This window comes from Camelina sativa, chromosome 4, assembly GCF_030686135.1.
Source record: "Camelina sativa cultivar CO46 ecotype springtype chromosome 4, ASM3068613v1".
Classification (NCBI taxonomy): Eukaryota; Viridiplantae; Streptophyta; class Magnoliopsida; order Brassicales; family Brassicaceae; genus Camelina; species Camelina sativa.
Window position 1 is genome coordinate 6,351,778 of NC_141883.1, and position 71,927 is coordinate 6,423,704.

Sequence of the window (71,927 nt, forward strand, 5' to 3'; positions counted from 1 at the left end):
AAAACCACAACAATAAGGCCTGCAATTGTACATAAGGTTTGAACGAAAAAATCGGCCCAACATTATAAAATATTTAAATAATCGAAAAGATCTTTATACCTTAATCACCACAATATTCTCGATTTTAATTCTAAACAAATCATAATCATCTAATTAACCAAATTTCCATAATCATCACTCAATCAATTTTTCCTATATTAGTGCATCGTCATAGGGGTGGGCGTTCGGTTTTTTGGTTTTTTCGGTTTACGGTTTTTTTTTGGTTTTATAAAAATTGAACCATATAGAAACTATATGTAATTTGGTTTGGTTACAGTTCGGTTTTTTCGGTTTATGGTTTTTTCGGTTTTATCAAAAATGAAACCATATAAAAACCATACGTATAATGGTTTGGTTTGGTTTCGGTTTGGTCCCGGTTTTTAACGCGTTATTCCATACTTTAAAAACTAGATAGTTGATACATAACTAAAAAATAAGCATAAAAGTAAAACCTAAACATAATTCCAAAAAATAGAATCCAAATATAGTTTTGTAAACCCAAAGACTTAATTGAAATTTAAACTTTTAAAAAATAAAGGCTATTGAAAAAGAAAACCAGAAACAAAAACCAAAAAAAAAAAACTTTGGAGATCAATAACTATAAGCCCAATAAAGAAAACAATTACTGATATTGTTATACAATATAAATTTATAAGTTGGAGAAACTAATTATATCTAATTATTCTAAATTTTTATAAAATACCAAAAAAACCATTCGGTTTTACGATTTTTAACCAGACCAAACCTAAACCAAATGGTTAATTAAAATAAAAATCAAACGGATTTTTAGACTTAACCATAACCAAACCAAACCATTTATTTCGGTTTGGTTCGGTTCGGTTCGGTTTTTCGGATTTCGGTTTTTTTGCCCACCCCTACATCGTCATCTCAAAAAATCCCTAAATGTTAGTATAGAATAATCTAAACTTCCTTTAAATCAATGCTAACTATGCGAATAAACTTTTTCTGTTACAAGTATCAAAGATTTGGTGCTTGCACATGAAATCTATCATTTAATCGTTTCTAACCTAAAAACTTATATATGAATCACCTATAAATATCCTCAATGAAACGCATTGACCAAATCATCACACATTCACCATTTCTCAAATACAAGCTTTAAAACACATACCTCGCAATAACGGCTGCTTCCTACGTCTTTCTCCGAGATGTTAGTCTTCTCAAAACTTCATGGAAAGTGCAAGTCAGTCTTCGTCATATCTAGAAGACATATACAACAATGTTTAGTGAAACCTTTGACATGGTACTTGCTGATGCACAAATAAGACATATACAAATTTAAAATTCATGTTCATAACACTAACCTACTGTTATGTCATTTTCAGGGAACCGTTCATCAAATCTTTTTTCACACAAGCATCAGTTGAACAATTTGGCTTGAGTTTTGCCAGTGGTCAATTCATACCCGGAAACCTCAATCCAAACTTTCTAAAAGGTAAGCGTAGAAGTATTATTAAAAATATTTAAATTTCTTTACAAGTTAAAGTCTTTTCACAAAAGGGTTTTCCTATTTTCACAGACATTGTTTGTCAAGTGATTAACGTTGGTGAGATGGAGATAATAGATGTCAACAATAAGCCAACAAACAAGATTGACATTGAACTCAGGGATGAGAGGTACAAAACATATCTATTTAGTATCTCAAATGTTGAAATAGATTTAATTTAATAAAATATTATGCTTTCAACACATTGATGTAAGTTTACAATGTACTTTGTGGGGATCATTTGCTGATCAAATCTACGCTGCATGCCAAAAAGTGTTGAGGAGATTCCTTAGTTTTTTCATAGAATCAGAAACTGAAAATCTTTCAAAGGAGGCAAAGAACAATCAGGAAATGGAAGGACAACATATATTTCAAGTAACATTGAAGGCAACATATGTTTCAAACTCCTTATTATGTATTTGAAGGGACCAATAAGTGAGCAGATTTGAGGATTGAGGACTTACAACAGTATGCTCTACGACTCATACAAGGAAGCATGTTCTTCTACGTTAAGAATGAGACGCCGAAGCATCTTGATAATGTTTTCAGGTTTTTAATGTTTTTATTCAGTGTTCCGTCTGAAACAAAATCTTAATATAATAAAGTTTTTCATTGTTTTATACTATAATTATAAAAGCTGTCAATTAATATTAATTAGATATTTGAGAAATAAATAATCGAATATTAGATTGCATAAGTTAGGGTTCTAGAAAACAAACCTTATTAAACTAAGTTAGATATGAGTTCTTCGTATGATGATGAAACCTCCCAGGCTTTCCTTTATGTAATTTACCTGATGTCTATCAGGTCACCTAGCACTGACTTATTATTGTGTTTCTAATCCAGGAGAATTATTGATTGTTACAGAGATAAATAACAATCAGATAAGTTCTTTGTACATTCAGTTAGTTATCTAAAAATTCTTATTCAGGTAGCATTCCAATTCACAGAAGAAAATAAAAGGCACTTAGCATTCCAATTCACAGAAGCAATTACATTCGGTTAATGTACAAAGAACTTATTCAATTAGTTATCTAAAAGGCACTTAGCAATCCAATTCATAGAAGCACCTTTTTCACGATTTTTGAATTATGTTTTTTGAGTCGGTTGTTCTAACAGATCGATGGAAAGTTCGAGGATTTTGGTTGAAATACATAACTAATTTTCAGAAGCAAGATAAATAAGATGAATAAAGAAGATTGTGGGAGATAATTACGACAAGGAGCAAAGAAGAAAACAGTGGGTGACGGTTCCAATTCTTTTTTTTTTAAACATCTAACTTTATTGATGTAAAATGTATATTACAAACAGTCATGTAACCATCTAGGTATTACATCAAAAGTTTGTGATAATGGAATCATTTTTGTGGCAAAATGAGAAAGTTTATCAGCCGATCGATTTGCTTCCCGAGTAACATGTCCCAACGATGAGTATGGTAGCTTTGTCATCCAATGACGTATGTCAACCAGCAATGGGCCAAGCTTGTGATGATCTTGTCGTTTGTTGATCATGTTTGTTAGTTCCAGATTGTCTCCTTCAAACCATACATATCTATAACCTTGTTCCCAAATCACTTGTAGTGCGTTAAGAAAACCTAGTGCCTCTGCTTGAAGGGCAGAATATGATTGTTGCAGTTTCGCACATCCTGATCGTATTACATTTCCGTAGTTGTCCCGTATTATCCAGCCCGTGCCTGTATATGGCCTTCCTCGTACATACCCGCTATCAAAATTGCATTTTAACCAACCTTCAGGTGGAGGATTCCATTGCTGATTTGGTGATCTTCTTGTGGGAGGATTATGTATGTGATTCATAGCTTGGTTGTTATCTGGTTGCATTTTTGTGTTTTCAAACCATTCATTGATTTCTTGTTCTCCTTTTTGCGCTTCTGTGGCCGGATGGCGATTTATTTGTCGGAAGATGAAGTCATTACGTGATTTCCAAATACGCCACATCAGATAGAAGGGAAGATGGCGTATTATGAATGAAGAGTGTTGTTGTTGTTGGAGATTGATCAACATTTGGATGTTGTCCTCTAATTTATCAGTAAATATCAGATTCCTTCCCATCGTAGCAAAGATACAACGCCATACTGCTTCTGCAAACTGACAAGTAAAAAGCAAATGGTTAATAGTTTCATCACCATAACAGCATCGTTGACAAACCGGATCCGCTTGAATATTTATTGTCCTGAGTTGTACTGTTGTTGCCAAAGCTCCAGACAAACATCTCCACAAGAAGTGTTGTACTTTCGGGGTAATAGGTAGTTTCCATATTTCTTTTTTGAGGTCTACAGCACCCGGGGGTGGTTGAATCATGGCATTATATTGTATTTCAGAGTGAGTAGCAACCCAATATCCTGACCGAACTGTGTAATGACCATGGTGATTATAGGCCCAATCATAAGTGTCGTCTTCTGCATGTTTCGAGAGATACAATTGTTTTGCAAATTGTTGATCTTCAGGGTTTAGAACTCCTTCAAATATTACTGGATCCCATTCTCTCTTATTCTCTTTCCATAGATCTGAAACCATCATGTCTCTATCAAGGATTGGTCCATTGGCAGGTCTTGGTGGAAGGGTGGGGAGCCAAGGATCATCCTAGACACGTGTAGTAGTCCCATTACCAATTATGATCTGTAATCCTTGTTGCAGTAGCTTTTTTCCTCCTTGAACTGATTTCCAGCCATAGGACTCAGTAGGTCCTATTTGCGTCCGTAGAAATGGAGTATCCGGATAATACAAACCTTTGTAGAGACGAGCCAAAAGACTCTAGGGATTGTTGAGAAGTCTCGCAACCTGTTTTGCCAATAGTGCTTTATTGAAGGCTTGAAGATCTTTAAAACCCTGTCCTCCTTCCTTTTTTGGGAGCGTCATTCTTTTCCAAGCAATCCATGGGATCTTTATTTTTCCATTATCATGTCCCCACCAAAAGTTTGAGACTACACTGGTGATTTCATTGCAGATGGTGATCGGTAAAAGGAAGCAGTTCATTGAAAACACTGGGAGCGCCATAGCTATTGTTTTAATAACAATTTATTTTCCTGCTGCAGACAAGTGTTTGTAGTTCCATCCCTCTGTTCTCTCTTTTACTCGTTGTACAATATACTCAAACAATTCTACCTTTTTACGTCCAAACTGCTCTGGGAGTCCCAAATATTTCCCTCCACCACCAACTCTCTCAATGCACAAAATCTGATGAATTCTTTGTCTTCTTGAATCTGGAGTTTTAAATCCAAAAATCACTGATGATTTTGCATAATTTATTTGTTGCCCAGAAGCTTCCTCGTACCTCTTGAAAATTGATGCTATATGCTCACATTCTTGATTAGATGATCGACAGAAAAACAAAGAATCATCTGCAAAGAGTAAGTGGGATATAGACGGACAATCTCTTGCTAACTGTATTCTATGAATCTGGTTATCTCTTTCTGCTTTTTGAATCATATTACTCAAGACTTCCGCACAAAAGAGAAAAAGATAAGGGGAAAGTGGGTCACCTTGGCGTATTCCTCTGCTTGGTTTTATCTTTCCATAAGGCGAACCATTGATTAATACTTCATAAAAAACTGATGTTACGCACTCCATTATCCATTTAACCCATCGTGGAGCAAATCCCATCTGTGTCATAACTGCTTCTAAGAAATTCCATTCAACACGGTCGTAGGCTTTACTGATGTCTGTTTTGATAGTTATAAGTCACGTCTGGATTTATGAGAATGTAGAAGTTCATGTGCCACCAGTATATTATCTTATATACTACATCCAGGAACAAATGCTGCCTGTGATTCTGAGATAACCATGTTAAGGCATCGTTTTAGTCGCATAACCATTACCTTTGAAATGATCTTATAACTGACTGTACAAAGGCTTATCGGACGATAATCAGACAGTAGTTTTGAGTCAATGATCTTCGGGATTAGACAGAGTTGAGTCTGGTTGATTTGATGATCCATTTCGTCAGTCTCAAAAAATGACGTACCATTGAGCAAACATCATCACCGATCAAATCCCAAAATTGCTGATAAAAAGCTGCGGTGAAACCATCAGACCCGGGAGCTCTATCCGCCCCTATTGAAAAAACTGCATCTTTAATCTCTTGATCTGTAACTGGTAGTTGGAGCTCTCTATTCATTTCGGTTGTTACTCGGGGCTCAATGTCAGAGATTATATCATCCATATTGGTGTGTTGAGTGGTAGTGAAAAGCTTTGTGAAGTAGGATTCTGCTACTTTCCCTATAGCATCGTCTCTGAAGTGTTCTAGACCTTGCTCATCTAGAATGGATTTAAGACGGCTGCGAGCTTTCCGCATCTTTGTGGTGGCATAGAAGAATTTTGTGTTACGATCTCCCAGGTTCATCCACTGATTTCTACTCTTTAACTTCTAATATTGTTCTTCTTCGCTGTACGCCTTAGTTAGCTCATACCTTAGGTTTGTGACTTCTGATAAAGGTGTTGTATTGCTTCTCTCCGCTGCATCCAGTTTAAGCTTTAAGATCTGGATTTTCTCTGCTGAATTTGTCTTTGATCTTCTTTTCCACTTGTCTAACTCTTTTCTGCAAAACTGAAGTTTGTCGTGAATTCCTCTATAAGTATCAGGTTGACCTGTTAACCATCCTTTTTTAACAGCTCTGACAAATTCCTCTGAATCAACATGTCGCTTATCATATCTGAACTGGCCTCTTTTTACACAAAATTCTTCTTCAACAGCAATAATTACAGGCGCATGGTCAGAGCCTGCAATGGTGAGGAACTCTGTTTCAGAAGCAGGGTATGATGCTTTCCAATCGGAATTGATGAAAACTCTGTCCAAACATGACTGGATTGTTTCCTTTTGTCTCTTACCAACCCAACTAAAAGGGTTCCCCTTAAACTTCAAGTCTTGCATATTACAACAGTCGATCATTGTTGTAAAGGTCCTTAGACTGCTAAGACTTCTCTGCCTTCCTCCTTGTTTTTCTTCTGGTTGTAGGATCTCATTGAAATCACCACACATCATCCAAGGACCATTTCTATTTGTTGATATTCTCTGAAGCTTTTCCCATAGATGGTGTCTTTCACTAGGGATTGGGTGACCATAGATGCAAGACAAGTAGAAATTAAAAGATTTGTATTCAACATAAAGATCTACAAGTCTTACATCTTGGGAAATAACTTGAACATAAACATGATTCTTCCAGAAAACAGCTAAACCACCACTTAAACCTCTAGGAGAGACAGTACACATATCACTGAACCCCAAACTAACACCCTTATCTCTGATATAATTATCTTGTTGCTTTGTTTCAACTAGGAACAACATGTCCAAGAGATACACACGCTGTATCTCTTCTAGGCGTCGAACTGTAAGGCGTTTTCCCATGCCTTGACAGTTCCAAAATCCAACTCTCATGGAACCGGTGGTGGAATAGGCCCCACCGCGGCTCCATCTTGTTCAGCACCAATGTTTGTCGTTCCCGATCTGCTTGCTTCACTCGGTCTTGTCTTTCTTTTCCTGGAGAATTCTGCATCCTCTGTATCCGGCTCCTTTTTCCTCTTGCGTAACTCACTTGCCATGTTTTGAATTGTACCAACTGCATCATCTGCATCATTAAAAAAGGATGGAAAAGGGTTGAGTAATGCTGTCTCACCATTTTCTCCGTCTCCCTGAGATCCAGAGGAGATATTGTCAAGTGCATTGTGGTCTGGATCAATGTCAGAGAGCTCTTGTTCATCGGGTGGGATATTATCTGGGTTAACCGCTGGATTTGCTGGCTCTTCGACTTCATTATCCTCTATGGGGTTGCCATCGTTATCAACTTCTTGGATATGGACTCCTGGGTTATCGTGATGCTCTGGCATGTCGTCAGCATCATCTTCATCACCATCAGACTCGTTGAGACCACCATTTTGAATCAGACATCTTCCGGAATCATGAGTCAGTAATCCACAAACTTCGCAAAATCCTCTCAATCTTTCATAGAAGAAAACCAAGGTCGTATTAACACCAGGAGAGAATTGGTAGTTTCGTTGGAAGCGGAGAGGGATATCCACATTCCAGTTAATTTGAACACGGACAAATTGGACCCGGTTTGCTGATGTCTCGTTGAAGTCGGTGCTTAAAGTAACTCCCAGGAAATTCGCAATGCTCTCAATGACGCCATGATTCAGATATTGGAGAGGTATACCCCTAATTTGGATCCAGAAAGGAATGAAATTGAGAGACAGTGGGTCCAAATTTGGAGACCAGCGTTGGAGGACGAGCATACGATCTGCAAATGACCACGAGCCCCTTCGTATGAATGTCTCGAGTGATTCCTCTGAAGGGAAGATGAATTGGAAGCGCCTTTGTTCCACTATTCGACCTCGGACATAGCCAACGAGGCCCCATGAACGCGGTAGGGCAGAAATGATTTGCCGAAGATTCTGTTTTCTTGACATCAAAGGGCGACCCATGAGACAAGACTGATTTTCGTTCACCGCTTGTTGCACGATTGCTTGTGGTAGGGCGATTGGAGCATCATCGATTCCGAGATCGATGTTCTAGAGGGCACGGCGAATGTTATCACCCATTGGAAATCGATCGATATTGAAGAGTGTAGTATAGTACTTGGGAAGATTCAGAGAAAGATTTTGTCTGACAAATACCCAAATCGAACTCTTAAATAGATAGCACTCCATCTCTGTTCAACTGCTACATCGTGCAAAGTCTCCACGCTTTTGCCGGAAGAAACCGCTCGATCGTGGGATAGAAGAAACTTACCCACTCCGGCGCAAGTAACCGTTTGAATATTCGTCGGAAGATGACAAGAAAATAACCGCTTAATCGCCTTAAGAATCGCCTCACAGCAATTCATGTGCATATTTATGACGGTTCCAATTCTTATTTCTCAATCTCATCATAAAAATACGTATTAAATTGTTTTTTTTTAAAGGTCAAAAGGCCTAAATTGTATTATCTTCATATATAACCAAAAGACCCAATCCAAAATGGTTTGTGAATTAAAACGTAACCCTTTACATCTTTATCATATTCATAAATATGAAGAGTATTAATTTCAAATTAAAATAATAGTGACACTTAAAGTGTAAAATTTAAATATTATGAATAATCTATTATTCCAAATTTATAAAATACAATTAATATAAACTACCAAATCCGCAATTCAACAAACAACTAATTCCACGATTCAACTAAAACAATGGAAAAGACTCTCAAACTTCATTATAAATCAATATCATAAAACAATAATACTCTGTAAAAAATGCAAAATAAAAAACAAAATACTTGCAAAAATTATTATAAATTTTACTTTTGTATACATATAAATTTTACTTAATTAGTACCAACAAAATGAAAAATAATTACGATTCGTCCCGCGGTGGGTGCAATTGATGAAGTTTTTCTGGATGCGACTGCGGATGTAAATTTTTCAATCAAAAAATATATTTTGTATGATTTATGCGGGTTAAAAATCTTGAAATCTGATCCATTACAGGACGGGTCTATAGCATGACGAATTTGAACTATTAAACCAACACTAAAATTATTTACTTATTTCATATATTATATATTTACAAACAGAGTTTAGAATTAATTAAGTTATAAATGATATCCATATTTATTATATGAACTACCAAAATATACCAACACGTCAAAAAAACATTTGACCTGCGGTGTACCGCGGGTTCGAATCTAGTATGAGTATATGAAGGAAGTTAATCATGGCAGAAAAAAACAACACGAATGAGGGACAGAAAGATACTCACGGTCGTATATATGATCATGTTATAGTCGTGAGGTAAATATGGTAATGTAAATGTTGGTAGATAAATACTCTTCTTCGTAGTTAATTTTAGTGAATGGCCACAACAACAAGTCAGCAACAAATTTTAAACTCAAAAGAAAAAGAAAAAGAAAAAAAAATCCAAACAAACATCTAATGTAATAGATGAGTTTCAAACTACAAACATTTTAACTGCCGCCTCATCAAGAAGAAGAATTGGGTATTAATGCCCATGGAGGGCATATGACTTTAACCGTGGTAAACAACCATTCTATGTCTAGGTCCCAGTTGAAACGCTTGAAACAATAAAATGAACAAAAGGCTTGGTCAAGGTTGATATGTTTAACAATAAAGGAACCTGGGCACCGGCCATGACAGTTTTTGCAAAATCGTCGTGAAGATGTATTGTTAGACAGCAATTCAAATTCGGAGCTGACTTTTCCTCCTGGTTGGGCGTACCTGATATCCCCAACTACGCAGAAAACATGAAAAGTAACTCCGCAATCTTTACAAGTATAGAACCAATTCTTTGGATTTGTTTCTCTTTCACAGATATCACACCAATATTTTTCGCTTTTCTTTTTATCACCATAACAAAGAGGTAGTGGATGATCATCATACCTGGGAAGCATTACCGTTAATGGTAGAGTGGCACAACGGAAATCCAAAAAGTAATCGCATTTCTTACAGCCTATGACGACTCTATCTTCAACAATGCCGCAACTCTGGCAAGTCTTCACGGCACCGAGTTGTAGTTCGAGGTAGAGTAAATGATGATCATGACTTCCGTGAATAAAGGGAAAAGGAATTGAGCTGCATAGTAAGTCAAAGTTAGAGTAGATAAATCCATTGCAAATTGTCGTCCCAAATTTCCTTTGCGTTGAACACAAATGCACATTTGGCGTGAATATTAAACTTGCATTCGTCGCATGAGTAGCCAAAGTCATTCGATCGATCGCAAACATAACATTCAAAACGAACAGCATAGTTAATCATGGATCCACGATGCGCGTGTCCTTCTAACATATAACTCATGGTGGTGGCAGTTATAGAGAAGGTGAAGAGAATGCTAATTTTTGTTTCTGTAATAGGACTTGGGTTCGTGTTTTAATGGGGTCCTAATATAATTTATTCAAAAAAAAATAATGCTGCTATAATATACTTTAACTTGAAGGATGCGTGGATTATAAAATTAAATATGTTAAATAAAATTTTGGTAATTTAGTCAGAAATGCCATTTTTTTAATTAAAGTTATGATAAATGTTATTTTCATTTTTTTTCTTTTCAATAATGCTATTTGTTGTTTTTGTACCTTAGGATCAAAAGACTATAATACCCTTTCAATTAAAGAAAGAAAGAAAATTAAATAAGTCATTAAAAATTGTTTTTTTTTAATCTATACTAATAAAAAGTACGAGCTATAAGCTTCTAAGTCTGTTCACATAGGATTTAAAACATCCAATCGGAATTCGTTATGTCACTAATTAACATTTTCTAAATTTTCAGAATTTTCTATATTAAAATATTTTTTAAACGACCAATCAGGATTTGACATGTCATTCATTAACATTTTCTAAATTTCCAGAATTTTTAGAAAAGGGAAAATTTTAAGCTTATGGAAATAAAAGAATTATGTACAATATCCCACATCGGCTAGAAATTTTTTAGTGGTTCATAACCAGTATAAATAAGATTAATATACTTCCAACAACGAATGAGCAGGAAAGCTTGATTTATCAGTCGTCCAAGTTTAAAAGTTTTATTTGGTTTGATCCGGTTTTTTATTTGATCAAATTAAAACTCTAAAAAGTTTCAATAAAAAATATTCTAATATTTAAAAATTTTAAAAGTTTAAATATTATAAATATTGAAACTTTAAAAGTTCTTAGCTTTCAAAAAGTTTTTAAATATCATAATTTTTAAATTTTAATAGTTTAAAATATTATAAATATTGAAACTTTTTAAAAGGTTCAAATATTATATTTCGAACCTTTTAAAAGTTTAAAATATTATAAATATTGATGCAAAACATAAATTATCTTATTTATCTACATTTGTGCTTTTTATTTCTTATGAGCTGTAAAACATATTTTTGTGTATGATTTTAGAGATGAGTTGATATTCTTTCATTAATTTTTTATTTTTAGGTCTAAGGAAGAAGGATTGATATCGCAAGACCTTAATGTGATGTTTGAGTCAAATTTTGAGGTTTAAAGAAGAAAGATGGATGACAAACACACATGTTTTATTAGCTATACATAGGCATGACCAGGGTTACGGTTCTCACGATTAAGGTTTATTAACCATCGGTTATGGTTAGAAATTTTTGTAACCTTAACCAGAACCGTTAAACGGTTACGGTTCAAGCGGTTATTGTTATATACGGTTACGGTTATTTGATAATATGATACGATTGATATTATTTGATGATATAATATAATTGATATTATTTATTTATAATTAATATGTTCTTATAGTGTACTTATATTTCTATATATCATATGATTCATATTAAATATATAATTATTAGTATATTTTATTATGTTTTTAAAATATTATAAACCTAGTAAGGATTTTGGTTTGAGAAGTTTCTAAACGCGTGGATCTAAAACCAAATAAGTATATTGATAAAATTGTCAATAATTGGGTGCATGTGTTGACTATGCTGGTAATTATGAATTTCACAAATTTTATGAGAAAAGAAATGATTTTGTTATTGGAGTTTGATGGGTTAACAAGTTGTGTGGTAGTCTAAAAAAAGGTTTTTCAGTGGAAGAATGTGAAGAAGTTGACGAGGAAGAAGAAGAAAAAGCGTATAACAAAGAACCAAACGGTAAAAGTTATGATGACAATTAACACAAAATTTGACAATGAAAATGACAAGAAAGAATATGAATAATAAGAAAATATTGAATAAAAACACGAAAATATAGGTGGTAGCGATCAATTAAATATGAAAACGAGTTAAATTCATGATTATAAAATTGTTTTGTTTTTCTGGTGGTCAAAGAAAATGGTTTGGGATATATGAGGTTATCAGATTTGATTTTATAACACAACTAATTTTTATATTTAAAAAATTGTGTATCTGAAATTTTTTTTTTCCTTAGTACTAATTTTAATTTTTTTTATGAGATAATATTTTATTAACGTAATCAATCATATATAAATTTTATCAAAATATATCAAATAAATCTACACGTAGCATGGGTTCAAAACCTAGTATATGTAAAAAAGTTGTCCATCAAATAACCAAGTCGCCTTTTATATAAAAAAAACAAAATTGTCCATCAAAAAGTTAATAGACAATATGGGTTGGAAAGACAAAAGTAAACCTATTGTAGTCCACCAACATAGACATACCTTTAAATTTTTGTTGTAATCGAAAGGTTGATGATTTATCGTTTTATTGTTTGGTCAATTTACTGTTTTAGTTAGCATTGAGTGAGAGAATTTTGACTAATCGACTTTAAAAAAGCTTCAAAAGTGAGCCATATTAGACATTGGAGATTGGTCATATGCACTTCTTCGTTCAGCATATGACCAATCTCCAATGTCTAACATTATCTCCATAACTAAGGTAAAAAAACAATTCACATGCCAAATAGATAATGTTACAAAATTATTTTGATGACACTTAATAAATGTTGATCAAGTGATTAACAAAAGAATAGTGACCATATATTGTCATAATAATACTAAATAAGTAAGTATTAGCTGTAGATCACATGATCATACTTGCAATGAATTTTGCTCAGGTCATCGTAGCAAAAATTATGCAAGAAAAGTATCTTGCAAATTAGTCACTCATCACAAATTTGTTACGATATTTGCTATGCGTTTCATCGCAATGATTTATGACAATTCAAGTTGCAAATGTATGTTTTAATTATACAACAAAATTACTATAAAAATGTTGTTGCATTAATACAACAAATATAGCAAAAGATAAGATCGTTGCTGTGCCACTCCGGTTTTAGGGTCATGCGGAAAGATTTAAAAAGAATTGATTTGGCCACTTATGTCACCAGAGTGCACTTATCTTTTCGGTCGAGGGTCTTGAGAGAACTCTAGAGTTAAGCGTGCTTGAGCTGAAGTAGTCTCATGATGGGTGACCTTCCGGGAAGTGATTGTCAGAACTGTGCGAGTGAGGACAAAACACAGGAAAAGATCATGTGGTGATTTGTAGGGACGGTAACAATTCTTTAAAAACCTCCCGGACGTAGCAAACCGACCATCAGACATGGATGTGCTCATGGGCCTAATGAGCGGACGTGAGGACCATTAAAGAAAGTGGGCCCATGGACTGGGATTGGACATGGGGCTCACTGAGAGGTGGTTGTCGGGGCGTTATAAGTAGTATCAGAGCAGAACCCAGACGAGTGTGGAGTCGAGTGGGCTCACACCGTCGAGGGTGACGGTCTTGGTGCGCAATGAGGACACTGCGATTTGTTAGTGGGGGTGAATTATGACACCCCGGTTTCAGGGACATGCGGAGGGGTTTAAAAAGAATCGATTTGGCCACCTATGTCAACAAAGTGCACTTTTTTTTTTTCAGTCAAGGTTCTTTAGAGAACTCCAGAGTTAAGTGCGCTTGAGCTGAAATAGTCTCAGGATGGGTGACCTTCCGGAAAGTGATTGTCGGAACTGTGCGAGTGAGGACAAAACACAGGGAAAGATCATGTGGTGATTTGTAGGGACGGTAACAAGTCTTTAAAAACCTCCCGGACGTAGCAAACCGACCATCAGACATGGATGTGCTCATGGGCCTAATGAGCGGACGTGAGGACCATTAAAGAAAGTGGGCCCATGGACTGGGATTGGACATGGGGCTCACTGAGAGGTGGCTGTCGGGGCGTTATAAGTAGTATCAGAGCATAACCCAGACGAGTGTGGAGTCGAGTGGGCTCACACCGTCGAGGGTGACGGTCTTGGTGCGCAATGAGGACATTGCGATTTGTTAGTGGGGGTGAATTATGACACCCCGGTTTCAGGGACATGCGGAGGGGTTTAAAAAGAATCGATTTGGCCACCTATGTCAACGAAGTGCACTTTTTTTTCAGTCAAGGTTCTTGAGAGAACTCCAGAGTTAAGTGCGCTTGAGCTGAAATAGTCTCAGGATGGGTGACCTTCCGGAAAGTGATTGTCGGAACTGTGCGAGTGAGGACAAAACACAGGGAAAGATCATGTGGTGATTTGTAGGGACGTTAACAAGTCTTAAAAAAAACCTCGCAGACGTAGCAAACCGGTCATGGACATGGATGGGCTCACGGGCCTAGTGAGAGGTCATACGGTCCATTAAGGAAGGTTGGCCCATGTACTGGGATTGGACATGGGGCCCACTGAGAGGTGGCGGTCGTAGCATTACAAGTGGTATAAGAGCCGAACCTAGACGAGCGTGGAGTCGAGTGGGCCCATACTGTCGGGGGTGACGGTCTTGGTGCGCAACAAGGACGTTGCGATTTGTTAGTGGGGGTGAATTGTGACACCCCGGTTTCAAGGACATGCGGAGAGGTTTAAATAGAATTGATTTGGCCACCTATGTCACCAAAGTGTACTTATCTTTTCGGTCAAGGTCTTGAAGGAACTCCAGAGTTATGTGTGCTTGAGATGGAGTAGTTTCAGGATGAGTGACCTTCCGAGAAGTGATTGTTGGAACTGTGTGAGTGAGAACAAAACACAGGAAAATATCATGTGGTGATTTGTAGGGACGGTAAAATGCCTTTAAAAAACCTCCCGGACGTAGCAAACCGGCCGTCAGACATGGATGGGCTCACAGGCCTAGTGAGAGGATGTGAGACCCATTAAGAAAATTGGGCCCATGGACTGAGATTGGACATTGGGCTCACTGAGAGGTGGTGGTCGGGGCATTACATTTGCAAATTTTGTAACGTATATGCAACAAACAAGAATTTGCAATGTCCAATCAACAACAACATATAATTGGTTGGAATGTTGTTGCAATTTCAATTTTTGCAACAATATATTGATCTATTGCAATAACTTTCGAAGTTGCAATATCATTATTTTCTTGTAGTGTGTGAGTTCGATGGACTTAAGGTATTAAATTAGAAAATTGGTCCATCAGGAACTTAATAGACAACATGGTTGGATAGACAAAGTAAGTGGTCCAAAAATGAAAATGGAGTGGACTAAACAAAGATAAAAATGGTCCATAGAGGCATACCTTCAATGTGCAGTAACATTGTTGTCCTCCGGGAGTTCACCAATGTCAATATGAACGTCTTCAGTCATGTGAGATAGACAACAAACATGTTAGTGTGATGGATTTAATGTTCGAAACTAAAAAGTGTTCCACGAGGAACTTAACAGACAACATGGTTGGATATACAAAAAACAATCGTGTTATGGTCTAGAATGAAAATGAAATGGACTAAACCAAATATAGGAATGGTCCACAGAGAAATAGTTTCTTTGTGCAATAAGATTGTTGTCCACCAGGAGTTCACCAATGTCAGCCTAAACGTTTTTAGAACTGTGTGATAGAAAACAAACATGTTAGTGTGAAAGACTTAATGTTATATATATAAAAACGGTCCGTAGAGATACCTTCTTTGGTCAATCATATTGTTATCCTCCGAGAGTTCTACAATGTCAAACTGCCAATTGCAATAAATTTCATCCGTCAGCGAAAGCGGATCTGGTCCAATATCAAAAGACAAGTTTTGTCCATCAACAAAAATAGATCTGGTCCACTAAATAGGTAGACAAGTTTGTTGTGGACAAACCTGGCTAGGCGTTGGATCTGGTCCTTCAGAGATTCAACCTAGCAGCATGAGTTCAAAACCGTATCAGATCTCATGTGATCTTAATCTGAATTCTAGGAGTTTGTCAACATCTCCTTTGATGGTCTTGTCGCTGCAAAAACTAATCATCAGAGGTTTCTCTTGATTTTTCTAAATCTTCAACTCCTTCTTTATAATATTTCATCTTGAGCAGCTCTTTTTGGTATGTTCGGCATAATTTTATGAAAGGGAATAAAGTGAAAGAAAAGAACTAACTAGATGAGAAGAAAATTGAAGGGAATAAAGTGAAAGAAAAAAGTAAAAGAAAATAGGATAAAGTTAGGTTTTTGCAATTGAGGCTGTGGAAGAAAGAGGAGACAGTTTAGTCATTTTAAACGGAGACTATGGCACCCGGGAAAAGGTTATTGCAAAAACGGCATCTTTCACAAGTTTAGACACTGTTCATGGCAGATCTAGCAACTTTCTCTAAAATTTTCATTAAGTTATATATAAAAGTACATGATATAATTTATATATGCCTTGAAAATAATTTAAATATATACATTTATAAGTTTATAATTATGAAGTGTGTTAAAATAAAGACAATTTTCACAAATTGCATAAAAATAAGTTTTGGTTTTAAATTTAGCACATCATTTCTAAAATTCTAAAAATACTAAAATAGCATCATGCTTTTAATCTTATACTCTAAATACTAAATCATATCTCTTCAAAATTATATCCTAAATGTAAAATAGAAAATTCAAAAAAAAATATAGATAACAATTGGAAATGGTGTAAGTTTTTTAGCATAATGACGGATGTAGTAAGAGTTACAGGAAAATAGACATGAGGTATGATTGGTAACTCAAACAATACCAATGTGTTATAAAAGTAGTCTTGCTTTTGTACAGGTTAATCTATTTGTTAATTTATACCACTATTAACAATTGAGATATATCTATGTTGAAAGTATTGAGGTTACAATATATATATATATATATATATATATATATATATATAATATTTTACAATAGTTCTATATAATGTTTTCTGTATAATGCGAAAGGATGTTGTAAAGTTTGGGAAGTAATTCCAAAGAGGCATAAAGAAGTACATGATCTTTTGACCATGTATATATGCATTACACCGTAAAATTAGGCTCAATTTTTTTTTTAAATATGCAAAGTAAAATAGTTTTTTTGTAATGGGGATAAAGAAATTTTAAAACGAAAAACAAAGCGAACTATGAAACATAAACTTAGAAATATATTGTAGTTGAAGATCATAAGACTTAAGAAGAGAAATCTAAGGGAATTACAACTATAATATTATGAGTGAATGTTCAAAGCCAAAGAGATTGTGTTTGAGGAGTCGAGCATTGGGCTCATCTTCATCATTAAAGACTTACAACTATAGTTTAAAAGTTAAAAAATCACATTACAAAACAATGAAAAAACTTTAAATCATGACTATCATAAAACATAATCCTTTGAAAGAGGCTAATAAATATTGACAAGACTCTGATACCAAAAAAGAAAAACATTGACATGGCTATGTAAACAATAGTCATAGAGAAATTAATATGTTAATCATCATACTACAAAGACATCATTTTTTAAAAAAAAAAACTTCATAAGAAAAAGAAAATACCATGGGAAATGATGGGAGAAGAAAGATATATAGTGTGTGATGTTTTCTTCATTATTAGTAATGTGAGCATTAGATCTTATATAATACACTAAACATTTTAAGAAGTTTGTAAGGAATTTCATTGACACATTATTCTGAGTAAACACATTCATGGCAATATATACAGTTATAAAGCATATTAATTGTAATTAATTTTATCATATGCATTATTGCAACATGAACAGTTTGAACAAAAGAAAATGTGCACCCATATCGTAAAGGTAATTGATTGAGCGAAGTAAATATAACCTAAAAAAACTGAACAAATAAAATGTCCCAAATTAAGAAAATGTGTGTAGACAATATAGTTTTAGATTAGCAATAATGTGTCTTTTATTTCATTAAAATTGGAAAACAAAATGACATATGTTAAAAAAATAGAGTGGTGTCAAATGACAATTTCTCATAACTCTACGTTATTATAGTTTAATATATAGTAAATATTGACATGTGAAACTGATAAAAATATTTAAGTAATAAATTTACAGTTGTGATAAAAAAATTAGTGAAGAATTTACAAATCGTAAAAATAAAGTAGAAGAAATATATTTTTGTAAAATAGATTATTTTTTCTTTAACAAAAGTAAATTATATATAGATATTTTTGCTATGAAATAATACTAAATAAAAAACCAAAAATAATTAAAGATTTGGTAGACGAAGAGTAAATTTAAAGGAAAATTAGTGAGGAATTTATACAATCCAACCCTTTTTTTAATAATAATAAATAATAATCTAGTGATCTCATACTCACTAACAACCTAACCCCAATCAAACAAAGCGGATAACATAAATGATACCTTTAAACCAATAACCAAATAACTAGTATTAATTCCATAACAATTAAACCAATAAATCAATCTAACATAAATTAAGAACCATCAATCCTAGATAACATTCTAAGGACTCAACTCTATTAACCTATATAATCCAAACAACAACCAATCGAACCACCAGAACATCCTCCTTTTCATTGCCTTGATTCGGCCACGATCACATTTTGCCTTTACCTACACCACAAACACAAATATAGATACATGAATATTGTCATAAACAATCAGTGAGGCAATCCTCCCATCTACTGGGCTATACACACAAGCAACTTAGATTCCAGTGTCAAACAATCATCAAACATACACAACAAACCAAGAAAACAAGTATCATCTGCTCGCTGAAAAGGATGGTGTCAACCTACACCAGCCAAGTGTCGACCGACACATGCTATTGGTGTCGACCGACACAGGCTATTGGTGTCGACCGACACAGGCTATTGGTGTCGACCGACACTGCCTCTCAGTGTCGACCGACACTACTCCTTGGTGTCGACCGAAACGCCACCTGGTGTTGATCGAAATCGACTCCGCAGACGCGATTTGCTCGAAGTCGAGAGTCGAATCTCGCTTCTCTTCACCTCCAACCATCCAAAACTTGACCAAAAGCCATAGAAACCGTAGGTACCCTATAGAAATCATAACAAGCAAGAAAAACACCACAAACAACACATAACTAGCAAGAAAAAGGAAATCTTAGGCTTAGATCAGCCATGGTCATGCACTCACCTCTTTTGCAGGAAGTTTTTGACCCAAAATGACGAATCCAACACCTTAGAAGGCTTCTCCTTTGTTCCTAGCACAAGATCTTTACTCCACATGAACAGATCTCACCAAACAAGCCCAAAATCTCCCAAGAACACTCTCTCTTCTCTCTTTTCTCTCTATTTTCTCTCCGAACGGCTAAAAGTGACCTTCCCAAAACCCTTAGGTCGACTTCTCACATATATACCTTGGTTTAGGATTCCACTTAAACCAAACCGCTCCAATTCGACGATTTAAAACAAACTGGCCGAACCATAAATTGCTGGTGTCGATCAACACTTTCCTTGGTGTCGATCGACACCCATCCCTAAAGACCACAATTTAGTTCGCCGATGTTACAGGAATTTACAAATTGTATAGTTAAAATAGTTATATTCTTGTAAAATGGATTATGTTTTTTTTTACCAAAGTAAACTATATAGATTCTTTGCTATGAAATAATACTAAATAATACAAACTAAAAATAAATAGAAATTTGGTATACAGGAAGATAAAAAAATGAATACTTTTCAAAATAAATAAATTTAAATGATTAAACTTCAAATAAGTGTAAAGTACAAGTGTCCCAAAAATAGAATGCCAAATATTACAGACAAAATTAAAACAACCTTAGAAGATATTGACGTTGACAAATCTATATTAATTTCATTATATCAATCCAGATCGCAGAAGTAATAAGTCGAGGCCATGACAACTCACATTAAGCTGACAATGATGCCTTCCAGTTAAGTATTAAAATAAAATCACACTGTTTTTGTTTAGTCTTCTCTGTTTTTTTTATCATAATATTAGTTTTGAAATGACAAAAGAATTCAAAACATCCATGATCCACTCCCCCTGACTTTTCACTTGTCTTTACAGTAAGCTAGTAAAATTCTGTTTAATCGTAGGTAGTTTATTTCAAATTTTGGTAAGAGTTTTATGTTATATATTCAAATAACATGGTACACGTACAAAGTTACAACCAGCTGTACAAAAATGGAAAGCTAATGTTAGAAACGTTATCTTCATGTTTATATATAGAGAAAATATGAAAGATGTAATACGATGATCATGCCAGAACCAAAGCACCATGGTCGTAGTAGATAAATAATCGTTATGAATCAGTACCTATTTCTTTTGGTGAATGGCCCACAAATTCAAACTAGCATCAAAAATAAAGAATCTTTACAAAAAGAAAAAAAAAAGTCCAGAAATAATTAACATCTACCAGATGAATTTCAAACTACAAACATTTTAACTGCGGCCTCATCAAGTATTGTGTTCTACCCATGGAGGGCATATGTCCCTATTCGTTCTATACCTCCTCATCATCATAGGTCGGAAACGCATGAAACAATAATAAGAACAAAGGGCTATGTCACGGTTGTAATGTTTAAGAATGAAGGAACCTGGGCACCGGATATGACAGTTTTCGCAAAGTGGTCGTAAAGATGTATTGTTAGGCAGCAATTCAAAATCGTATTTGACTCTTCCTCCTGGTTGGGCATACCTGATATCACCAACTACACAGAAAACGTGCAAAGTGACTCCGCAATCTTTACAAGTGTAGAACCAAGTCTTTGGATTTGTTTCTCTTTCGCAAATATCACACCAGTACTTGCCGCTTGTCTTTTCATCACCATAACATAGAGTGAGTGGATGATCATCATACCTGGGAAGCGTTACCGTTAATGGTAGAGTGGCACAACGAAAATCCAAATAGTAATCGCATTTCTTACAACCTATGACGACATTTCTTTCATCCATGCCGCAACTTTGGCAAGTCTTGGCGTCACCAAATGGTGGTAGTTGGAGGTAGAGTAAATGATGATCGTGACTTCCATGGATAAAAGGCACAGTAATCGAAGTGCATAGTAAGTCAAAAATATAGTACATGAATCCTTTGCAAACAACCTGACGACAAGCTCCACAAACTTCTTGGTTTCGCAGACAAAGACCGAGAGGTTCTGGGCTCAGAAAATGTCGTTTTGTCTTAGGAAGATTAGCACAGGTTTCATGGAGAACGAAACTGCAATCTGATTCTGAACACTTGTAGAATGTGTAAGAACCGATGGGACTAACACATGCTCCACACAAACTACTTTCTTCACCATCTTTGCTGAGGCTCATGAGGTTATGTTCATGAGCGAAATGAGTGATTGTGTTGTCATCATTCCTTTTGAATGGCTCGATATCTTCGATTTCTTCAGGTACTCCATCGAGCTCTATTCCATCCCACACGTCACGCCTTGTTGCACATCTTGAATGAAGAGCATAGTTAGGACATAAGGAACAAGAATAAGCCCCATATGACCAATCAATCTCTTCCCAACAAACTCCGCATCGCCATTCTCCAAGACCAAGAGGATACTTATACGAAACGCGGTGGTCATGGTGATTGACATGAATGACACGTGGTAATTGTGCACACTCTTGATGGAACATCATGAAATCACATTGAACACATACATAAGGAGAACGGTCACCTTTCGTCCCACAAGCATCACAAACGAAGGAGATTAATCTTGGCATGAGTGTGAGTGTATGCTCATGGACCTTCAAATTTGAAAGATCAACAAGTGGTGGATTTTTAATTGCACAATTCATATCCAAGTTGAACTTACATATAGCACAATGATAAAGTAAATTCCCAATGTCGTCTCCACATAGATGACAGCTTCGGTGAGTGTAATCTGGAGCACCATCGGTGAGAAGCTTAAGAGGGTGTCTGGCATGAGAATGGTGAATGATCTCAGGTGAGTCAAATAGGTAGACACAACTCTCTTGAACTACCAACCTACAACGAGGGCATAGATAGCCATGTATGCAGTAATCTCCACAAAAGTCGCACCACATTCGAGATTTAAAGTCAACCATGAGTAGAGGATGGGGGTGCCACGCCATATTCAAATGGGCTCGTGCACACAGGGCACCAACTACGCAACCAATGTCCAAATTGAGTTTACAATCAAAGCAATGATAAAGAAGGCGTTTGGTGATTTTACCGCATAGATGACATATTGGGTCGGTGTGATCAGGAGCTCCGGTTGTGAGAAGCTTAAGACAATGTCCATCATGAGAAGGGTGGTCGAATATCTCTTTGAACTCGAACAGAAATGCACATTTCACGTGAACAGTAAACTTGCATTCATTGCATGAGAAGGCATCATCACCATACGATCGATCGCATGCATCGCATTCCAAACCATCAAAATAGTGAACGTGGGATAAACGATGCTCGTATCCTTGCTCGTGTCCGCCGAAGTACACAGTCATGGCAGCTGCGGCTATCATAGGTGGATTCGTGGAGAGAATCGCAAATTAATGTTTGGGTAATATCACTTAATTAGGTTTCGTGTAATAATGGTTTCTCTATATAATCAGATCAATGCTACTTGTTACATTATCTTATACATTCACATTGACGTTATTAATCTATATTAATACAACTAGCTAGTGGGCAAATTGGTAGTCTTTGTTTAACTAAAACGCTAATATCGATTGTCCCGCTCAGGTCGTGTCTGCCATGTTAGTTTGTTTAATTACTTATCTTTCCTCTTTAAACTCTCAACGGGTATGTTTTCTTCCTTTTTTTCAATTAAACAACTGAAAATCATTTCACATTGAAGATTCATCGAGATCATTGATGAAAGAAGTCAAATTCATGACAGCTAGCACATATACTGAGCCGACAATGATACCTTCGAGATTAACTGTTTAATTTTAATCACACAGTTTTCCCTTGTAAGAGTATTTTGGTAAATATGATATAAAATTCTAAACCAAATAATTGGGTAAATGATGTAGACTATTTATTCTTTTTTTGGTTGAACTGTAATATTTCTTATTAATGTTGACGAGGGAGTAAAATTCTAAACCAAATATTTCTTATTCAAGTAATGTTTTTATTTACATAGCTTCGTTACATTTTATTAATTTATTGTAAATGATTTTTCACTAATATGAGTAGAAGAGTAACATGAAGATGAAGCCATGAAGGGTACGTAAAGTGTAATATGAGTGCCTCGGTACAGCTTTCCCTGCGAACGATAGCACTAGCAGCAGCATTACACTACAAGAAAACAACCGCAAACCGACGGCTATATCTGTTTGTAACCCGTCGGGAATAACCTAAACCCGATGGATTACATATGGCATCAGTCCATCGGTTCTAGAGCGTCGGGAATATTAAATCTGTTGGGAATCTGTCAGTATATTCAACAGATATCCGACAAATTTCCGACGGCATATTATTCCGACAGATTACCAACGACTTTTGTTCCCGACGAAATGGCGACAGATATTATTGTTGAGATGTAGCTGTTGAGAATCCGTCAGAATAATAAGCGACGGCAATTGATAACTTCCCGACAGATAATAGCAAAGGGAAACTGACTGTTTCCCAAGAAATATATTTCGTTATTCCTGACGGATTTTCCAACAACTACATTAGAGACGGTCTCCCGACAGAGTTTACCGACGGATTTTCGACAATTAAAATGATTCATTTCTCTGTTTTTGCTCTGTTATTCTCTGTTTTTACCGACGGATACCCAACAGATGGTTAATGTTTAATATTAATATTTTAAAAATATTTAATTTACTAATTAGATAAATATTTAAAAATAAATCTAATTTCTTTTGACAACAGTTGCTAATTATGTAATAACATTTAAATTCATAAATTTGGAACTCCAAAATACAATATTACAAATCATCCCAAAAATCAAAACGAAAAAGAAATTGGGGAATAAAACATAAATATTGTGAAAAGAGGTCTAAGAACTTGAATTCACAGGGAACTTTGATCGCATCTCTGCCATGAACGATGCAAGCTCCTCATCTCTCAGTTTGTTTTTCTCATTCTCTTTTTCCATCATCTTCTCAAGAGCTTCAATACGTTCATCTTTTTCTTGGAGGACTCGAAGAAGTTCAGGATCACGATCATATATTGGTGATGAAGAAGTACAAAGTCTTTTTGCCACATTTCCTAATCCAAAGATTCGACCCTTGGTTTGTGGAGTTTCCTGAAACCAAGAACAATTAGAACAAAATGAAACCAAATAGAATCATAAGCAAAAAAACAATTTGAATCAAAGTGTGATGTACCTCAAGAACGAATTGGTTAATCATCTCGACCGGGATTGGTGTTGGTGAGCCATTTCCATTGGCTGAAGGTTGGGATAACCTAAACTCCTCCATCCTCTTACGAGAATTTTCAATCACTTCCTTAGCCGAAGGGTCTTGAATTTGTTTGGTCTTCTTGTTAGTGTGGGTGTCTTCCATCAACGTTAAGTGATCAGGAGCAACACCATCTCTTTTAGTCTTGAAAACAAATCAAGATGTTTTAATCCAAAGATGAAGTTAAGTTTTGAACTACAAAATGTTGAAACATGTTGAAAACTTACAAGTTGTTTTCCACGGGTATAGTGGCTTGTTGACCCAGAATTGTGCGTTGCTCTCCCTTTGCCACCTCAATTGCTATTCCAGTTCGTAGATTTCTGGGTAGCAATTTCCTTTGTCTTGGATTGTGCCCAATACTCTTGCAACCCTTCATACACCTTCTCGTTTATTCCCTTTGGAGTTTCTCCTTTCTTCCACTCACATAAAGTGTTGGAATATTGAGTGGCTGCCTCTTTGTCAAACTCTCTACGGACTCTAGATGTCAGTTGTGGCTCCCAGTTAAAATCTTGCTACAAGAGTAAAAGAGATGATTAGTCTGATTGCAACATCTTTTAATACTACATGATCATCTCTGTATGTATACAAATTAAGCTTGCCAATAAAGAAATCATGTCCTGAATTAAGCTTACCGCAAACTGTTTCAACCAAAAGTCACTGTCATCACTTGGCATTGACGAGTATGTTTCATAAGGTTCTTTGAGGAGTCCATACATCATCCGGTTTAGAGATTTGCTAATGCCGTTTCCAGATGCCTCAAACCTACAAAGAAGAATGATCTGAAATATATAAAAAAAATAAGAAATCATAAGTGTTTTAGAGTTTGAGATTTACCATGTAGCATCTCCGATGTAGTTGGGATGGAGTTTTGGAAGAAGTTCTCGTCCCGGTTGAGAAACAAAATCCTCAATGGTCATTATGACATGAGGTGAGGCAGCTGTAGGCGATCCCGAAGCTCGTGTGGAGGGGGTTTGAAACTCAGCCCCAGAACCACTGGGTTCTTCTCGGTTTTGGGTGGAGCGGTTCCGATGAGGACGATATGCTTCGTAGTCCCTTTGCAAAAAAAAATATTTTAGTTATACAAAAATCCAGTGAAAACCCATAAAAATAGTAACAAATAGATCCAGTGAACCATCCCTTAATCAACGAAATCCTTTTTTTGATTTTAGGAAAACTAAAATTTAACCCAATTCTTAACAATTGAAAAAGCAAAATCATAGTATCTAACAACCCCTTAATCTGACATAACGAACACCTAATCTAACATTTTTGAACCCAAAATCTTTACTTTTTGAATCAGCCACATATAATGAAACCAAACATTGCAAATCCCAATGCTAAAAATCTTACATTGTTGAGTGGTTGTGTTGATATGAGGAACAAAATCTTTGATTTAGAAGAGAGAAAGAGGGAGAAACTGGAAAGACCAGAAGTCAATCGGTGAAGAAAAAAATATTGGTGAGGAAGAAGAAATGAGTCGGCTAGGTTGAGAAGAGAAGGTGAAAAGTTTTTGGGCTTACACTAAGTAACCCAATTTTATTAAATAATCCTTCCCACAATAACCAAAAAATTTCGGAAAAATATATTCCCGGGTTAAATTTTGTGTTTTATCCAACGGAATCCTGACGGACCATTTTGTTATTACCGACAGTTTCCCGACGGATCTATGAAAAAAGTTCCAAAAACATCATATATAGTTAGAAAAATATCTTTACTACTCAATTACCATTACAATAAGTATACTACATAGCTTGTCAATCTGTTTCATTAAAAATAACTATAAAAAAAAAAAACTTAAAATTTAGTAAATAGTAACATTCAAACTCTTAAGTAACATTATAAGTGTATATAGAAACACTTATGATGAAATCATTTGAACTTATAGTAATATAATAGACCAAAACTGATTGGTTGTGTTTAAGACATAAGAAATATTGTCTGTGAATGTGTTAAGTTATAAAGTTTCATATTTCTATACCCTATACCCTAAACCCATCAGAAATCTGTCGGAAAGCTGTTGATATTTACCCGATGGTTTTTCGACGGATTTAAAAAACACGTGTTAAATGCGTTTGAATTCTTAAACCCGAGAAAAATTTCGGGCTGCCGGGTATCCGTCGGGAGTTCCAGACAGATTACTAACAGACTTATGAGTTATTCATGTTTTATATATTTACATTTCAATTTCATTTCAATTGTTATGGAGTATTTTGTTAGATTACAAATTATTAAAAAAATTTGTTATTATAAAAATTGAAATTTTATATCACAAGTCTTTATTATTTCTTTTCTAACTTATTATCAAATTCTTTTTATTTTTTTTTGTTAGATCTCATTATTTATATAACAAATTATTGTCAAAATTTAATTATATGTGTATTAGATTTATATATAAATTTTTAAGGGTATATAGATCTAATTAAATTTATTATAAAACTTGCATTGCCATGGTGTTTGATCTTTTATTTTTATTCAATACAATATGAAATTAACATTTATTTTCTACTCGGATTCTGTTGAATAATCAGAAGAAATTGAGTCTGTATCATCATCAAATTCTCCAATTTCTTCCTCTGACTCTGAATGCACTACTTCATCTCCGAACATGGTGAAGTCAACCACAAGATCAACTTCAAGGGAATGTTCAACCGAAGCCATCTGACAATTGTCGCTTACCTGCAAAGAATCGTGAGCTGCAACTCCATATACTAGACCTCTTGGGTTTACCGACGTAACTGTGATCCATGGGTCGTTCATGTTTGTAACTCGAGGATAGGTTAAGTAGTATATCTATAACAAGTAATAAAAATTATTAATTATATATACCATCTAATGATGCTTTTCTAATTGAATGTTAAGAAATGAGCATACCTGGTCATCCTGTGATGCAAGAATAAATGGGTCATATTTCATTAACCTTCGTACTGAATTTATTGACGTAACACCAAATTGGTCAACTCTTACATCAGCACCAATTGTGGGATCGTACCAGTCACACACAAACGCAATGCACCGTAGGTTCAACATTCCCAGATATCGAATTTCCAATATTTTTTTAAGGATACCATAGTACACAACATCGTCCGCTTTAACGGATACACCAAAATTAGTTGTTGTCCTCCTATCTCCATCATCATGAATCCTAAAAGCATACCCTCTTGTGCAATACCTCGGATACGCCAGTAGTTTGGTCCATTAGAGATCTCTACTAACCATGTTGGAAATGATTGACCTTTTGAAATTCCATCTGATACCTATAAATTTTTTAGAATAATTAATCAATATATCATTTCCTATTAATTATTAAAGTTAATTATATAACTTACATAATATTGCAACCAAGTAGCGAAATCCTTATCTTTAAGCTCCTCAAGTTTATCCTCGGTATATTCCGGATGGTAGGAGCGTATTACAGCCATGTAAATCCTGTAAAACAAAAATAATTAATAAAATTATTTATTCTAAACAATGTAATTTTATATACATAAGTATATTTTAAATACATACCTTTCATAATCAATAATATCCTCAGAGTTGTGAGTATATACATGTGCAAGTGAGTATACTCCTGCACTGAAAGTTTAAAATTCTTCCATTTTCCACTAAGGCGGCCGAGTTGAGTATACGGGATATGTTGGTTGCTCGCCACCATCGTCATGACGAGAAGGACGTCGACTCTTGGTACGGACTTGCGAAGGAAAGTAATATTCCGCAAAGTGTGAGGCTTCTTCATTAATGCTTTGTGCCACAATAGAACCCTCGACTTTGCTTAAAATTTTTAACTTTTTTCTTTAGGTGAAACATGTACCGCTCAAAAGGATGTACATGCTGCTTCCAACGGTAGATGAATAGGTAGATGTTCCATAACATCAAAAAAAGACGGTAGAAATATCTTCTCAAGATTGCAAAGAAGAATGGGTATATTTTGTTCCAAAATGCGGATACTGTCAACAGTAAGTGTTCTTGTGGATAAGTCCCGAAAGAAAGCATCAATCCCTACAAAATAGACAAAAGAAAATTTAATATTACTATTGATAATTAATAGATAGAAAATATGTTCATCGTTAACAAAGATCAAACATACCTGCAATTGCTTAGTGCAAATTTGTTGGCAGAAGATTGGCAAAAGCAAATGGAAGAAGTCGCTGCATAACAACATGACAATCATGACTCTTCATTCCCATAAATTTTCCTTCTCTAATATCAACGCAATTACGCAAGTTAGATGCGTAACCGTCAGGGAACTTCACACTGTGGGTAATCCAGTTGAAAAAAGCCACCTTTGAATCCGCATTTAACAGATATATCGGAACTGGGCATCTCCCGTTTGCCATTACCTCAAGCTCAGGCCTAGAGCAAATATATGGCAAGTCTAATCTAGACTTCAAATTGTTCTTTGTCTTCCCTGGAATGTTTAGGACGGTGTTCATGAGGTTGTCAAATACGTTCTTCTCAGTGTGCATGACATCAAGATTATGTTTTAACAAAAGGTCTTTCCAATATGGCAAATCAAAAAGAATGTTCTGTTTATGCCAATTGTGATTTACACCAGCACCGTCAACAGGATCATGTCCACTACCACCGACGTCAGGAGTCCTTGCTGATCCAAAATCTCTAAACTGAGTTAACATAGTCTCACCATCTATAACAGGAGGTGGATCATCGAACACTTTCTTATTCTTCTTAAACAAATTCCTTGAACGACGATAAGGGTGATCAGGTGGTAGGAATCTTCGGTGACAATCAAACCAACATGTCTTGCGACCGTGACTTAATTGGAATGCATCTGTGTTATCTTGACAATACGGACATGATAATCGTCCATGAGTGGTCCATCCAGATAACATAACATATGCTGGAAAATCGCTTATGGTCCACATTAATGCCACTCGCATCTGAAAATTTTGTTGAGTTGATACATCATATGCTTCAACACCATGCTCCCATAACATTTGCAACTCATAAATCAATGGCTGGAGGAAGATATCAAGTGACCTCTTTGGATGCTCTAGACAGGGAACAAGGATGGAGAGGAACAAAAACTCTCGACGCATGCACAACGATGGTGGTAGGGTGTATGGTGTTAAGATTACTGGCCACAATGAATATTGCCTTACGTGCTTCCCAAATGGGTTGAAACCATCTGTACAGAGTCCTAAGTAAACATTTCGTCGCTCAAACGCAAATCCGGATACACTGACTGAAAATGTCTCCATGCTTCTGCTTCTGAGGGATGTGGGATCTTTCCTTCTTCTCTTCTATGCTCTGCATGCCATCTCATTGTCTCAGCTGTACGTTCAGATTGGTATAACCTCTTTAACCTGTCTGCTAAGGGTAAATACCACATTCATTTATAAGGAACGGGAACCCTGCCACTTGTTTCTTGAAACCGTGGTTTGCGGCACCATTTACATCTTCTACGGTTTTCGTCTTGTCTCCAGTATATCATGCAATTGTCGATGCACACATCTATTACCTGATACGGCAACCCAAGACCAGCAACCAGTTTTTGAACCTTGTAGTATGATGCTGGTGAAATATTATCTTCAGACAAAACGTCTTTCACAAAATCTGCTATCGCATCCACACAGTCCTCCGCTAAATTGTAGTCTGTCTTAATCGTCATCAATCTACTTGCAGATGATAAAGGAGAATGACCCTCTCTACATCCTGGGTATAGCGGTTGTTTTGCTGCATCTAACATTCCAAAAAACTTATGGGCTTCTAAATTAGGTTCCTCTATCCTATTCCATCACCACTAGTCGACTGCATATTTTCCCTATATGCATCATTCACCATCTGAAAAGTACCTACACTAAAATCTATATCCGTTCTCTGTTCTTCTAAACTAGCAGCAATATTTGGTTCGCTAGTACTAGCAGCAATATTTGGTTCGCTAGTACTAGCATAATCCGACCGTTCTCCATGAAGAAACCAAATCTTATAACCAGTCATAAACCCATTGCAATACAAGTGATTCCAAACTAAATCAATCCTAATATTATGAGAATTTCGGCAAAGAGAACATGGACATTTCAACTTACGTGTTTTCTTAGCTTCCGGTTGCTGACAAGCCAATTCCATGAACTCGCCTACGCCTCTTGCATACTCATCTCTTAGTAAGTTTGATTCTGGATCCATCATTGGTTCATCCATCCATGATCTAAAATAAGAAGACATTTTTCTCATTTTTTAGTTGGAGAGCAAGAAAAATATAGTAAGAACTAGTTTGTTTTGAGAATTAGTCTCGATACTTATTTATAGAATTCATGTCCGTCGGGAATCCGTCGATATGCCGACGAAACATGGTCAGCCATTCTTGTCGTTCAAACAGCTAAAACAACGGTTACAAAATGGTAACAAAAGACCGATGGATCACCGATAATTTTCAAACGACTATAATAACGGTAACAAATGACCAATGGAATACTGAAGAAGTTCTGACGAAAGAGTCTAACAGACTTAATCTGTCAGTGTTCTGTCGGGATATGGTCCAGAATTCCCAACGGAACAAATCCCGTCGGTAATTCCCGACAGATTACCAACAGATTATAACGGTTGAATTCTCGTCGTAAATCAGTCGAGATTCCATCATAAATAGCCGACGGGATAGGGTCCGTCGGGAATTCCGTCGGAAATCACATTTTTTCTTTTAGTGTTAGGGATGCGACTAATTGATGGCACTTTTTCAGATTAATATTATGATATAATTTTTTACCAATCTTTAGAGATACCTAAAGATATAACGTCACAACTATGATAAAAATGTACATAACATTTGAAATATTTAAAATTCAATGTATCATAAAAATTTAACACATAAACACATTCAAATAAAAAGGGAAAATTACATTTTAAACCGTCAAAATGTCATTGAGTAGCACTTTAAACATTGAGATTTTTTCACTAACACTATAAACCTTTAAATGATTTAACCAACACTTTAAACCTTAAAACTAACTTTTCTGTTTGCACCACCATGAAAGATGACGAAACAATAATATTCGTCAACGTGAAATAGTTAAACTATGCTGGTTTGATTTAGATACTTGTTTAATTTAATTTTATTATTTATTACGATTGATAAAAAAAATTAAAATACATCAAAGAAAAAAAAATGAAGAATTAGAGGTAAGGTTAAAACATTTGACAAATGTAAAATTGAAAACAACAACATATTTAAAAGATTTATTGGTTTCGAATGAAAAGTCAATCGATTTAAATCAGAATCCAGTGGAGATGCATTTATTAAAAAATATTAATAATGTGAATAGTAACGTCATAAAAGTTTTGTCTAAAATGAAGATGAACACAAATTTAATTTTTATCCTTTTATTTATTTATAAAAGCTAAAAATAATAAAAATTTCAATTAAACCAACATAATTTAACTATTTCATGTTGATGAATAATATTATTCCGTTATTTTTTATGGCGGTACAAAAATGAAAGTTAGTTTTAAGGTTTAAAGTGTTAGTAAAATCAGTTTAAAAGTTTATAGTATTAGTGAAATTCTCTCGAGGTTTAAAGTGCTACCCAATGACAATTTGAAAATTTAAAACGTGATTTTACCTAAATAAAAATATTATAATAAAATCTTTTAATTTGTTTATAATGAGTTTTCCCGACATATCGCAGGGCTCACAAGTCCATTACCTAGTTAGAAAAGGAAGAAAACTTGGTTACTGAGACTCCAAGAGTTAGAGTAGCAATGATAAGAAAATAAAGAAGTCGAAGTAATATGGGAGACAAAAACTGGGCTAGCGAGAAGGACGTCGAATAATGTTTGTCAACATCGTATATAAAGAAACAACTACATATAGATCCATTATTACACTGAAACATTAAATTTTTCTGTCTACTTGTACTAATTGCAACAGCCATGTCTTTCGTATTAGACGATCATGAGCATCACGTATCCCTGATTAAGAATCGTGTTGGCTTGGAATGCAATGCTTGCGATCAAGTATATGGTGGTGGCTACTCATGCGGTGAATGCAATTTTTTGTTTCACATGGATTGTTCATTTGTGTTCCAGATACATGACCACCTTTCTCATGTTGGACATTGTCTTAAGCTTCTCACAACTGGAACTCTGATCACACCGACCCAAAATGCTATCTCTGTGGTAAAAACACCAAGCACCGTCTTTGTCATTGCTCTGATTGTAAACTCAATTTGGATATGGAATGCATTATTGATGCACTGTGTGCCCGAGCCCATATAAATGTGTCGTGGCACCACCATCCTCTGCTCATGTTTGATTTTGGTCGAGCATATTGCGACTTTTGTTATAAATATTGCAAACATGGGTACCTCTGCCCTCGTTTCAGGTTGGTGATCCATGAGGGATCTATCTCCGTATTTGACTCACCAGTGATTATTCACCCTTCTCATACCAGGCACCCTCTTAAGCTTATCACCAATAGAGCTTCAGATTACACAGACCCGAAATGTCATCTATCTGGAGACAACACTGGGAACTTACTTTATCATTGTTGTTTACAAGATCGGACGATTTGGCCAATTACACAGCGTGGAGTCGCTAGGTAATAAGAAGCCGTCGCGATTATACCCAAATCGAAAGGAAAATTGGGGAAAAAAAACTCGATTTTGATTTGATTTTTCACCAAAATATGATGTTAAGTGTGGTGATCTACTATTTTTATGTCATATCCACTTGAAAATATGATAAAATTGGTACAAATTGAGTTAAAAAAAAGTTTAGCAGCCATACATTAGGGTTTTACAGCATCTGGATTGTGTGTGAGAAGATGATTATCAAATAAGGCGTTGAGCCCGTTACCTTGGCCTCTTTTACCGAGTTATAAACCAATTGAGCTGTCAAATATTTTCATAATATTTTGGAAAACAATCTATATAATCACAGAAGCTATACATTGTATTATTAATTATGAATAATAATAAAAAAAAATCTGAAACTAGCCATCGATTAATCTCTGATTTAAATCTGATTATCTAATTAATCACTAGGCCCTCCCTCACCGTCGGACTAACGCCTAATAATTTTTAAAACATGGGCTATATATAAGTTCAACTTGAATATGCATATTGCCATTAGAAATCCCCCACCAGTTACTCTTTTAAATATGAAAGTCCATGAGCATACACTCACACTCATGCCAAGATTTATCTCCTTCGTTTGTGGTTTTTGTGGGATGAAAGGAGACCGTTCTCCTTATATCTTTTTTAATGTGATTTCATGGTTAACCATGACTTGGCATTTAATGTGGTATTGTAGCTGACATGACATTTAATCCCTTGTGAATTATTGTAATCTTATTTTATTTCTCTTAGACACATAGCAACAATTGCTCTCCCTCGTTATATGCAATTCTCTATGTACACAACTTTTAAATTTTATTAAAAATTATGTCTTCGATTGTCATAAATTATGGCTCCTATAGATGTCACAAACGGTGATGTCACCCAATTGTCCACCCAACTAAGACAAAAATTCAGACGAGGACAAGAATCTGTGCGTGAACAATAATTCCCTCAAGGACAACAATCCCAGTGAGGTCAACAATACACGCGCGAGGACAAGAATCTTGGTGTGGAAAACAATTCACTCGAAGGAGAAAAATCTAAATGTGGACAACAATTCACCGGAGGATAATAATTCAGACTTCCCAACTAGGTAGATCCTGATGTATTCAAATCCTCCAGTAGATCATGTTATTTCCTGTTCACAAAATCTAGTTTATGCTTTCATGTTTGTGTTGGACCCGTTTAAAAACTTTGTACTCAAACACCTTACACAACCAACTAGTCTACATAACCAAATTGTAGACAAGATATTCATGACCTAATTACACAAAAACTCGGATTGGAGGACTAGTCTAAGTGGCAAGTGGACTTCTCCGAGTACACATGGTGCACAAGATGGACAAGTCCTCATCATTTCGAGTCAACTGTAGACAAGAGTTCCTTAAGTTGTCTACAGAAACAACTTACTTTGTAGACAACATTTTTGTATGCTAAATCATGTCCACCATATCAACTTACTTTAGAGACAATTTCATTCAGCCTTCTCTTTTTTCTCAGTTTATCATATCTATTATTGATTCATTTAGATTTACGGGATGGGGCTGAAAACAGTTGCTGGTGGGATCAGATCTGAGTTATTCTCAACATCGAGTATGTTGGTTTCCATCTCCTGGAGGGGACCACAACTTCTTTTTTGGATTAATTATGAAATGAGTAAAATTAAACAAGGAGCATTTCCGTCTTTTTCTTATAAGACTGTGGTATTGGGTGAAATGAGTTATCAAATGTGGTAGAGAGAAGAAGAAAGGTTTTGAAATGTGGTAGATCTGTTAGAAAACTCTTCAATTAACCTTGCAGTTGTAATACTTAAGGTGTCAATATAATTTGGAAGGTGTCAATACAAGTGGTAACTTTATTAGCAATCAAGACTAGATCAAGCAATCACAAGCCAAACCAATTCAAAGAGATAGTTTATGTCTAATAATCCTACTGTGAACAAGATGAAAGAACAAAACAAAAAACATAACAAGAAACAAACATGCATAAGTAAAAGCAGCAACAAGCATAAACATAAACTAGAGAGCAAAAACAAATCAGTCTCAAAGAGCAAATAACAATCAGAAAGATAGAGGTCCTAAGGATGAGAGTAATTAATGTAGGTGGAGGCTCTTAGTCTATTGGGTGTTTATCAAACCACAATCAATATTCGTAGCCAATGAACATTTTAACTTAGCTAATCTAATCTCTAAACAGAAGCTACTCAAACTCAATCACTTCCAAACATAACTCTCGTTAGAGAAACATGATCAAGCAAACATTACAAACAACTTTATTCACGTCAATAAACACCCTACACATCTAATCTCTTAGGCTATGAAAGTAAATCTTTGGCACTAGTGAGTCAGACATTTCATCAAACACCTTGTGGGTGTGGAAATGGCTAAGTTCTGATTCCAAATGATCAGTAAGTAATTAGCATTAAAAACCCTAATCCAAAAAGGAAACATTCAAATCTAAGCTTGAACACCCTATATACTAAGATTCTCCATCTAATCTATCACATCCTCAAGAACACTAACACTACTCAAACTCAAAAATCATCATCACCAAGAACACAAACCAAGAAAAATTTTTTAAAAAAAACATGATTAGATAGATAATGATCTAACAAAGAAGATTGATTAAAGAAAAAAGTGCAAATTCTAAATAGATTAGGAGAAATTTGTATTACAAACTCAGAAAATGTTTTCGTGGCTATTCATAAACCCTAGGATAAAAGCAATGTCCTTTGGGAAAGACATAAGAGAGTATTTATAGAACATGTTGAAAACCTTAAAACATAAAACGACGAAATAGATAGGCGGTTCAGGAATCCGGTTGACCATGTCGCAAACCTCCTCTGTCATCAGGTGCGGCCGAGTCACAAACCTCCTCTTCCATCAGGTGCGGCCAAGTCGGAACGTCTCTTCCTGTTGCTCTATGCTTTGTCTGATCGAGTCGCATGATGATGTTGAAGTAGTGTCGCTCGAGTCGCAAGACATACACAACGAATCAAGTCGCACAAAAGAGGTTGTTCTCAAGTGGGAGATTGGTTCGTCAGTCGAGTGTAATGATAATTATGAAACATGATGGATCAAGCCGCAAGATGAATGACAGGTCGAGTCACAAGGTTGAATCTACAATTTGGATGATGCGATCGAGTCGCCATGCGGATATAGTGATGTTTAGCCAGTGAGGTCGAGTCGCAATGCTTTTGGCTTGGAATCTCCGATCGAGTCGCCAAACTTCACTCTGGTTCACTTCAACTCCAACGGTCTGAACATTTCCTAAACACCTAAAACACTCCAATATGCAAGATCTATTCGAGTCTAATGCAAGAACTACCTGAATATGCAAGATGTATGAAAGTCTAATGCAAGGACTATCAATAATGCAACACAATGAGTCATCATAATTAAATTCAAGGTAAATCTATGCTAAAGAGAGTTAAAATGTAGAAATATCAGACACCCTTACTGGAACTCCACAAACCGGTTCAGGGTGTTACAAAGGAAGAGAAGTCCCCTTTGAAATATGTAGTCCATCTTCTCAATATCAACTATTTGGAGTTGGTTCATCATGTGAGGATGTTGTAGTTTCTAGTTTTTTCAAATTTAGAACAAACCTTTTAAGTTTCATCTCTCTCTTTTTCTTTCTCGCGGTTTTGAGTTTTGTGAAGAGATTTGTCGCTAGAATACTTTTCAATACTGAAGCTTCATTTTCTGTATCTTACAACAACACAAATTACAACATACTTAAAAATAAAGATAAAAACAACAACAACAACTTCTGACAACTAATACAACAACTCCCCTCACAGTTAGCTTATTCTTACACGCAAAGTCTCAAACAACTACTAAAGTACTTTCTCAACAACTCCATTAGTTTCACTAACTAATGTTTCCTTGTTAACTCTTCACTTACAGTTCTTTGGTCTAGTTTGAGAACCAAAATGACATTATTCAACACTCCCACTTGCAATTTTGTCACTCAAACCAAGCTCTTCTCAAATTCTTTCAAAGATGAAACCTCCTAATGACTTGGTGAAGATATCAGCAATTTGATCTTCACTCCTGAAGTACCTTAGCTGAATATCTCCATTTCTTTCTGATTCTAGGAAAACATGATACTTGAATTGAAAGTACTTTGTTCTTCGGTGTTGCACTAGAGTCTTACCAATGTCTATTGCGGATTGATTATCGCAGTAGGAACAACTTGTTTAGTCTTGAAGTTTAACTCTTCTAACAAGCATCTCAACCAAATGCCTTGGTTCATGGCTGCACACAAGGCCATGTACTCTGCTTTTGCAGTGGATTGAGCGATGGTACTTTGTCAATTTTGTGATTTGTTGATTTTTTGTTCTTTTAAACCAATGGTTGGATGCAGCTGGCCAAACCTTTTGTACTATTTGGTTTGGATTAGCCAACAGTCAGGGACTATTTCAAATACCACAAGTCTATTAATGTAGAACCGTCATATCAATTCTAGATGTAAGTTGTTATATAAGCTTTAAAAGGTACATATCAAGTCTATTAATGTAGAACCGTCATATCAATTCCCGGAAGGTCACCCATCATGAGACTATTCCAGCTCAAGCAAGCTTAACTCTGGAGTTCTCTCAGGACCCTTGACCGAAAAAATAAGTGCACTTTGGTGACATAGGTGGCCAAATCAATTCTTTTAAACCTCTCCGCAAGTTTCTGAAACCAGGATGTCATAAAAACAAAGAAAAATCTGAGAGATAAAGAAAATTCAAAGACTGAGTACGTTAATATGTCTTAGGAATAGCATGCATGTACGATTAAGTTTTCTTATTAGGAAGTACGAACAATAGAAGACGAGGAAGACAAATAGGGTAATAGCTCTTATTTATTTTCGTATACTTCCTAAGACGTGAGAAATTTCTAAAGACTCCCAACTACAAAACTTTCAATATTAATGTAACCCTTAATAAATAAACACAAATGTCATATGAACCACGAGAAGACATGTGTTTGATAAAATTGTTTAGCCAATCAAACTATAAAGAAAATTTGGAGAAGAATCGTTTGACAAGTCGTACTTCCTAGACACTTTCAATTGGATATTGGAAAGATTGGAGAAAAACTTGTTTCCCAATCTAGCAAAAGAGTGTGAGACTACTATGTGCATCTTGAAGTTTTTAAGTTCTCTCTAGCGGTGAAAATATTAAAGGCATTTTTGGCTGGATCACACGAAAAACAGATTATAAAGAAAAAACAGTGTCAGAAGCAAAAAAAAGAGAGGAAGAAACAGCGGCTGCACCACACCACGAAAGAGGCACATAAGGCGTGAGAGTTAGAAAAAGGGGTAGATTTTGATTTTGATTTTGAGCTTTTCTTTGTTTCAGTTTATTACTAAACCGGTTGTTTGTATAGAATGTAGTGGAACTGATATAAGACAAGATTTGTACATGTTTATCTTTCTTTTGTATTCGTACTTGAACCTGAATGTAGATCAACAACATATGAAACATTTTGAGTTGCAAAATTGATAACCACTGGGGTTGGGAATGTGCAGGATAGGCTTTCTTGGCACCAACAAAATTATTACATTAAGCAAGAGTGGATGACATAGTGATTCTTTTGGGGAAACAATTAGTAATGTTGTTGTTTTCGGGTATGCATTGTTTTTTCTTTAATTACCGAAAATAACATTATAATCTATATAGGTCTTCATCTAACGATTTTGGTGCAGTGAATATAGAATGTGTTGTTTGTTCAAAAGGGTAAAAAACAAACTGAAGATAAATGTGCACATAGGCGAATAAACTTCTTTTACATCAGATTATTCGAAGTGGAGTTATAAGAAACTGCGTAGCTGTTTGAGAAGTTTATGACAACATCAAAATTCTAAGCAAATGCAAAAGAAAGAAAGAAAAATTAAAATTGTCAATTTAGTTAGCCATCACCGGCAAGTTAAAGATTATTCTAAGTTTATCTCTTTGACACAGAGGTTTAGAGTACCAGATAGGTAATCAACCAAGAGATCGAAAATGAAAATTTGGGATTGGAAACCGAACAAGATGAGAGGGAAATTATATTATACCCACTCGAAATAGTTAAGTTGAACCCAAAAGCACAAAAACTGTAACGCATAGTTGAAACTTCCCCTTATTTTCAAGTCCTACATGGAAATTTTCTTTCACGTCCATAACAACCAAAACAAAAAATAAAAGTATACAAGTTAATGATTATAAGTAAATTAAGAACGAACATTCTAAATACGTTACAAAAAGCTCAACATGGCTTTAAAAATTTCTTTATTTTTTCCTCAATTTTGAGGCATTGACCGGTTGTTTAACAACTTAAAACATTAGAGTAAAATGTTTTACACAACCACTAGCTACGGTCCAATATCCAAATGGCTCATAACACAAACAAGAAACAAACTTAAATCATTGTGCCCAATTTAGATGTTGATTGGTTTTCCCACTACCTCCCGCAAATGCTATATTTGTGGATGGTAGCGGTTGCTAGCGATTGGTACCAATCACACAAATCGTTCCCAATCGCTTCCAATCGTTCCCAACCGCTTGAAGCCACTGAATTCTAAAAGGTGCTTCCCGCAAGTGTTTGCGGTTGTGGACGGTTGCGGTTGGATTTTTTTTTTTAAATTAAAACAAATCAATGATACTGAAATATTTTTTCAGAAATCTTCTACCTAACCATTTTATCCATTAAGGATGAGAGAAAATGAAGTACATATACGATCGAGAAGATTAAAAATAAATAATTATACAAGAAAGTAAGATTTTAATTAACAATAACCCAAAAAACTTGATGTAAATTTAATGGCAAATCGCACATAGGTTCAAAAAAAATCTAAATATATAATATTTCATCAGAAATTTAAGAAAATAAAATTATTTGTGAAAAATATTACAACAAATCACCAATGACTTTTCTCAACTCTCGCTTCAATATGAAATTTATCTATTTTTTGAATAATTATTTTAGTAGTTTTAATGAATTATAATTATAAATCAAGTTTAATAATTTTTTTTGGTGTTTTAAAACATTTATATAATTATATATTACATTTATTATGTTTTAACCGTACCCGCTGGTCAACTAGTCGTAAACCTCCCGCAAACGCATCCATTTTAAAACACTAAATCAGTCATTCAAAACGTTTAATAACGCTTGAAACCTCAACCACCTGCTTCCGCAATCTCCCACAACCTCAACCGCAACCGCAAACGCTGCGTTTGAACCAGCCAGGCCCTTGTTAGCAAAAGAGTCCCATATAAGATGCCACAATAGAAGTGATGTGTTTCTTTGGTTTCATAGACACCTTATTAATAAGTATTGGTTTCTGCCCATGGAGGGTGTATGACTTTAATCGCCTTCCTTAGAGTTCTCCAGAAGTTGAAACGGCTGAAACAACAATAAGAACAAAATAACTTGTCTTCGAAAGAATCCTTAAGAATAAAAGGACCTGGACAACGAGTATAGCTATTGTTACAGAAAGGTCGTGAAGGTCTATTGTTAGGTAGTAACTCAATATCACACCAATATCCCCAAGTACACACAGAACATGCAAAGTGACTCTACAATGTTTACACGTGTAAAACAAAGTCTTTGGGTTTTTTTCTCTTTCACATATATCACACCAATACTTTCCGCTTGCCTTTTCTCCAAAACAAAGAGTGAGTGGGTGATCGTCATACCTAGGAAGTTTCACCATTAATGGTAGAGTAGCACAGCGAAAATCCAAAAAATAATTGCATATGATACAACCTAGGACGACTCCTTTTTCATGAATGCCGCAGCTCTGGCATGTTTTCAAGTGACCATATTGTAGTTTGAGGTAAAGGATGAGGATGACTTCCATGGATAAAAGGCACCGTGATTGAACAGCACACTAAGTCAAACCTTTGAGCTCTATCAATATACATAAACCCTTCGCAGCAAATTTGAAGACAAGCATCACACTTTTCTTTGGTATAAGGATGAAGAGAAAGAGGTCTTGGGTTTAGAAAATGTCTTTTCTTCTAGGGAAGATTCACACATGTTTCATGGAAAACTAAACTACAATCTGAACAGTTGTAGAATGTGTTAGAACCGATGGGTCGAACACATGCTCCACACAAGATGCTTTCAGCGAGAGCTATACCATCTTTGTTGAGGAGGTGCATGTCATGTTCATGTGCGAAATAAGTGATTGTGTTGTCATCATTCAACTTGAATGGCCTAATATCTTCAATTTCTTCAGGTACTCCATCAAGCTCTTTCCTATCCCATACGTCTTTGCTTATTGCACATCATGAATGAAGAGCGTAGTTAGGACATAAGGAACATGAATATGCTCCATATGACCAAACAATTTCTTCCCAACAAACTCCACATGTCCATTCTCCAGGACCAAGAGGATACTTGTACAAGACACGATGATCATGGTGATTGACATGAATGACGCGTGGTAAATGAGCACAATCTTGATGGAAGACCATGTAATCGCACTGATTACATACATAAGGAGAACGGTCGCCTTTTTCCCCACAAGCATCACAAACAAAAGAGATCAATCTTGGCATGAGTGTGAGGGTATGCTCATGGACCTTCAGATTTGAAAGAGCAACTGGTGGGGTTTTTTCAATCACACAACTCATATCCAAGTTGAACTTACGCATATCACAATGGTAAAGTAAGTTCTCAGTGTCTTTACCACATAAATGACATTCTGGATCTGTGTAATCTGGAGCTCCGTGGGTGAGAAGATTAAGAGGGTGTCTGACATGAGAAGGGTGAGAGATCTCTAGTGAGTTAAATACAGAGACACATCCATCATGAACCACCAACCTGCAACGAGGGCAAAAGTAGCCATATCCATGGCGTGTAAGACAAACATCGCACCGCATGGTAAGTCCAAAATCAACCATGAGTAGAGGATGGTGGTGCCACGGCATATTAAGATGGGCTCGGGCACACAAAGCATCAACCATGCAATCAATGTCCAAACTGAGCGTACAGATGGAGCAATGATAATGAAGACGCTTAGTGTTTTTGCCGCAACTATGACATTTCGGGTCGGTGTGATCAAGAGTCCCCGTTGTGAGAAGCTTAAGGCGATGCCCAACATGAGAAGGATGCTCAAACGTCTCTTGTCTCTTGAACACAAATGCACATTTCCTGTGAATCGTAAACTTGCATATATTGCAAGAGTAGCCCTCACGAAACGATAGATCGCAAGCATCGCGCACTCCAAACCTTCACTGTTGTAAATAGAGAATGGTCGTGGCCTTGTAAAATCTCGGAATCCATGGCTTTTGTGCTTATCAGAAGTTGAAAAATATGCAAATTAAAAAATAACGGGTTGTTTCAGTTAAACTATTTACAATGGTTCTAAAATTAAACATCCATCCTTTTTTTTTTAACACTCTACTTCATCTTTTCTTTTTTTCATTTCGTTATTCAACACACATTTTAATTTTAACCTTTACAATAATTTTTTTTAATTAAAATCAACACCTTACCTTAACAATTTTATTTTAAATTCCTTTTAATTTTATTCTAATTTTGTAACTACAAAAGAATAAAAATTATTTTTATAATTGGAAAATTACATAAATTGTTGTTAACAATTTTGTTTTATGTTTTATTTTAACCAAATTATTGTTATGTTCAAATGAAACGAAACTAGTCTATGTATATAGATATCAAATGATGATGAATTTTGATATAAATTTCTTTTCTCTAAAAAATTAATTACTACAAAATAATTGAGCACAAATAATTGGAAAAAGATAAAAAAAACACAAAAATCTGAAAACCCAATAGAAAATAATAAATATTAGAAAAAAAAAGCTTCCTTTTGTGCCACTTAACATCGAAGCCCCATTCCTTTTGCATTCAACACAAATTAATCCATCTAGATTTTCTCAAAATATTGAACACCTCCACTATACGCATTAAAATTCAACTCACTCATCTATATATATAAAGTTACCTTTACTCATTTCTCCTTCCTCCACTTCAGCATCCACCTAATCAATTTTTTTTGCATAAAAATACTATTTTTTAATATTCATTCATTACATATTTATTAATTATAACTAATAATAGTAAAAATAAAAAAACGAATTAACTAAAATTAATTAAATTTTAAAATAGTATAAACAATAATATAATTTTTTATAAATAATAAAAATAATAACTATCTAAAAATAAATTAAGTAAATTAAATGAAAATTTGAAAATAGTAAATATAATACTATAAATTTTTTTTAGTAACAATCTTATTATTAAAATTACAACTAAAAAATGATTATATTCCAAAATTTAGAATGGATTAATGAGTTTTAGTCTTTAGAATGTAAGTAAGATTTTAATGCATGGTGGAGTAAAAAAAACAAGTTCTGTAATTGTATTTATAAAAATCTAAACATGAAAATAAAATTGAAGTGAAACATTAGTTTCTAAGAAACATATACTATAAAGATTTATTATTAAATTTTACTTACAAGAAAGAAAAGATTAATTACTTAACTTAACTTAACTTAAAAGTTTTGATCTAATAAGGAGCACACTTTTTTTTTGAGAAAACTATGAAAAAGAATTTTGAAAAAATAATCTATCTAAAAAACAAAATCAATGGTCAGGAAATATAGAAAAAATGATATTCAAGCCGTTACAAAAAGTGGCATGTGATTTGTGTAACAAATCTTATAAGGTATATTATCAACTGGAGCTACAATTTTATAACATGATATAAAACATATATAACATATATATATATATATATATATTTATCCTGTGGTTTGTTCTTTTGCTGGTTCTGTCTTGGAAGATGGCGTTCTTTGGCACCAACGTTTGAGGCATCCATCTCTATCTGCTTTACATAAACTCGTTAGTCATATTCCTTCTTTGAAACAAAAATCATTAGATGTTATGCAATGTAAAATCTGTCCTTTAGCAAAACAAAAGAGATTAGCGTTTATTTCACATAATAATCTAGCTGAAAAACCTTTTGATCTTGTTCATCTTGACATTTGGGGTCCTTTTATTGTTGAGTCTATTGAAGGTTTTAGATATTTTTTAACGTTGGTTGATGATTGTACTTGAGTCACTTGGGTTTATATGCTCAGAAATAAGAATGATGTTTCTACTATTTTTCCAGCTTTTATTAAACTCATTTCTACTCAATATAATTCAAAAATTAAAGCTATACGTTCTAACAATGCCCCTGAGTTAACTTTCAATGTCATTGTTAAAGAAAATGGAATGGTGCATTATTTCTCATGTACTTACACACCACAACAAAATTCAGTAGTTGAACATAAACATCAACACTTGTTAAATGTAGCTCGCTCTTTACTTTTTCATTCTAATATTCCTTTACAACATTGGAGTGATTGTGTTTTAACAGCTGTGTTCTTAATCAATAGGATACCATCTCCTTTACTTGATAATAAATCTCCTTTTGAGCTTCTTCTTAATAAATTACCAGATTATAGTCTAGTAAAGTCTTTTGGTTGTTTGTGTTATGTATCAACTTACTCAAAGGATATACATAAATTTTCTCCTAGAGCTAGGCCATGTGTTTTTCTTGGTTATCCAGCTGGTTTCAAAGGGTATAAAGTCTTTGATTTAGAGTCCAATTCAATTTCCATTTTCAGAAATGTTGTTTTTCAAGAAAACCAATTTTCTTTTAAAACAAGTGAACTTCTTTCCTCCTCTGTTGATATGTTTCCTAATCATATTTTGCCTTTACCACCACCTCTACTTTTTGTTGATTCTGAGTCTGCTAGTGATTTTGAAAGCTCTTTGATTGATCATTCATCTGCATCAACATCTAATACGCATTTCAATTCTAGCACCATCGATACTGCAACTGAGCATAACATTGAGAGTGACTCTGATAGTTACTAGGCCTAAACGAACTACTAAGCCCCCTAGTTATTTGTCTGAGTATCACTGTTCTTTAGTACCTTTCACCTCTACTTTACCTCTTACAACTATACTTACTACTCCATATCCTATTACTTCTACTATATCTTATGATAAACTTTCTCCATAATTTCAATCCTATATCTTTTCCTATAGTCTTGAAATGGAACCAAAATCGTTTGTTGAGGCTATGAAATCAAAGAAATGGACTGATGCAGCTAATAACGAGTTACAAGCTCTTGAACTGAACAAAACTTTTGAGGTTCACACACTACCTGCGGGTAAGAATTTTTAGGTTGCAAATGGATCTTTACCATAAAATATTTTTCTGATGGCAGTGTGGAGAGATACAAGGCTCGCTTGGTGGCACAGGGTTTTACTCAACAGGAGGGTGTAGATTACTTGGATACCTTCTCACCTGTGGCTAAGTTGACTAGTGTGAAGTTTATCCTTGGTCTTGGGGTCTTGCTGCTAAACAGGGTTGGAGTCTCACGCAAATGGATGTTTCGAATTCCTTCCTCCATGGAGATCTTGAAGAGGAGATTTACATGTGTTTGCCTCCTGGTTATACACCTCCACCAAACACTACATTGCCTCCAAATCCAGTTTGTCGTCTCCTTAAGTCCTTATATGGCCTTAAACAAGCCTCTCGCCAATGGTACAAACGACTCTCTTCTGTCTTACTTGGTGCGAATTATATCCAGTCCCCAGCTGATAATACACTGTTTGTCAAAGAGGGAACTGGTGTTTTTGTTGTTGTGCTTGTCTATGTAGATGACATCATGATAGCAAGTGATAATTATAAGGCAGTGGAGAACTTAAAGGATCTATTAAAGTCTAAATTCAAGATTAAAGACTTAGGTCCTGCTAGGTTTTTTTTAGGCTTGGAGATAGCTCGATCTGATAAGGGAATCTCTGTTTGTCAGTGAAAGTATGCCCATAATTTGTTTTCTGATGCTGGATTCCTCGATTGCAAGCCAAGCTCGGTTCCTATGGATCCTAATGTGCATCTCACTAAAGACATGGGTACCCTTCTTCCAAGTCCGGAAGCTTACAGAGAACTAATAGGTTGATTGTTATATTTAACAATCACAAGACATGATATTACCTTTGCAGTAAACCAAGTAAGTCAGTTCATATCAGCTCCCTCCGATGTCCATTTGCAGGCTACACATAAGGTTCTACGCTATATCATGGCTAATCCTGGACAAGGTTTGATGTATTATGCAGATACAGAGTTGTGCTTAAATGGTTTTACAGATGCTGACTGGGGTACTTGCAAGGACACTAGACGATCAATTATAAGCTATTGCATTTATCTTGGTACTTCTCTTATATCTTGGAAGTCGAAGAAACAAGCAGTCACAAGTCGGAGCAGTACGGAGTCAGAATATCGAGCTATGGCACATGCGACTTGTGAGATCATCTGGTTACAACAACTTCTCAAAGACCTCCGCGTCAAAGTTACATGTCCTGCGAAGTTGTTCTACGATAATTGCTCTTCATATTGCTATGAACCCGGTGTTCCATGAACGCACCAAACACATAGAGATTGATTTTCACACTGTTCGTGACCAGGTCAAAGCAGGTACATTGCGGACATTAGGCACTACAAGAAAATAGTGCTATTGCCACGATATTTTTGCAATGATCGTATTCGTTAAGATTTTGTAATATTTTTTGCTACATTTTTGCAATGATGAATATACGTAACAATTTTATTACAAATTTATTGCAACATAGTGACAAAATTGTCCGCTGCATTTTTTCGTTACAAATTAGTAACATTATTACGATATACAAAAATGTCTTGCAAATTTTGCAAAAAATATTCAACGGTTATTAGTTGTTGCTATTTTGCAAGAAAATTTTAGTAAAAATATGTGGCAAAATATGTTACACATTTGTTACTGTATTAACAACAATTTACACCTTTTTTGCAACATATTATTTTTAAAAAATTTACCTTAATATATATTATATTTTTTAATTTAATTACTAATTGAAATCTATAATATTTTGTAAATTTATTAACGTGTGATATATGTTTTTTGGTTTAGTTGGATTATATATGATTTGTATATTACTTGCTCATTTATAATATAAAATATATGGTAACGTAAGCTTGTAATCCGAGTGGAGACTTCTAGGGTATTGGTACAGTAAATTCGGTTTAAGTGGTCAGGTTTTGGAATTGAGTTCTCTAAAAAGAAAATAACAATATATTAAAACAGATATAACAAAAGAGTTTGATCATTATCTGTTAAGTATAGGACTATAACGTGGCTTCCTTCTCTCATATCTTCACAAAGATAAGTTTTTCTTATCAAACTCTATTTAAGTTTTAGCTAGAATTAATTAAAAAAAAAAAAAAACTTAAAGATGTAGTGGAGCCACGTACAACTATTATCTTTTCTTTATTTTGAAGCTATCCCTTATTAAATAAAATACTATTACATTGTTTTTATTTTTTCTCTTCTCCCTTTCCATATAAGTTACAAACTTCATTCTATTATTAAAAAAAAATAGAACAGAGACAAAAAAAAAAAAAAAACAGCGCAGAGACCAAAAAACAGAGGAGAGATCGTTTAAAGAGTTGGTGGTTTAAAAACTTGTACCTCAGCTGATAATTAGACAAGATTCATTATCAGCATCTTCACCACTTCTTTACTTGAAGGCTAAGGTTAATTTTTTGCATAACGTCCTTTAATATTTTATTTTAATTAACAATATCAGACGTGTTTTTCTCTTGGTGGTGCTAGGCGTAGCCTTCATTATCAGCATCTTCACCACCACTCATACTTTATTTGATTTAAAATTTTATTAATACTGTGACATGATTTTTATATATATTTTTCTTTCATTCTTATATCAACCAACAGAAGTACTTTGAGTAATAAGACTTTAATTTTATTTGCTTTTGCAGAAGTTCTGGAATTTTTAAATGTCGTCAAGTAACGATAATCATGCTTTCAGGCAGTGGATGTATGCAAGAATAGATCCAACTACCAATCAAGTCTCAGATGCATTCCTAGATGGATTGAAAGAGTTCATAACTGTTGCGAAAAACCATGTCTTATATATTGAGAAGAACATAATATTTTGCCCGTGCATTAGGTGTGAGAATGGACATGCTTTTACTGAACAGATAGTTAATGGTCACTTATATAATAAAGGGTTTATGCCCAATTATTTTGTTTGGGTTTCACAAGGAGAAGACTTTATATTGATGAAGATACAAGCATCTCCAGAGAATTTTCTATGCCTGTTCAAAACACTTATGTCGAGATGGTTACAAATGCTTTTGATGGGCGTATGCCATCTAATCAGAACATGGAAGAAGAGCCCAACGAAGAAGCCAAAAAGTTTTTTAGTCTGTTAAACGCAAGCCAACATCAAATATATGATGGATGTGGAGAAGGACTTTCACGATTATCACTGGCATCTAGGTATATGACTCTGAAAATAGATTATAATTTATCAGAAAACTGTATGGATTCTATTGCTCAGATGATGAAAGACTACATGCCTAAAGATAACAAGGTCACTACCTCATATTATGAGACGAAGAAGTTAATGAGATCTTTGGGTCTGCCTTACATAAAGATTGATGTGTGTCAGAAGAATTGTATGATTTTCTGGAAAGACAATGCAGACGAAAAAAACTGTAGATTTTGTGGATCTGACAGATTTACAAATGCGAAAGAACCTGAAAAAAAGCAAGTTCCGTTTCAGAGAATGTTTTATTTTCCGATTGCTGATAGGCTAAAAAGATTATACCAATCAAAGAAAACAGCTTCACTAATGAGATGGCACAAAGAACATTATTCAACCCACAGTAGTGATGTAATGTGTCATCCATCAGATGGTGAAGCATGGAAACATTTCAACAAGGTATATCCTGATTTTGCTAATGAGCCTAGAAATATGTATCTTGGTTTATGTACTGATGGATTTAATCCTTTTGGAATGTTTGGTCAAAATTATTCGTTATGGCCTGTTATACTAACTCCATATAACTTGCCACCTGATATGTGCATGAAACGAGAGTTCTTATTCCTCACAATACTGATTCTTGGCCCCAACCATCCCAAAAGGAGCTTAGACATATTTCTACAGCCTCTCATAGATGAGCTGAATTCTTTGTGGAATGATGGAGTTGAATCCTATGATGTATCACTGAAGCAAAATTTTACGTTACAAGCTATGCTTTTATGGACAATTAGTGATTTTCCTGCATATGCTATGTTATCTGGATGGACAACTCATGGTCGCTTAGCATGCCCTTATTGTATGGATGATACTGGTGCTTTTTGGTTGAAAAATGGGAGAAAAACATGTTGGTTTGATTGTCACCGTCGTTTTCTTCCAAAAGATCATAGTTTACGACGTAACAAGAAAAACTTCAGAAAAAAACAAAATGGTTGATTCAGATCCACCAACAGTGTATTCGGGGGAGGAATTGTGGAGTGATCATGTGTGTAGTTTACCAAGAACAGTTGATTGTGGAGGGGAAGGACATTCAAAACTAGTAGGATATGGCGAAACACATAACTGGCACAAACAAAGCATATTTTGGCAATTACCTTATTGGAAAAGTCTTCTCCTTCGTCATAATCTTGATGTGATGCATATCGAGAAAAACTTTTTTGAAAATATCATCAATACGTTGTTGAATGTTGCAGGAAAAACAAAAGACAATCTTAAGTCTCGTGTTGACTTGGCAGAGATTTGCAACCGAAAAGATCTCCATATGACCAATGATGGAAAAGCTTCATTTCCATTATTTAGACTGACTTCGGAGGGCAAGGAATGTCTTTTTAATTGGTTAAAAGATGAAGTTAAATTTTTCAGATGGTTATGCATCAAAGATATCTTCTTCAGATGGAGTTAAACTTTCTAAACTGAAAAGTCATGATTGCCATGTGTTTATGCAAAGACTTCTTTCGATTGCTTTCGCTGAGTTGCTACCAAACAACATCCACCAAGAATTTTCAGGTATGTTTTCGTTTCTTATGGATGTGATTTTATGTTGTTGGTCTCTTTTTGTGTAAAGTAGTTAAGCATTGATTAAATTTTATGTTGTTGGTTTCTTTTTATTTGGACAGGTATAAGCTTGTTCTTTCGTGATCTATGCACACAGACTTTAGAAAAAGAGTCGGTGGAAATTATGAAAACTAACATTGTTGTTGTTATGTGTAATTTGGAGAAAATATTTCCACCTTCTTTTTTTGATGTGATGGAACATTTGGCGATTCATCTTCCTTATGAGGCAACTAGGTGGTCCTGTTCAGTTCAGATGGATGTATCCATTTGAGCGTTATATGTATCATTTAAAGAAAAAAGCAAAAAATAAAGCTAAAATCGAAGGATCTATCGTGGAACAATATGTGAACGAGGAAATTTCAGATTTCAGCTCTTATTATTTCGAAACTCATATCCAAACCAAGAGTCGCAATGGTTCTCGCAATGACGATGGAGGTGTCGCATATGATTATTCATTTCCTGATATTCCTGAGATATTTATACAAGGTGGACGAGGCAGTGGTAAATCTAAGGATGTTTGGTTAGATTCTAAAGATTACAAGCGTGCACATTCATATGTCCTTCTAAATTGTGGTTATCTACATCGTTTTGAAAGGTATGCTATCTCTCTTATTTAATTTAATAATTTTCTAATGTATCTCTTATAATAATGCCAGCTCTTAGTTCACGTACATTGAGCAAATCGGTAGATTTTTGTTGTAGTTTTTTTTTTATACCCAAATTCTATACTTGCTTGTGTAGGTTGTTTGACGAGGACATGAAAAACACATATACCACTACTAACGCGTCTCAGTTACATGAGTTAAAAGAATTGCAATTCGCATCATGGTTACAGAAACATGTAAGTATTAAGTTAATATTTGTGTAATTACAAAAGTTAAATATGTTGCTCATTCTAGTATGTTATTTAACTACTGTATTTTTGCAGATTCAACTAGACACAAACCGTAGTGTATATCCAAAATGGTTACACGAATTAGTACAAGCTCCAGCAACTAAAGTAACAATTTGGCCGATGTTTTTTAGTCGAGGTTACAACTTTCACACGGAAAAGATCGAAATACATTCAACTATGGTGTTTGTGTGAAAGGGGCATCTTGCAGTGATTCTAATGAAGAGTCTGACTTTTACGGAATCTTGACACAAATATTGGAGCTCTATTACCCGAAAATTGTTGGTTTCCGAGTTGTTCTCTTTAGATGCAACTGGTATGACTCAACAATGGGTAAAAGTATACGCATAAATAAATCGGGGATTATCAATGTTAATCATGCTAGTGGATATGGAAAGTATGATCCTTTTATTCTTGCTAGCCAAGCAAACCAGGTATGTTTTGTATCATATCCTTGTCTAAGTAAAAAGAAGGAGGATTGGTATGCTGCAATAAAGATACAACCAAGAGGGAAGATCATATCCAGTGAAGAGGTGGATCCGAGCCCTTTGCAATATGAAAATGATTGTACGTTAGTTGAGGCTGATCCGTTTTTAACGGTTGATGGTTTAGCTGATCAGCAAGGACAATTTGTTACCCTTGATGATGTTTTTGATGAAGAACTAGACTCAGCTCCAGGTGACGTATCCCATGATTCTGATACAACAGATGACGATTCAGACTGATTTTTTAATTTAATTATTTTTTTTAGTCGTTAAACAAGAGAACTACTTTTAGTTTTTGCTTTATGGATATTCATCTTTTGTCTTCACAGTTTTTTTTTTTTTTTTTGAGGTGTTATATGCATTACAAGAAACCGACTTAACGTTAACCTGCAAATGAGAAGCAAACCACACATGAGAAAAACAAAACAAGAACAGAACCAAACAATACTAACAAGAGCAGAACCAAACAACACAAACAATAAGATTGATTTCAGAACTACCTAGCGACTCCTAATTGAAATATATATTACTGAGGTTACCTCATCGTCGTCTGAATCACTGATAGAGGTTTCGGACAATCCAGGTGGTGTGGAAGTCACGACTTTGACAGCGGCAGAAGCAGATGACCAGACAGAGACCTGCTCCTGCGGTGGCTTCGCCGTCTTCTCCTCCGAAATCAATCGATTAATACCCAAAATTGAAGAGATCATTTTTAACTGGAAACGGATGGGTTGTGAATCGACTTATGAAAAATCATTCTTCTCCCTATCTCTTCTATCGTTTGTGTCTTATTTTCTCTTCGCAGAGACACAGGTCTCTGTAACTAAACGATTAAAAATTTATTTTTATTACTTTTTATTATTAAAAAAATAAAACTGATCCCATCGGTTATGCTCTAAGTTTCCTATTACACGCCGACAAACAAAAAAGGTTCCGATTATACTTCTGATCTCTTCCATTTACGAGTTCTTAGCTTCTCGTCGCTGTGGAGTTCCGATCTCTTTTCCGATTCAAGCTCAGATGTGGAGAAGCATATCTAAATCGATGATCTGTGTTAACGGATCGAGACGAGCATCCTAACTCATCGAATCCACCAACTCAGGTATCAATTCTAACTTGGAACATGATCGGATATATTCGCCGTTAGGTTATCGGAAATTTAGATGGAGAATCGTGATAGTTTGATACGGGATGTTGAAATCTCATTGTTTAAAGCATCGATCCTTTTAGTTGATAGATTTTTCAGAATTGATCAATAGGAGAAATAATTATGATTGGTTTCATTGAGTTTCAAAGTAGAAGAACTGGTATAGAGGAACTGGCGGAGATGAAAATTCATTGATTTACCTGAGTTTAAGAAAAGATTAATTGGTTGCTCGATTTGCTCTTGATTAGACTATGTCAATTCAGAAAAAGAAAAGATGGAAACATCTATACAATAAATTGAATGCTCATATAGTTTCCTAGAGGATTGAAGAAACACAACAACTTTTTCCATGCTAGGAATTTTAGATCATTAGTTTGATGATGGATTTGAATGTTGCAAGGTAAATATATCTTCTTTTATCAAACAACAAAACAAAATACTAATAATATGCCATGACCAGATTTTACTTGTGTTGTGATAATCTCATATAGTGTCTTTGGGTGATCTAAGGCCATGTTTATAGGTATATCAGATGGAGTGTGTTCTTAGGCCCTTTAAAAATGAAAATAATTGAATAGTGGACTTAAGATCAGGCTCATTGATCTTATTCTAGAACTGTTCTTGGGTCTGATCTTGTGTGACGTGTCTCTCTCGGATTGGTTGAGAATATATGGAATAAATTTAGACATTAATCTATGTATTAATTAAATAAAATGTTTATCTTGTTTAATTAATTAAGTAATATGTTTGTTTGTTTTTTTTTAAAATTTTATTTACAATGTTTTTTTTGTTTCATAAAAATATGGCATTGTATTTTGAATTTTAGTAAAAGTTTTATAAGTTTGCAATTAAAATGTTATTTTATAAATTTTTATAATTGCAATATGTTTAAGAATATTAATAAATATTATATTATTAAATAGTATTAAACATTCTTAAATTTTTTATTAAACATTAATCTATGTATTTATTAAACATTCGTAAATTTCTATAAGAATATTATATTATTAAATATTAAGATCTTAAACATGTTCTCCCAATAACTAACTTTTTAACAAAAGTTCTTAACTACTGATCTTACATTATTTTCACAATATTTATACTCTAAGAACACTCTAAACTGATCTCCCTATAAACATGCCCTAATAAGCGGAGAAGCATATGCTATTTTCTCCCTATAAGCATATGCTATGACTTACACGTTTCTTCTCATGACTTCCATCTTTTATTAGAAATAGAAGAAAACTAAATAAATAACCAAATAGAAACTAGCTTGATGCATAAGAGAAAAATTTCGAACATGTCTTAGTTCTAGAAGAACCAAAAAACTTTCGAACATGTCTTACATTGAGAAATAGAAGAAAACTAAATAAATAACCAAAGAGAAACTTGTTCATCATGTGACTTGTTTAAATCCAACTTGTGGGCAATAGAGGAGCTAACTCAGGAAAAGAAGAATGAAATATATTTAAAGGTAAACATAAATTTTCAAAACTTCTATTGATTTCCAAGTATTTATCATAAATGTTTTGTCTCATAAATGTTTTTACCATATATTATAGATTGTGGAGGCAACAAACGGTCGTGTGTTTGGACTAGGAGCTCTTCTCAATGAACTCTCAGTCAACGGTGGAGTGGTAGCCACCTCTGAAAAGAATGTGGAAAATGATAGAGACTATCAAACAAAAGTTGGAAGAACTTTACAAAGAGAATGCAGAAATCAGAGAGAGGTTCATTAAGCTTGAAGGATTAGAGAATGTTTGACATGTTGTTCTCCCGTCAATCCATTAATGGTGTGAACAAATAAGTTTCATTTACTTGTTTTAGTTATGATTTTTAGTTATGCTTTTTAGGTTTTTATTATGAACTTAGTTTTTATTTATGGTTGGTTTTTTCTATTATTTTTAATTTTTACATTTTGGAATATTTTAATATTTTATTATTTAATAAAGTTCGTTATTTCTTTCATTGTTTTTCCTTATCATAATATACATTTAATAAAAGAAAGTTTTAAATAAAAAATTATAATTTAACAAATCATGTGTCCAACAAAAATATAGAAAAATACTGTGATTCATATTAATGTTGCAAAATTAAGTGGAATTAGGCAATGATATTTATGACTAATAATGTAATGAAATAAAAATTGCAGTGGCAATATTTTTGCAACATTTTTAGTTGTGAGCATCGTCAAAAAATATATGCGACGAGCGTATATTTAAAAATAATTACTACAAATTTGCAATATTTTTTGCTTTATATTTTACGTAGCATTTATTTACGACAATGTATAGTTGCATTAGACCGTCGTGATTATACCACTAATTTGCTGCATAAATACTGTTGCATTAATACAACACATATAGCAATATATTACTTCGTTGCAAATTTGTAATAATATTTGCTATATTTTTTCTGTGGCAATAATTTATAACAAATGGAAGTTGCAAATATACGTTACAATTATACGACAAATTTACTACAAAAATAATGTTGCATCAATACGACAACATAGCAAGGAATCTATGTCAATTCAGAAAAAGAAAAGATGGAAACATCTATACAATAATTTGAATGCTCATATAGTTTCCTAGAAGATTGAAGAAACACAACAACTTTTTTCATGCTAGGAATTTTAGATCATTAGTTTGATGATGGATTTGAATGTTGCAAGGTAAATATATCTTCTTTTATCAAACAACAAAACAAAATACTAATAATAGGCCATGACCAGATTTTACTTGTGTTGTGATAATCTCATATAGTGTCTTTGGGTGATCTAATAAGCGGAGAAGCATATGCTATCACTACAAGAAAACAAGCCTTTTGCGAGGACACATTGCGACGGAGTACAGCTCTCGCAAATTTGCGATAGATTTGCGATGAATTTACTAGGAAATAAAAAACCATAGCACATCCCTCGCAAATTTGCGAGGAATTCAGTCGTCGCAAATCCGCTGCTCATTTGCGACGCATTTACGACAAATTCGCTGGGAAGGTCCCTTTCCTCGCAAATCCATCGCAACATTGCGACGATTTTGCGAGAACAAACTCCATAGCAAATTTGCTATGGAGTTGCGAGTGATTTGCGAAAGCCATAGCAAATCCATTGCAAAGTTAGGATAATAAGTTTTTATAAATATTACAAAACTTAATAGAATTATTCTGAAATACATTTGAATGTGTTCATAAGGTGAATTTACTAATTTTTAACATTATTTTGATGGTTTTTACAAATTAGATATTCAAGGTTTGCGACAAATTTGCGACTGATTTGCTAGAGCCATAGCAAATGCGTCGCAAATCCATTGCAAAGGACTCAAAACATAGCAATTCCCTCGCAAAAAAAACTTTAAACCCTTAACCATAAACCCTAAACCCTAAAGACTTATTACATTACTATTAATGATTAAAAAAGATGAATCCAAAACTATTAATCAAAGATAGCAGTGCAACACAAAATTGTTAGAGAATTGGACAATTTGACAAAAATTTGTCTCAATGTATTGAACATATATGTGATATAGTGTAGAACATCATCATGTTTAGAGTAAGATGCAAAATTGGACAACTTTGGAAAGTTTGATGATAGAAAAGAGTATGATGACACCATTGGACCTTATAATATACTTGAAAGTTAATTTGACTAATTTGTTACAATTATTTTGATGGTTTTTGCAAATTAGATATTGAAGGTTTGCGACAAATTTGCGACTGATTTGCTAGAGCCATAGCAAGTTCGTCGCAAATCCATTGCAAAAGACTCAATACATAGCAATTCCCTCGCAAATAACAACCCTAAACCCTTGAACCTTAACCTTTAAGACTAATTACATTACTAATAATTATTAAATTGATATAATTCAATATTTATAATATAAGATAGGGCACTAATGACAATTGCAAATCCTAAACCCTAAAGATTTTGCGAGGGATTTGCTACGTTCCCTCGCAAATTGGTCGCAAAAAACTCTAAATAAGAAAATTTATATTAATTATTGTTTGCGATGCTTTTGCGAGGGACTCTAGTAAATCCCTCGCAAATTTTGCGTTGGAATTGCGACGCCATTAATTTCCTATATAAGTAAAAAACCTAGTTTGAGCGAAGCTCAAACCAACACCCGCAGCCGACAAACCCTAAAAACTTCTCTTCTTCTTCCGATTTCATTCTTCTCCGGTTGTCTTCTCCGGTTGTCTACTCCTTTCTCTGGTTGTCTACTCCTCCTCTCATCTCTTCTCCGGTGTCTACTCCTCCTCCCATCCCTTCTCAGGTTAGTCTTGTCCTCCTCTCATCCCTTCTCCGACTAATCTCCTCCTCCTCTCTCTTCTTCTGTTGTTTTTTAGATGGGTTTCGATTTAGGGTTTGTCGATTTAGGGGTTTCGATTCGATTTGATTAGGGTTTCGATTAGGGTTTCGATTTAGGGTTTGTCGATTTAGGGGTTTCGATTTAGGGTTTTCGATTAGGGTTTCGATTCGATTTGATTAGGGTTTCGATTAGGGTTTCGATTAGGGTTTCAATTAGGGTTTCGATTAGGGTTTCGATTAGGGTTTCGATTAGGGTTTCGATTTTAGGGGTTTTTCGATTCGATTGGGATTAGGGTTTCGATTCGATTCGATTGGGATTAGGGGTTTTAATTCGATTCGATTGGGATTAGGGTTTCGATTCGATTTTAGGGTTTTTCGATTTAGGGTTATATCGATTTAGGGTTCTAATTATATCGATTTAGGGTTTTCCGATTTAGGTTATATCGATTTAGGGTTTTTCGATTTTGGGTTCTAATTATATCTTTTTTTTGGACTTGTTTTTTAGATGTCTTCACAAGAGAACCAAAATCATTCTGGGAGCCAAAACGTTTACAGAAGATTTATATCTTCTCAAGGGTTATCTCCTCCCATCCCTTCTCGAAGGTTACCTTCTTCTGCCTCTGCTCCAAGGGTAGCTTCTCCCGCCTCCTCGCAAGGTACCTCACCGGTGATCCAAGAGAATCGTCAAGGAACCTCACTGGCGGTGGAAGATCATCTTCCACCACAACAATCGACTTCGCGTGTCAACGATGAGTCTACTCAGCTCTCTTTTTTTACTTTGGAAGAGCTACTTGCAAGTCCCGGTCGTGCTAGCTTAAAGAAATTGGACCCTAAACGCCCTCCGGGTACTCTATGGTAAGAATGTAGTTAGGGTTGTCTAATTTTTTAGATATATTTTCATTGATCCTCATTTCTTTTTTTCTTGTGATTTGTAGGTTTGATGAGGATCCTTCGGTTGCTGCTACTGTTCGGGCCATCTTTGAAAGAGATTTCAAAGGAGCTCATGCCAATTGGACCCAAACACCAGCTGCGGTTGTAAACCGGTGGTTTGAAACGTTTGCAGTAAGTTAAATGTTTGTTGATGTGTTTAAATTACAGATTTTGTTTTTACTTACTTGATTCTGATTTTGATTCATGTTATGTTTTTACAAGCAAACATATAACTGGGACCAGTCCATCAATGGGAGAGTTCGAGCCGAGTTTGAAAGCAAGTTGAAGACCCGGATGACTGATCAAGTGTCTCGGTGGAAGTCTAAGTGGAGAGTAAAAGGTGATGATGCAAAGCCGCGGTGGCTTGATCCGACAGTATGGGACGGCTTGGTCAAGTTTTGGTGTGAACCAAAATCTGAGGAAAAGAGCATCAGTAGTCGAAATGCTCGATACAGTGATCCTGATGGCACTGGAATGCATAAACACCGGTCTGGTCAGACCTCCTTTAAAGCTCGTGCACGAAAACATGTAAGTATGTTTAGTTAGTTATTTAGTACAATTACCTATAAATTCTTGCTTTAGTCTAATACTTTGTTGTTTCATATCTTTTTTAAGTCGGAGATTACTGGTGAGACACTTCCTGATTTCTTGAAAGTCCTAGAAGATACTCATAGGAAACCTGATGGGTCGTTTGTGGATGGATTATCTGAGAAAGTATACCATGAAGTGTCATCGAGGATAACTGAGGCTGAAACTGGGCTATGCTCAGGGGACAACATAGAGAGTAGTGCTTCTGGCGGATTGTCAGTTAGTATGAAGAACCGAATTTTTGCTGAGGTAAATTCTTGAACTTTACATACTGTTTTGTTTTATCTCTTTGAACTTTACATTGTGTCTCTGTTTTTTGTTGTTTGCAGGTTGCTCCGAAGAAGAAAAATAGGATATATGGAGTCAGTACTATGCAAACTGAAGCATCTTCAGCTCAAGTTGTTCTGACGCCTACTCCGACTGAAGATCTAGTCATTCTAGCTGAGAAGCTTTCTCAGGCCGAAGCTGTTCTTGTGAGTCAGTCTACTCAGCTAGAAGATTATGCATTGAAGTTGCAACAAAATACTCAGAAGATGCATTGCTATGATGCCTACTTCGATTATCTATCTGAGAAGGACCCTGAATTTGCTGCAAGATTTCCCCGACCTGAGACTGCTGCCACCAATGTGACCGGAGCAGGAGATACCAGACCTGAGACCGGAGCAGGAGGTATCACCAGACCAACTTAGGATCTCTTGTGTTTATGTGTTTATGTGTTTGTATCCGAGAACTTGTGTTTGTATATTCAGAAGATGTGTTTGATTTTTGTTTTGAACTTATATTATTATGTTTATGTAAGTTTAACAACATTTTGTATTACAATTTTAATTTCAGTTTTCATTCAAAGTTTTTTTGGGCTAATTATGAATTTTAGTTTGCCTAATTAGAAATTAATCATAATTAATTTGCATAATTAAAAATAAACATAATTACAAAATGAATAATTCCTAATTCAAATCTCAGCTGTTGCGACAGACATAAATGTTGCAAATCCATCGCAAATTTGCGAGGGATTAGCTTGAACCAAATTGCAAGGAATCTGCTATTGATATTGTCCCTCGCAATTTGCGTTGATTTTGCGACAGCATTTTTTTCCTCGCAAAATTTGCGAGGGATTTGCGATGTTAACCAATTTGCGAGAAGCGATTTGCGAGGGAAGTGTGTTCCTCGCAATTCCATCGTTTTTGCCTATTTGCGAGGGATTTGCTATAAATTCTTCCATCGCAAAAGGCTTGTTTTCTTGTAGTGTATGACTTACACGTTTCTTCTCATGATTTCCATCTTTTATTAGAAATAGAAGAAAACTAAATAAATAACCAAATAGAAACTAGCTTGATGCATAAGAGAAAAATTTTGAACATGTCTTAATTCTAGAAGAACCAAAAAACTTTCGAACATGTCTTACATTGAGAAATAGAAGAAAACTAAATAAATAACCAAAGAGAAACTTGAAAAAATACAAAAGCTAATAAAGCATGGGTAAATAAATCATCAACATATCCAATACCAAAGCTCTCCCAGTTTCCTTGTTGAGATCAAACTCTTCTTCATCTTGTTCATCATGTGACTTGTTTAAATCTAACTTGTGGGCAACATGTGATTTTTTTGTTTTTCAATTTTCCTTTCTAGAAATCGTTATAAAACTCCATTTTTATATAATACATATTTTTAATATATTTTTTCAGAGAAAATTCAATTGGAATCCCATCATTGAACATGAGGTGCTTACAATGTTTCACAAATGTGCTGCAACTAAGCTAATTGATATGATTAGCCGAGTTAAAAAAAGGGGTCAACAGCCATATTGGATCCTTGATGATCAATACAAAGCTCTTGTAGACTATTGGGGAACAGAAAAAGCTAAGGAGAGAAGTAAAAAAGCTTCTAAGAGCCGGATGTCTGACCGAAATGGTTTGGGACCTCACAAGCATCAAGCAGGCTCACGCTCATATGCCAAAGTTGCAGACATTTTGAATATTATTATTCAAGAATTATTTTTTTTAACATTTTACTATAATATTTTTTGTTGATATTTTGTAGAAAGAAAAAAATGGAGATGCATCATACATAGATGTTCTTCGAGAGACACACAAGAAATCAGATGGATCATTTGTCGATGAGAAGGCAAAGCAGATCAGTGAGGGATTTGATTATATTCTTCTTGATTATATCCCTGTAACAGCAATAGAGGAGCTAACTCAGGAAAATAAGAATGAAATATATTTAAAGGTAAACATAAATTTTCAAAACTTCTATTGATTTCCAAGTATTTATCATAAATGTTTTGTCTCATAAATGTTTTTACCATATATTATAGATTGTGGAGGCAACAAACGGTCATATGTTTGGACTAGGAGCTCTTCTCAATGAACTCTCAGTCAACGGTGGAGTGGCAGCCACCTTTGAAAAGAATGTGGAAAATGATGAAACTATCAAACAAAAGTTGGAAGAGCTTTACAAAGAGAATGCAGAAATCAAAGAGAGACTCATTAAGCTTGAAGGATTAGAGAATGTTTGACATGTTGTTCTCCCGTCAATCCTCTAATGGTGTGAACAAATAAGTTTCATTTACTTGTTTTAGTTATCTTTTTTAGGTTTCTATTCTGAACTTAGTTTTTATTAATGGTTGGTTTTTTCTATTATTTTTAATTTTTGCATATTGGAATATTTTAATATTTTATTATTTAATAAAGTTCGTTATTTCTTTCATTGTTTTTCCCTATCATAATATATATTTAATAAAAGAAAGTTTTAAATAAAAAATTATAATTTAACAAATCATGTGTCCAACAAAAATATAGAAAAATACTGTGATTCATATTAATGTTGCAAAATTAAGTGGAATTAGGCAATGATATTTATGACTAATAATGCAATGAAATAAAAATTGCAGTGGCAATATTTTTGCAACATTTTTAGTTGTGAGCATCGTCAAAAAATATATGCGACGAGCGTATATTTAAAAATAATTACTACGAATTTGCAATATTTTTTGCTTTATATTTTACGTAGCATTTATTTACGACAATGTATAGTTGCATTAGACCATCGTGATTATACCACTAATTTGCTGCATAAATATTGTTGTATTAATACAACACATATAGCAATATATTATTTCGTTGCAAATTTGTAATAATATTTGCTATATTTTTTTGTGGCAATAATTTGTAACAAATGGAAGTTGCAAACATACGTTACAATTATACGACATATTTACTATAAAAATAATGTTGCATCAATACGACAACATAGCAAGAAGTCTATTTATTGCAAATTTTGCAATATATGTACAACAAATACCAATTTGCAACGCTCATATAGCCACAATAGAAAATGTGTCTCAATTTTATTGTATTTTTAAATTTGCAACAAAATATGGAATTATTGCAACAAATTTTAGCGTAACTATGACTCTATTTTGTTGTAGTGAGGATAGATGGTACAAACCGAGTTATCTCATTAAACCAAGATTAATTTTGGTTTACTGTTTAATATAAATACTTGAGAATCAATATTAATTGGGGTTAACATCTTGTAACAAACTTTCTAATTAGATTAATAAAACGGTGTTTCTCTCCTCCAATCATTTTTCATTTTTTCCGGTTAATTGGAATTTAATACTCCGCTAAGTTACTCCAGGAGATGACTTGTACAAGCGGTGCGAAGATCTCAATGTTTGGTGCCAAGTCTGGATTTGTTATCTGCATCATTCCCGATTTTTCAACGTGGCACTACTAATAAAACCCTAGAAGGTGCTGATAAAGATAGTGGACTTCACTCGAAGTCTGTTCATTAACTGCTCAATGTCTCGAGTTCGAAGCGCATATTGTCGCAGGTTTTAGCATTTTCTTATTTTTTATATGTTTTTGTTAGTCCGTCCAATTTTTTTATATAAAACGCTGGCCCCTGTCCTCTGCCATGTGATGTGATGTGAGTTTTATTTTCAACGCTAAATTAAACGACATGCTTTGTGACGAGGTGACATTATTTAAAAACGACGTGAGTTTTGTGACGAGGTGACATTATCTCAACACGACGTTGTTTTGTTGCTTAGAATTTAATAATTTCAAAAGCTGTGTTGGCATTTAGTATATTTTAAAAATTACATAGGTAAAATAGTTTATTTTATTCAAAACTAGAAAACCTTACCATGATAGATAGAAAATAGATAGACATATTAAAATTGTTGACGAGGCATGGCATGGGATGATGAAACACAACGTCAAAATTATAATTTCGAAAATTATCTCACAAAATAAATATTAATTTTGTAATGGAATCATATTTTTTGCATAAAAAGTTTTCAACAAAACTTTTTTAAATCACGAATTCCATAATTTTATCAAACTATTGCATAATTAATTTTTGAAAAAAACATTATAACAATGGCTCTTATTACATCATAATTTTTTAAACTATATTAAAAATTCTTAATTAGTTGATAAATGATATAAAACATATGATTTTGATAATATTATTAGTTATTATTTTGGTAAGATTCATATCGAATACCCGCAGATTTTGGAGTCACTAATGGGATGATCCAATTAATTTTTTATCAATACCAAATAACTCTTATTAATTTCATTTTTTCTAAAAATTATAACTAGGTGGCAATTGATATAATAAGTAAGGAAATACAGCTTTACGTATACATATTAGATCAGGATAGGAAACATGTGGGTAAACAGTACTTATCAGAAAAGGTTATAGAAATAAGGGTTGACTTCTTAGTGGACAATGAAATATATGTTGTCATGGTAGTTGATCATCACCCAAACCATCATCAGATATTTCTGTTGAGAAATTGAGGAGAATCATTTTTACTATTGTTTAGAACAATGGTTGTGCACCTTGTCATATGTGATCAAGTTTTGTAAGAATAAAGAATGATCATCATACAAGTTGTGTATGAATAAAGAAGGATCATCACACACAATCATATATGTTTGCATGATATTGGTTCTGAAAACCCCAAATTGTGGAGAGCAACCTGAGCTCCATCAACTCTCATGATAGACCTCAACAGGATAGATTTGATGTAGGCTTTATATTTTTTGAACTTACATTTTGATTAATTTAGTACTTACATTGTTCACACTGTTTTTTGTGAACCAGAGTTGTTGTTTTAGATCTTGAGCATTTATATAGATTAAAGTGTTGTTTGTTTGGTGAACCAGACACGTTAACTGAACGCATATGCAAAATTGGTTCATGATTTTTTTGATCAGATTTTATTTTAAACACAATTAAATTTCTTATTTTTTAATTGTGTATTTAAAATAAAATTATTGTCTTAATAGTAATTTAAAGTATTTATAAGATAATATTTTATAACTATCATCAATTGTATATAATTTCATCTAAATATACCATGTGTTTCAAAACCTGTAATACTCAAACGATTAGATCAGCAACATATATTATTGTTACTTTAGTTTTAAATTGCTTTCAAGTAATATAACAAATTGTTTAAAAAGAGAAAAAACAATAAAAACACAAAATTTTAGAATTACTTTTATAAAATTTCTTAAATTTTCCTTAACTCTTAAATTTATGAAAAACTTGCACTAGTTAGTTTATTATAAAACTTTTAGAAATTTTATCTGTAGAAATACACTAGTCATATATGTTAACCGTACGTTAATTGGCTAGTTCGATTTTCTCTATATTCCGTACGTATGCGTATGTACTAGAATATCTCAAGTGTATTCCGTACGTATGCGTATGTATTAGAATAACTCGAGTGCGAGTTCGAACCTTTTCGGAAGCGAAATATATATTTGTATTTTTCCTTCTGAATTTTCTAAGTGAAACGACGGCGTTTAAGGGTTGTCGCTAAAGAAAGGAGAAAACAGTCAAACAACACATATTTGCGAAGCGTTCTGAGTATTTGAATTTTTGGTAAAGACCTAAAGAGATATCCGACGAAGCTCCGGCGAACCCCAGCTTCTACTCCGAGCGACCCTTCTTTCGACTCTTCTTACGCCGCCCCTGGATCTCACCCCTCGTTTCTTAAGCTCCAACAATCTCCACCATTACTCAAGGTACAGATTCAAGTTTCAGACTGTTCGTTTCTTGCAGATTTGGATTTGTGGGTTTTCATTTCGTTGTTTTTTTTGTAGTTTTGTTGAATTGGGATTTGTGGGTTTTGTTGAATTCAAGTTTTCAGACTTTCGTATGTTGTATGCTTTCGTTACTCGTTACCATTGTTAACACCATCATCTCTCTCCACCGCTAAATTTACTCCAGGAGATGACTTCTACAAGCGGTGCGAAGATCTCAATGTTTGGTGGTGCCAAGACTGGATTTGTTATCCCTAAGAACAAATTATCTGGATCATTGATCCCGATTTTTCAACGTGGCACTACTAATAAGACCCTAGAAGGTGCTGATAAAGATAGTGGACTTCACTTGAAGCTGGGGAAGAGAAAGACTAAATGGGGTCCTGACTTGTCACAAGACATTGGAGTCAAGAAAGCTCGAGTTTTAGCTTACCAGGTAAAAAATTGAATGAAATGTTATTGTGTACAACTGACTGTTACTTAGATGCTATATTTTGAACAATTTCTTATAAAATGACAAGTTAGCTTTATGTGTCTTTGATAGTCAATTAATTGATTTGGAGATTAATCATTGGAATATGATATGATTAGAACCCCTTACATAAAGTTATGGTAGCTTTATGTCCTTGATTTGGAGATTTAGGATTGGAATTTGAACATTTTTGCTAGGACTGGTTTAATGTTTGAATATAGTTTGGGTGCTTTTGCACAAATTTGCTGTGAAGTCAGAGTGTTCACAGGTTTTGCAATTGAAATGTTAGATAATAGATTCTTTTTACAACGTGGTGCTATATTGTAGATAATATCTCGTATTTGGCCCACATTATATGTTGAAGCTCAATGTTCGACTTTTAGGCTTTATTCTGTTGCCAAGAGGACTAATAATGTCATGTTAGTTTTGCCTGTTGGTACTAAACACGCATCGGCGTCTTCTGTGAATTGTCCAAAATGGAAAAATCCATGTCAGGTACCACTATGTGATAAACTGCGTGTTTGGTGACCAATTTTGAGCAGAAACGCCTGGATCAGATTACACAGCGACTGGCTTCGGGAACTCTTGAAGTGGAGACTAATAGAGAATCAGCTTTAGCTTCACAGAACACCAATGATGTAAGTGATTTTCAGTACTTTTTTTTCTTCTCCATTTATGATTCTTTAGCAATGTAAACTCATCTGCCGTTTATATGTTCATAGATCAGTATTGCTGAACAGCTGGATTTTGAGAAGCGCGAAGCAATCGGTATGTAACACTAAATATTCCTCATTCCATCTGGACATTCGCTTTCCCTCAAGTAATATATAGTTTCTTTACTTCTAGGGGAGATACTCGAGCTGAACCCGAGGTACAAGGCTCCACGTGATTATAAGCCATTGCTAAAAGAAGCTAGATTGCCGATTGATGTAAGTTCTTGCTTGGTTAGATAGATGGTTTAACCTTTATCGAATCATGCATTTGTGCTTTCATGTGGAGTGTTGCCTTACTACCTACCTCACCGAATCTAGAAAGTCCTGTACATTTGTTTGAGAGATGGATCATGTCGTATCTTGGGAGAGTATTGAGAATGTGTAGAGTTTAAAGAAAGGATAGGTCTTATTTCGGAGTATGTTTCTCTTTTCTCATTCTAGTCCTGTTTAAAAGTCATGTCAAAAGTGGAATATAATTATGTATCCTTTTGATGACTTTTATCTATTATTCCACCATATTTTATGTATCAGTTGAGGGTTTAATATAGCAAGCTGATTAAACCTATACAATATCCTTTGGATTCTGCTTTCTAAGTTATGTGATAACTCAGCTTTTCACAGCTTATATTGTATATGGACCTATGCTTTTGCAGGTTAAAGAACATTCTGATTTCAGCTTTCTAAGTATCATATTTGGTTCCCAAGGTGATACTCAAAAGCGGCTCGAAAAAGTAAGTCACCTATGAATGTCATTGCTGCTATTCAAAACTACAGGTTCCTTACCTGCCTTGAGTCAACATCCTTCTGTGTCTTTTTCTAACATTTCTTTCTTACTGTTATCATTCCATTTTTACTCTGCATACGAGCTAAGTATTTTCATTATGGGAACAGGAGACGGGAGCCAAAGTACAAATTTTTGGTACTAAAACAGGAGGAGAGAAGGTAAATTATTGGAATACAATATCATCGAGTTAACCATAATAGACTATCATTTTTGTTCTGCTTCTCCATGTTGGTCCCTACAACTTCTCAAAATTCTTATTGCGAAGGTTTATGAATCGAATCGTGCAGGTTGAACTCTCTCCTTCACATGAAAATGAGATCCAGACGCCCTGGCAAACGTTGTATTTTCAGATATCATCTGACACTTACGAAAAAGTGGATGCAGCAATTGCTGTAATTGAGCTACTTATGTCTTCAGTTTCTGTGAGTTCCTAAATCTTCTATAAGAGAGTTAGAAGTATGATATAGCATTCTGTTATTTAAAGTCTCAATCATATAATACTCAAAAGTATATTATTTTCCTTTGTAGGGAAACACGGCAGCTGGTGCTGCTCCTTCATCTTCCAGATCTGAAGATATTTCAACTACTCCAGCCTTGACCTCCGAACAGCCAACTGATAGCTCTTTACAACCTCCTGAAAGCCAACTCCAACAGCATGGTTCTTCCTTTCCTTGGGCTTCAAATCAAGCTCCATTTCATCCACCTCTTATACCCTCTGCTTCAGGTTATGGTTATAGTATCCAGGAGCAAGAACTGCCATCCAATTCTATGAACCTGAATCCTCTTTCTGCTCAACACTCATATCCAGTTCCTCATGACACATCATTACCTCCTGGTTCCCACATGCCTCGACCGCCAGATTCGTTCGCTTTTAACCTTTCCAACACACCAAGGGCCTATTCTGTGAATGCGCCTCCATATGCTGGCAGTCAGATACAACCAATAGGACCACATTCTACTATGAGGCCATCAACCCTATTTACTTTCCAACCTGTACATAGACCAACTTTGTTGCCAGACATAGTCTCAAGCAACATGGCCCAATCAGTACGGCCTCTGGCTCCTAACTTTAGTCCACATCCGGTAGCTCATCAGCAAGGTACTGAACCACCATCAATTCCCTTTCCCACAAGTATAAATCTGAAACATCTAGCAGAATATGGTTCTGGTGGTTCTATGCGTCCTATGTCAGTGTCAGCACATATTACTGGCAGGCCTGCTGGTCTTGCTCCTACTTATCCTCCCCTAGATCGTCCCATAAATACAGCTCCTAGACCATTTTCCGGAGATTTTGGTTTTCTACCACAACAGCGAAACGTTGTGTCCACACCACATATATCTCCTAGACCCAACTCTCAATCAGCTCATCTCCCTCATCTGTCATTTCAAGCCCCGTCCGTCACTCTAAACCCTCGACATCTTGAGCAAAATTTCACAAGATTACAGCACTTCGACAGGCAGATGGAACAACCCTTGAGCCATCCATCTACGCCATTTCATGGTAACGCGAGATCTTCCAACTTGCAGAACTTTGGACCACCATCGTCTCATCAGATGATGCCGAGGAACTTCCCTGGAGCTCAATTCCCGCAGCATTCTACTCATTTCCCTCCAAGACCAGTCTTTCATCATGATAACCTAGTACCGCGTGGCCAGCCACAGATTCGCCACCGGTTCAACTCTGGAGTCCATCAAGTGTATGACCCGTTTTCACCCGGTGATGTTTAATTCAGTAGTATGTGAAGGATAGGACATTGTATGTTATTTTCCGAACAGAAATTCCGAAACGTATGTTCACGTTCATACTTAATTTCAGGAGACACATGATTTTCTTTTGTTGTTGTATTGAATGTAAAATTCGTTCGAAGTCCTCTGAACAAACATTTCCCGAAAATCCAAAGCCTCTAAAAGGGACCGCTGAACTTTAGTATGAACTGTCCCTTTTTGCCACAAGTGGGCAAATCAGTTATATTGAAAGGTTACTTGAGAAATTCTTTCACTATCTTATTCTTACCCAATCTTCAACATATAAAACCTTGTATGGGTATATAATTTTGAAATTTTTATCATTTGCAAAAGAGTCACCTGCAACTCCATTTTTCACAAGAAACTAAAACTTTCATAGAGTCTAAACATTTGAACGTCTGCAAAATAAGACGACATCGTAGAGTATGTACAGATTCTAGATTTTTGACACATAGTAAGTAGAACACTATCTCTCGAGTGCCAGAGGGTTCAAATGTTGGGGCCTGACCTAAGAATCTTTTCCAGCTTCTCGGCCTTGAGGTAATCATTCTCTGCAAGGGGTCCAGCAGGAAAAGGTGTGATCTCCACCACCAAATGAGGAGTTGGTAACTCATCAAACAGAGCTCTCACATTGTTGCAACACACGCTCTGACCATGCGCACTCTCCCTCCGTATTTGACAACCCTGCAATAGTAGTATCTCCGTTTACCGAAACATAGAATAACAAGTGTGTGTGGGTATATGACAAGATGTGTAGTTACCTTGTGAGCTGTAGCATCTCTAAAATGATCATCATCTGAGAGAAGCGACGCAATGGCTTTAAGCAGGCGGTTCCCTTCACCTTTGGAAGGTACCCTGTAGTTCCTTCTAAGTGTTCCTTTTGTTGTCGGGTGCCATTTGCTCACTAGCTTCCTCTTATCAGCTGCATCCTTTTCTGAAACATATATACAAATATAAAAAGATTGTCTCATACTCCTTAACATTAGAAGCTAGATAATAATCAAGCAATCTCATTCTTGTTCATACTATGTGTGAAATTGGATTAAAAATTTAGACTTATCCTATAGACAGATGAGTCGTCTTAAGTGTTGTTGTAACATAAGCATAACAAAAACAAAACCTGGTTTGTTGCCCTTAATGTTCTGAAGCCATTTTGAAAAACCAAGATCAGCGCCATCATCTTCAACATCAACACCACCGCTGTCCAAACCTAAAAGATTATGCAAATAAAACAAAAAGAAACTCAAAACAAAGAACCATTGAAAAAGAAGAACCCTAGAGAGTAAGTAAAAGTAATTGATTAAAAACCACACAAACCAGAAACGATAGGGTTAGACTTGGATCCAGCAAAACCAGCTTTCACGAGAGCGTAGAAGACACAAATTCGACCAGCCCATAAGACAGGGGTCTCAAGCAAGGAAGCACGAGGAGGAGACCCATTTGAGGTTTTCTTCTTCCGATAACGAAAAATTAGATGGCGGGTTAACTTGGTTCCAGGAAAGATGGACTTCTGAAGAAGTAAACAAGACGGGTTGGAGCTGGAGCTGGAGAGAGTAGGGATCGTTGAGTAGTGAGATCTCAAGTAGGAGGAGGACACTGAAGGGACTTGAACAAGTGAGAGTTGCATTGTTTCTTGATCTTGGAGCGGCTGAGTTTGGGAGACTTTTGCTGAATGGAAGTAGATAAGTTGTAACGGCGTCGTTTTGTAGGTTTTTGTTTTGTTTTGTTTTGTTTTTTCTTTTGTTTTTAAGGTTTTTTTCAATTTAAATTACAAGAAAAATAAAATACAATGCCCAGCCAGGCCTTTGTGTTGTTTGGGACTAGCACATAATAATAAAGAAAGTAATTAGCCAAACCTAAATTGAGAAACCAAAATGAACCAAATACATCAATTTTACCGATAGAAAACCTCACACTCGCATTAGTGCATGCAACAGTTGATCGATCGAAGAAGTCTGATCGATGCTGTTGAGAACCACAGCTCTGGAGCATTTCAGAAGCTAGTTTAGGGGTTTGACTAGTTTTCTGCAACCAATAAAGTCATGTATATCCAGCCCCAACTCTAGACATGTGCCAGAGGTGCAAATGCACAGGGTCTAGTCATATTTTGTCTTTTTTTGGGAAGAAAATAGGGTCCAAAAATTTTTGTTCCCAAAAAAACACAGGGAAAAGGGTCCATTTTCTTGTTTTGAGCTCAGTGACTTCAATATTTTTGAGCCGGGCCTGTGCATATCCTATCAAGTTTATCCTTTATCTATATATCTACTATCTAGTATGATTATCATAGTATATCTTCACACGTAATGTTTGATGCCAGTTGATATATGTCGAAACTTAGAACTGATAGGATCTTGTAAACTTTGGACCGCAAAAAGGAATGTTGTTAAACCTTGCTTCTCGCCCAAACACAGTTATAACCAGATTCGAAGCTCAATAGGATCAGTGTGGTTCCCACAAGCCATTCCGAGAATCTCCTTTATCACTTGGCTTATATATAACTAAAAGTCTAAAACAGTTCATCAGTTCAAAATGAAAATACAACATTTTTTATAACTAATATCTTGTGGGTATTGTCGGATCGTAGCAAACACGGAAATCTACTTAATAATTTCATCAACGGAAACAAAGTTTCAAGTTATATACTATTGACTTTATTTTATATTGTTTCCTTACTTCATATAAGACAATATATATATATATATATATATATATATATATATTAATGATACGATTTTCTGACTTTTTCTTTATTTCCAAAATATTACATTTTCAGATTTTCCCTTTCCACTTATGTTTTTAACTTTTTATTATATTTTATTATATAAAGTTTGGTTCTCAAAGTTAGTAACTCAGTAGATCATGACACGTGTTAGTTTTAACGATCAGAGATCAAAGTTAAAATTAAATATCAAAATTAGTAATTCATCGTACCGTAACACATGTCAATTTTAACGATCAGAAATCACATATCAAAATTATCGTGTAGAGACGTGATTGAGTTTGGACATACATAAAAAAAGGTCATCGTGTAGTATGTATAAGCAACAACGGACCCAAGTAGAAGCTAGGGGGTCAACTGACCTGGGTAAAATCTTAAAAAACATTGTTTTGCATGTAAATAATTTGAAGTTTCATTATCTCAGTTGGTTTTCTTGTGCTGACACCCCCAAACCCAAGTTCAATACTCCCATTCTACATCAATAATCTCTTTTTTCTATTTTAAATATTTAACTGTGTAAAAATAAAATTATTGACCTGGGTAAAAAAAATTTCTGTGTCCGCCACTATGTGTAAGGTAAGAAAAAACCAGAGAAAGTCATTGGACAGAGTCACAGAGCCTACAGTGATCTTCTAAATCTTAACGTAAGTTAAACTTTCCCTACTATTGGTACTTTGCCACTCTTCTTCTTATATGGAATGATACTTTTGGGTTATTTGATAGTTCTTGTCTCTGTAGAGTAGGAACTTTTGGTCTGTAGGAGAAGAAAAGTCTTAAACCATGATTCAAAGGTCGCTCTCAAGTTTCCATAGTCAAGGTACTTTCTTACTACCTTATAATGTCTTAAACCATGAGATTTATTTAGGATGTCTTTATGATGGACTAAAGGCATATATTTATAAGCCGAGAGAGGACTAATTCCTCTTTAGGGTTTCTTTAAGATTTAATCTCAACCGTCCATCAAAGTAGAGATTGATGAGGAAAAACTCCTTTGTTACCAATTTAATTAGTTACCAAATATATTAAGAAATAACATTATTCCATAGAAACCGGATAACTATAAGA

The 71,927-nt window shown here is 34.8% G+C and overlaps 5 protein-coding genes, 2 long non-coding RNA genes and 5 pseudogenes across 13 annotated transcripts; 5 read left to right on the plus strand and 7 right to left on the minus strand.

Annotated features, from left to right (window-relative positions):
* Positions 1-5,929: 5,929 nt before the first annotated feature.
* Positions 5,930-6,907, minus strand: LOC147945490 (uncharacterized). The gene has a single exon (XM_087509278.1). The coding sequence runs from the start codon at positions 6,905-6,907 to the stop codon at positions 5,930-5,932; it is 978 nt and encodes a 325-aa protein (XP_087365404.1).
* Positions 6,908-20,741: 13,834 nt separating this feature from the next.
* LOC104783617 (uncharacterized) lies at positions 20,742-22,654 on the minus strand. The gene is made up of 2 exons (XM_087510000.1): positions 21,070-22,654; positions 20,742-20,999 (listed from the first exon to the last, which is right to left on the minus strand). Exons 1-2 carry the CDS (start codon positions 22,619-22,621, stop codon positions 20,851-20,853), a joined length of 1,701 nt encoding a protein of 566 aa, XP_087366126.1. The 5' UTR covers positions 22,622-22,654; the 3' UTR covers positions 20,742-20,850.
* Positions 22,655-23,985: 1,331 nt separating this feature from the next.
* On the minus strand, positions 23,986-26,174 carry LOC104779988 (uncharacterized). Of its 4 annotated transcripts, none has more exons than XM_087510003.1 (6): positions 25,859-26,174; positions 25,343-25,561; positions 25,141-25,270; positions 24,736-25,020; positions 24,437-24,644; positions 23,986-24,354 (listed from the first exon to the last, which is right to left on the minus strand). In XM_087510003.1, coding segments are annotated over exons 1-4 (570 nt in total). In that variant the 5' UTR covers positions 25,861-26,174; the 3' UTR covers positions 23,986-24,354; positions 24,437-24,644; positions 24,736-24,801. The 4 variants fall into 4 exon arrangements, with proteins under 4 accessions (XP_087366129.1, XP_087366128.1, XP_087366130.1 ...); XM_087510002.1 differs by having other exon boundaries at positions 24,437-24,652; positions 25,859-26,165; XM_087510004.1 differs by having other exon boundaries at positions 24,437-24,652; positions 25,343-25,550; positions 25,859-26,058.
* Positions 26,175-27,010: 836 nt separating this feature from the next.
* On the minus strand, positions 27,011-30,688 carry LOC147945491 (uncharacterized; annotated as a pseudogene).
* A 1,701-nt stretch (positions 30,689-32,389) lies between these two features.
* Positions 32,390-33,773, plus strand: LOC109132449 (uncharacterized; annotated as a pseudogene).
* A 6,420-nt stretch (positions 33,774-40,193) lies between these two features.
* LOC109132450 (uncharacterized) lies at positions 40,194-43,902 on the minus strand (annotated as a pseudogene).
* Positions 43,903-47,532: 3,630 nt separating this feature from the next.
* On the plus strand, positions 47,533-51,153 carry LOC147945492 (uncharacterized; annotated as a pseudogene). Its single transcript, XR_015596260.1, has 6 exons — positions 47,533-47,649; positions 47,893-49,964; positions 50,075-50,607; positions 50,754-50,853; positions 50,941-51,012; positions 51,103-51,153. The product of XR_015596260.1 is annotated as an uncharacterized LOC147945492 (transcript).
* Positions 51,154-51,295: 142 nt separating this feature from the next.
* LOC147945493 (uncharacterized) lies at positions 51,296-52,208 on the minus strand. Its single transcript, XR_015596595.1, has 2 exons — positions 51,929-52,208; positions 51,296-51,776 (listed from the first exon to the last, which is right to left on the minus strand). It is a non-coding gene; the product is annotated as an uncharacterized LOC147945493 (long non-coding RNA).
* On the plus strand, positions 51,771-54,504 carry LOC147945494 (uncharacterized). 2 transcript variants are annotated; one of them, XR_015596594.1, is made up of 3 exons: positions 51,775-52,491; positions 53,970-54,010; positions 54,099-54,504. It is a non-coding gene; the product is annotated as an uncharacterized LOC147945494 (long non-coding RNA). The 2 variants fall into 2 exon arrangements; XR_015596593.1 differs by having other exon boundaries at positions 51,771-54,010.
* Positions 54,505-57,347: 2,843 nt separating this feature from the next.
* LOC147945495 (uncharacterized) lies at positions 57,348-60,921 on the plus strand (annotated as a pseudogene).
* A 3,250-nt stretch (positions 60,922-64,171) lies between these two features.
* Positions 64,172-68,291, plus strand: LOC104779989 (uncharacterized). Of its 2 annotated transcripts, none has more exons than XM_087510007.1 (9): positions 64,172-64,410; positions 64,616-64,864; positions 65,443-65,538; positions 65,623-65,668; positions 65,747-65,829; positions 66,267-66,344; positions 66,505-66,555; positions 66,685-66,819; positions 66,926-68,291. In XM_087510007.1, exons 2-9 carry the CDS (start codon positions 64,619-64,621, stop codon positions 68,123-68,125), a joined length of 1,935 nt encoding a protein of 644 aa, XP_087366133.1. In that variant the 5' UTR covers positions 64,172-64,410; positions 64,616-64,618; the 3' UTR covers positions 68,126-68,291. The 2 variants fall into 2 exon arrangements, with proteins under 2 accessions (XP_087366133.1, XP_087366134.1); XM_087510008.1 differs by having other exon boundaries at positions 64,220-64,410; positions 65,396-65,538.
* A 202-nt stretch (positions 68,292-68,493) lies between these two features.
* Positions 68,494-69,845, minus strand: LOC104779990 (uncharacterized). Its single transcript, XM_010504454.2, has 4 exons — positions 69,461-69,845; positions 69,264-69,353; positions 68,905-69,077; positions 68,494-68,827 (listed from the first exon to the last, which is right to left on the minus strand). Exons 1-4 carry the CDS (start codon positions 69,768-69,770, stop codon positions 68,633-68,635), a joined length of 768 nt encoding a protein of 255 aa, XP_010502756.1. The 5' UTR covers positions 69,771-69,845; the 3' UTR covers positions 68,494-68,632.
* Positions 69,846-71,927: the final 2,082 nt, after the last annotated feature.

Coding starts and splice junctions, on each gene's coding strand:
- LOC147945490 (XM_087509278.1), bottom strand. CDS start 6,907: ATGGGAAAACGCCTTACAGTTCGACGCCTAGAAGAGATACAGCGTGTG.
- LOC104783617 (XM_087510000.1), bottom strand. CDS start 22,621: ATGATAGCCGCAGCTGCCATGACTGTGTACTTCGGCGGACACGAGCAA. Junction 21,000..21,069: donor TGAAAGAAATGTCGTCATAG/GTTGTAAGAAAT, acceptor AACGCTTCCCAG/GTATGATGATCATCCACTCA.
- LOC104779988 (XM_087510001.1), bottom strand. CDS start 24,884: ATGAAGGGTTGCAAGAGTATTGGGCACAATCCAAGACAAAGGAAATTG. Junction 24,645..24,735: donor ATACCCGTGGAAAACAACTT/GTAAGTTTTCAA, acceptor CAAGACTAAAAG/AGATGGTGTTGCTCCTGATC. Junction 24,355..24,436: donor TTAACCAATTCGTTCTTGAG/GTACATCACACT, acceptor TCTTGGTTTCAG/GAAACTCCACAAACCAAGGG.
- LOC104779989 (XM_087510007.1), top strand. CDS start 64,619: ATGACTTCTACAAGCGGTGCGAAGATCTCAATGTTTGGTGGTGCCAAG. Junction 65,669..65,746: donor TGAGAAGCGCGAAGCAATCG/GTATGTAACACT, acceptor CTTTACTTCTAG/GGGAGATACTCGAGCTGAAC. Junction 66,345..66,504: donor CTCAAAAGCGGCTCGAAAAA/GTAAGTCACCTA, acceptor TTATGGGAACAG/GAGACGGGAGCCAAAGTACA.
- LOC104779990 (XM_010504454.2), bottom strand. CDS start 69,770: ATGCAACTCTCACTTGTTCAAGTCCCTTCAGTGTCCTCCTCCTACTTG. Junction 69,354..69,460: donor GTCTAACCCTATCGTTTCTG/GTTTGTGTGGTT, acceptor ATAATCTTTTAG/GTTTGGACAGCGGTGGTGTT. Junction 68,828..68,904: donor GAGATGCTACAGCTCACAAG/GTAACTACACAT, acceptor CTACTATTGCAG/GGTTGTCAAATACGGAGGGA.